This window comes from Nyctibius grandis, chromosome 11 (genome assembly GCF_013368605.1).
Source record: "Nyctibius grandis isolate bNycGra1 chromosome 11, bNycGra1.pri, whole genome shotgun sequence".
In the NCBI taxonomy this organism is placed as follows: Eukaryota; Metazoa; Chordata; class Aves; order Nyctibiiformes; family Nyctibiidae; genus Nyctibius; species Nyctibius grandis.
Genome location: NC_090668.1, coordinates 4,264,971 through 4,331,042, shown reverse-complemented (window position 1 = coordinate 4,331,042; position 66,072 = coordinate 4,264,971). Strand labels below are relative to the sequence as shown.

The 66,072-nt window shown below is 46.9% G+C and overlaps 4 protein-coding genes and 2 non-coding genes across 7 annotated transcripts; 3 read left to right on the top strand and 3 right to left on the bottom strand.

Annotated features, from left to right (window-relative positions):
• The first annotated feature begins 9,103 nt into the window (after positions 1-9,103).
• LOC137668513 (mitotic-spindle organizing protein 2B-like) lies at positions 9,104-22,153 on the top strand. 2 transcript variants are annotated; one of them, XM_068410086.1, is made up of 4 exons: positions 9,104-9,253; positions 9,328-9,473; positions 20,668-20,764; positions 21,878-21,968. In XM_068410086.1, the coding sequence occupies exons 1-4, from the start codon at positions 9,108-9,110 to the stop codon at positions 21,885-21,887; spliced, it is 399 nt and encodes a 132-aa protein (XP_068266187.1). In that variant the 5' UTR covers positions 9,104-9,107; the 3' UTR covers positions 21,888-21,968. The 2 variants fall into 2 exon arrangements, with proteins under 2 accessions (XP_068266187.1, XP_068266186.1); XM_068410085.1 differs by lacking the exon at positions 20,668-20,764 and having other exon boundaries at positions 21,878-22,153.
• Positions 22,154-28,261: 6,108 nt separating this feature from the next.
• On the top strand, positions 28,262-28,333 carry TRNAM-CAU (transfer RNA methionine (anticodon CAU)). Its single transcript has one exon. It is a non-coding gene; the product is annotated as a tRNA-Met (tRNA).
• A 194-nt stretch (positions 28,334-28,527) lies between these two features.
• On the bottom strand, positions 28,528-28,601 carry TRNAI-AAU (transfer RNA isoleucine (anticodon AAU)). The gene has a single exon. It is a non-coding gene; the product is annotated as a tRNA-Ile (tRNA).
• A 4,512-nt stretch (positions 28,602-33,113) lies between these two features.
• LOC137668917 (olfactory receptor 10A7-like) lies at positions 33,114-34,079 on the bottom strand. The gene has a single exon (XM_068410731.1). It carries the CDS (start codon positions 34,077-34,079, stop codon positions 33,114-33,116), a length of 966 nt encoding a protein of 321 aa, XP_068266832.1.
• Positions 34,080-38,501: 4,422 nt separating this feature from the next.
• LOC137668916 (olfactory receptor 5AP2-like) lies at positions 38,502-39,482 on the bottom strand. The gene has a single exon (XM_068410730.1). The coding sequence runs from the start codon at positions 39,480-39,482 to the stop codon at positions 38,502-38,504; it is 981 nt and encodes a 326-aa protein (XP_068266831.1).
• Positions 39,483-52,992: 13,510 nt separating this feature from the next.
• LOC137668962 (olfactory receptor 8H3-like) lies at positions 52,993-53,946 on the top strand. Its single transcript, XM_068410784.1, is given in 1 exon segment — positions 52,993-53,946. A coding segment is annotated over 1 exon segment (954 nt).
• The last annotated feature ends 12,126 nt before the right edge of the window (positions 53,947-66,072 follow it).

The window sequence follows — 66,072 nt, the reverse complement described above, 5'->3', positions numbered from 1 at the left end:
GAAAGGACCCTTAAGATCATCGAGTCCAACCGTTAACCCAGCACTGCCAAGGCCACCACTAACCCATGGCCCTCAGCACCACATCTACACGGCTTTTGAATCCCTCCAGGGACAGTGACTCCACCATTGCCCTGGGCAGCCTGTTCCAATTCTTGACAACCCTTTTGGTGAAGGAATTGTTCCTGATCTCCAATCTAAACCTCCCCTGGTGCAACTTGAGGCCGTTTCCTCTTGTCCTACTGTCCCGGCTGCCCATAACAGCTTTGAGTTGCTGTGGGGACTATCGGGCCAGATGGTCCCCAAGCGCACGCCGTGGTTGGGAGCTTGCAGAAACTGTGGTGGTTTGTTCCAGGATGCCTTAGCTTCTGCCGCTCCTTAAAAGGCAGCGGTTTGAGCTCATCAGGCGCCCGGTGTCTCCTTACAGCCCTGCTTGGCTGCTGGCAGCTCCCTGGCTGCCTCTCTCCATCCCAGGAAGGCATCTGGTCCGGCGGGGACAGAGGTGACTCCAGCTGGAGGGTTTTTCTCCTGGCAGTGTCACACCAGAGCCTGCAGAAAGGGCTGGAGATGCAGAAAACTGCAGAGATGCCCTTGGATGCCCTTGCTGCATTTAAAAGGTTTCAAGGGCCCTTTAGCAGCCCTGCCATGCCCTGCCGGCTTCAGCGCAGAGCTCATCCCTGGGGATACTCTGCCTTCTCCATGGCTGCGGCTGGGAAAGCAGAGGCTTCTCGGGTCCGTGCGGCCGCGGAACAAAGGCACAGGAGACCCTACCCACGTATTGTGTTGTTTTGTTTTTTTTTTTTCTTGAGAAACTGTGGCAGGGAGCAAACTGCCTGGCAGCCAGTGCTGGCTGTACCAGTGAGCTCACAGCCTTATGGTGAGATCCCGCCCAACCAGCTCCCCAGAAACAGTCACGGACCAGCAGGACCACTCTGGAGCTGGGCTTTGCATCCAGGTGCTTCAGCTAAGCAACTCTCAATCCTCCCTGTAGCAATTACATCTGTCCTCAGCCTTCTCCAGGCTGGAGAAGCCAAACTCCTCAAGCATCTTCTTGTACAACATGTTGTCCGTCCCTGACCATCCTAGTGACCCTCTGCAGGACTCTCTCCCTGTACTTGGGGTTCAAAACTGCACACAGTATCCAGATGTGGCCTCACCAATGCCAAATAAAGGGAAATAACCACTTCCTTTGACCTGCTGGCTACACTCATATGTTAACTTGGGTTGGAAGTGACCTCAGGAGGTCTCTAGTCCACCTTCCTCCTCCAAGCAGTGTTAGTGTTGACCAGAGTCAAGAAGGGCTTTTGTTGGAGAGAAGCAGAACTGCCCTAAGACCAGCTAGGGTTTTTTGGGTTATTTCCCCTCTTCATAGCATTATCAGGAGGGACAGGACATCAGAGATGAAGAGGCCTGCAAATTCGCTGCAACCTGAGGGCAACGCCTCCAGCCCAACGGAGCCTCCAGCTCCAGATGGGCCCTCGTGCTGGAGAAGGTCCAACAAGAAAGATGTAGGAGCAGGGTGGAGGAAGCAGAACCATAGTGAAGAGCCAGCCCATAGCTTGGCATCGGGTCAGGATGGACCTGATCTGAAATGGGGCAGATCCAAGCAGGTCCTGGGTCCTGTTTGGACCTGGGAAGGTCTCATTTTGGGATTCCCACAGAAAGTATATGACTGGGTCTGGCTGGTGCATTGCATCCTCTGTGATGGGAGCTGATCAGGAGGTCCCTAGAAAATTTGGATTGAAACTCTCTTGCAAGGGTCTTTTAGTGCTACCTTTTGCTGACCTGTGACTGAAATGAGTGTTGTTTGGAAATAAGAGGTGGGGGGGTGGCCATGTGACAGGGCTAGAGAGGTGACGGGGATCCCCATTCATGAAGATGCTAATCCCCAGGACGGACAAGGGCTGTGGCTTTGAGGTTAACCCCATTGGGAGCATAAAGGTTGACCAGAGACCTTTGTCTGTAGCAATTCCCAATCCACTTGTCTCGCCAATCCCCTGTGTCCTCCCAGCTGCCTCTGTTCTCTGTCCCTCCTCCCTGCAAGTGAAACAGCGCTGTCATTCATCGCTTGATCTCTAGTCCCTTGCTAAGCCCTCCATAATCACCAAGCTGTTTTAGCATGCTGCAGACCCTGGTAATGAAGGAAGGAAGTTTGTTTTGTAATTGGATTAGCCCTGCTGGGAACACACTCTTGCATGGCTGTCAGGGCTGAGCTGGCGCGGCCCCCGAGCCCTGTGCCACTCTGCCTGGTTGTGGGCCAGCTTGGGGCTGCGCTTACTCCTGCACAGGACTTCACTGGCCCAAAGATGCAGTCTTGCTGGAGAAAGGCAGTCAAGAGGGGTGAAAGGCTGATTCTGGGCAGAATTTGAGCTTGCCCTCCTTGGAAGCTGGGGTGTGTTTGCTGAAACTCTGTCCCAGTCCCTAATGTCTCCCACCTGCTGCAAATTAAGAACTTGGGTGAGCCTCAAGGTAAGCCTCATCACCCGCCCCAGCACAAGCCATCAGGGCTCCTGAACACCTCACAGGCAGGAGAGCATCACCAGTAACTGATCCTGGTGGGACTGGGTAAGACCCTCAGATGTGTGTAGGGTGTAGGCCATCATCCATGCCCCCTCCCTGCCGCTCTGGCCTGGAGAAGTCCCCTTAAGCCCAAGCCTAGTGATTAGTTTAAAACCCCAGCCCTAGCAGGGATGCCTAAATTGCTTGAGTATCACTGAAAACACAGTGCCCTGTGTGCTGTCTCCAACCACAGCAATCTGCAGAAGGATCAAACAACCCAACAACTCGGCTGCCAAAGTTTATAGCAAAGGGGAGAAATTTGTTCCTGATCCCTGCAGGCCACCAGCAAAACGTGCAGCGTAGCACATGCGTAGCGCACACACGCATGTGGCGCACACATGGCCCAGCTGAACGCCTTCTTTCACATCTTCTCGTCAAGACCAACATATTTGGTACAAGGGGCAAGTTTCAGCTCCTAACTCAGAGACCACCCTTGCTCAGTCCCTTCAGTACGCTTCCCCAGCGTCGTCTCAAACCAGTTACTTGCTCCTGGTACCCCTGTTTGAAAATTGTCCCAAAACATCCATGCTTGGACGCTTCCACCTAATTTTCAGTCTACACGTGAGTAGTTCTCTCCTTTTCCTTGCACAATTTTGGAGGCACGTCTCTAAAACAGTGTACTCAGGCAGATCTTCTGGGTGAGATCTTCCCAGTGCCTTGCTAGTGGTGTGGCTGCGTCCCTCCCAAAAACGCATCCCAGGCACGGCGACTCCACACTCCCAGCCCTGCACTGCTTGCAGTGGCGTCATCCCAAGACTAGGGTGGGGGAACAGTGCTAGAAGCATCTCTCTTTTAATACAGCCCTTTTAATACAACCCATCTTTTACTTATTAGCTGGTTCCTTCTCTGCTATAGCCATACCCATGACTTGCAGCATTGGAAACTGGTTCATACTGGGGGGCAAATGAAGCTCCTTCCTTAAATCTCACCAGCCTAAATGCACTGTGTCTCCTCCTCTAAGTCAATTATCAAAGAAAAATCATTATGTTACACTGAGACAATGTATCTGTGATAAATTCTGTTTCCATTTTCCTTCCTTCTCTCTTGAATCTGGGTTTCCTTCAAAAAAACCTCAGAAGGGTATGAAAGTCTAGATATGTTTTAATCCCTCTTTTTCCTTTTTTGGATGTGGGAGGCACATTTGCTGCATTTATTTGCTCTTTGAGCCATATCCAGGTTATCCTAAATCTGGTCCTTCCTTCACAATGAGGTGACCTTGCTCCTTCCCTCCCCAGTCTCATGCAGCACTTCCTGGTTGACCCTCATCTCATGCATTCAAAGTGTGTCCTCAGCTGGTGGTCCTGCCTCAGGTGTTCTCTGTCCTTCACATCATGCTGGGCCTGATGACCAGCACAGCTACAAGCCTTTCTCTTAATTTCCAGGATAAATGTACACGTGCTGAATTTTTCTCCATTAAATGGCAGCGCACAGCAAGCCCTGATGTGTGCCTGCATGGGACCGATGGGCTCCCTGCACACGTGTGTCCTCTCTCACTGCTCCTGTACGGGGTAGCCTTGCTGCGCATGCACAGCGCGCTGTGATTTACTGCCCGTATGCAGCATTATGGCCTCTCTGCGCATGCACAGCGTGTCCTGATTTACTGCACATATTAAGAGTTACCTCTCTGCAAATTCACGGCACGTCTGCTGTTAGTGCCTGCGCTCCGTGCGCTCTCCCTGGCCGTGCACAGCGTACCCTGATTTACAGGGAAGGCTCTTGCATTTCTTTGCATTCGTGTACATCACCTCGAGGCATCCTGGCCTCTCTTAGGAATAGTGTAGCCAGCCGGTCTGGGGAAGTGATCGTCCCTCTGTACTCGGCACTGGTGAGGCCGCACCTTGAATCCTGTGTCCAGTTCTGGGCCCTGGACGTCAAGAAAGATGTTGAGGTGTTGGAGCGAGTCCAGAGGAGGGCGACCAAGCTGGTGAAGGGTCTGGAGGGTCTGACCTACGAGGAATGGCTGAGGGAGCTGGGGTTGTTTAGCCTGGAGAAGAGGAGGCTCAGAGGTGACCTTATTGCAGTCTACAACTACCTGAAGGGAGCTTGTAGCTTAGTGGGAGGCGGCCTCTTCTCCCAGGCAACTATTGATAGGACAAGAGGACACAGCCTCAAGCTTGGCCAGGGGAGGTTCAGGTTGGACATTAGGAAGCATTTCTTCTCAGCAAGGGTCATTAGCCATTGGAAGGGGCTGCCCAGGGAGGTGGTGGAGTCACCATCTCTGGAGGGGTTTAAGAAAAGACTGGACATGGCTCTTAGTGCTCTGGTCTAGTTGACATGGTGGTGTGAGGGCAACGGTTGGACTCTCTGATCCCAGAGGTCTCTTCCAACCTGATTGATTCTGTGATTCTGTGATTCTGTGGGTCACTGCTCACACACATGCCACTGCCCCTCTCCAAGGGGAACAGTCTGCCGGCTTTGCCCCTTGTGCATGCGGCGGTCTCGGATTTGCTGTGTGTGCAATGGGTGGGCGCTCCACGCTGTGTAGCGTGGCCTCCATGTGCTCATGACATCCTAATTTATTGCACGCGCGTCAGCTGCTTTCCCACGCATCTGCCTTGTGGCCCCTGGGCGGGCACATCGCAGCGGTGCTTTCTGCATGTGTGCAAGGCACTATCATCGTGTCCCCATGTCTGAGCAACCCCCAACTCTAGCTGGTAATTTATGGCAAAGACTGCGGGCTCTGTGCTGCACCTAATTCACTTTTCCTTCTGCATATGCAGGCTGTCCAAGCCTCCTCTGCCCCCATCTGCTCTGCCTCTCTCATAACGGCATCTTACAAGGCCTGAGATGCAGCCTGGCACCACCATCCTGGGCTGTCCTGGCTCATGTCCCACTCTGGAATCCATGGGCTGTGTGGTGACAAGGTGTTAAGATCCTGCCAGAGGTACTGGAGGGTACCTGGTGGGCAGCAAGAGCCAGTGTCCTGCTGGATGCCATTTAAGCCAGAGTCCCAGGTGCTCCTCAGACTGCAGCTCCAATAACTGAGGTCTTCTCAGGGCATGTTTATGGGATCCCAATGACTTCCTCTACTGACCTGTTGGCTTAGGAGAGCCAAAGGGGAAAACTGGGATATCAGAGACCCCAGAAATGCTTCAGAGGGCAGAAGGGACTATGCAGTCCAGAGAAGAGTGTTGTCACTCGAAGAAGTTGCAGAATGTGCCCACCCAGGCCTACACCAAGAAAGGCAAGGAAGGCATGACCCACAGCCATGGCCTACTTCAGCCTGTGAAGGAAGCATGGGAGAGGCAGGGTCTCCCATCCCTTGCCCTGGGAAGGTCTCCAGCCCTGTTTGTGATCTTGGTGACCAGAGCATGGAGGGAGAGCTGACAGCTGGAGCTGGCTGGGGCTGGGAAGGAGGAGGTACAAGCTGAGACTTCTCCAGTTTGTTGTAGGGAAGGTGGTTCCTGGTTTTCTTCTTTCCCAGAGAGGGACTGAGCTAAAAAGCATCTTGCCCTTTTCTGCTGTGACTTGTAGCTGAGCTCCCAGGTGCCACAGGCTGGTGAGAGTGGTCCAGGTGGGACCAGGAAGAGCTGGAGAGTGCATCACCCAGCTGGTGAGGGCTCTTGCCCTTGCATTTGACTTCCAGCCAGTCCCAAAGGAAGCAGCACACCACACACCAGAGCAGGCAGGAGAGCAAGCACAGGGATGTTGCCCGGTCCCCTCTGCACCTCAGACCCGGCACTGCCCTGCTCGGCTGAGGGTCCCTCTGAAAGTCCATCATTCAGGGTGACCGCAGCCTTTGTGGCTCTGGCACTGCCGGCCCTGCAGACAGCACGGTAATTCGTGCTGGCAGCAGCTGCTGCCGTTATCACCACCATGATAATTGTCCCTGCTGGGCTGGTCCCGCTCAGGGCCGTTAGCAGCGAGATCCCTCTTTTATCATCGAACATCTCATTCCCGTCTTGGCAGCTGCAGTAAATGTCTGTCTGTTAGCGAGGCCGAACGCCCGGCAGGACGCAAGGTCGGGTCGCCCTGTGGCGGGTGATGATTTTGACACGCTCGCAGGTTGCTCGGGGTGTGGAGCGGGAGCATCTCTCTCCCATGGCTTGATGCAGGGATGCGACAGGGTCTCTGGCGATGGTGCTGGGAGCGGGGACACCCCTGTACCACTTCCCCCCCAGCTCTGCTATCCACTCAGCAGCGCAGCGGGTCTGCCCGTGGTCCCTGCGTGTGGCAGGATGGGGGGAGTGGGGACAAACAATTCCTCCCTGACAGCGGAGGCTCATTTCCATTTAGATAGAGGAATTTCAATCTCAGCTTGACATCTCCTCGCCACCGTGCAACTCAAGACCCAAATTTCCAATTTTCTTCCCCGCGCAGTGCCAGATGCTCTCTGCTGGCTTGGGGACTGAAGCGCATTAGAGATGCTGCAGCTCGGCAGAGGCAGTCAGGTATGTGAACATGGATGGTGATCTGTGTGTAGCTCAATGGGACAGGTGGCACATGTGGCTTTTCCCCACCCAAATTTGCTGCACTGCCTGCGGCCCAAATCGCTCCCATTGCCTCTCATTAGCCTCCTTCCCCACCCCTGTCCAGGGACAGGAGATTAAAACCAGCACCCAGAGCTGGCCTCCGCGATACAGGATCTGAATCATTTGGGGGACAGAGGATGGTCACACAAGGAGAAGTCACCCAGATGACCAGGGCAATGAGGACAACCAGCTATTTCTGTCTTCCAGTGGGAAAAATGCAAGAAGAAATCCAGCAAGGGGGTGGGGGTGGTCTTGTTTGCAGCCTACATCAGGTACATGTTCAACTGCCCACAGTTAGGTGGATACAGGGAAGCTCATGATCTTTGACGTGGCCTCCCCCACGACACGCTTAGCATGTCTGTTCATGTAGGAATCACAGAATCATTTTGGTTGGAAAGGACCTTTAAGATCAGCAAGTCCAAATGTTAGCCTAACACTGCCAAGCCCACCACTAAACCATGTCCCTCAGCACCACATCTACACAGCTTTTAAATTCCTCCAGGGATGGTGACTCTACCACTGCCCTGGGCAGCCTGTTCCAATGCTTGACAATCCTTTTGGTGAAGAAATTGTTCCCGATCTCCAATCTAAACCTCCCCTGGTGCAACTTGAGGCCATTTCCTGTCATCCCATCACTTGTTACCTGGGAGAAGAGACTGACACCCGCCTCGCTACAACCTCCTTTCAGGTAGCTGTAGAGAGCAATAAGGTCTCCCCTCAGCCTCCTTTTCTCCAGGCTAAACACTCCCAGTTCCCTCAGCTGCTCCTCATCACACTTGTGCTCCAGACCCTTCACCACCTTCGTTGCCCTTCTCTGGACTCTCTCCAGCACCTTAATGTCTTTCTTGTAGTGAGGGGCCCAATGGCAGTTTTGCTCAGCCAAAAATGGGACAGCTTGTGGAAAAGAAGCTGGAGAGGGTTGGGGGGTGGGGAGCCACAACCTCATGGGTGATGCCCTCCAGTTTGGAGGTCTGGGCCAGGTGTCCACCAGCAATGAAGAAAGCCTTGAGAAAGGATGTTGGCGAAACTACACTGAGAGGTAAGGGAGGCCACTGAGAGGCTCCTTCCGGCGAGCTGAGGGCACGTCCCAGAGCAGAAGGCACGTAAGCTTGGAAGGACCTGGGAATTCTGGTGGACAACAAGTTCCCCATGAGCCAATAATGTGCCCTTGGGGTCAGGAAGGCCAATGGTGTCCTCGGGTGCGTGAGGAAGAGTATGGGCAGCAGGGCGAGGGAGGTTCTCCTCCCTCTCTACACTGCCCTGGTGAGGCCACACCTGGAGTAACTGTGTCCAATTCTGGGCCCCCAGTTCGAGAAAGACAAGGAACTACTGGAGAGAGTCCAGCGGAGGGGTACGAAGATGGTCAGAGGGCTGAAGCATCTCTTACGAGGAGAGGCTGAGGGAGCTGGGGCTGTTCAGCTGGAGAAGAGCAGACTGAGGGGAGATCTTATCAATGCTTACAAATACCTTAGGGGTGGGTGTCAAGGGGATGGGGCCAGACTCTTCTCAGTGGTGCCCAGCGACAGGACAAGGGGCAACGGGCACAAACTGAAACATGGGAAGTTCCATCTGAATATGAGGAAAAACTTCTTTACTTTGAGGGTGCCAGAGCCCTGGCACAGGCTGCCCAGGGAGGGTGGGGAGTCTCCTTCTCTGGAGATATTCAAACCCACCTGGACATGACCCTGTGCAACGTGCTCTGGGTGACCCTGCTTGGGCAGGGGGTTGGACTGGATGATCTCCAGAGGTCCCTTCCAACCCCAACCAGGCTGTGAGTCCGTGAGCAAGGCAGCCCACCGTGAATTTGAAGGGCGACCAGGGGAAGGCAGCCAGCCATCACCGTGAGCGCTGCTTCACGGGCCCGGGGGGCAGCGCAGGAGCCCCGGGGGCAGCGGGAGGCTGAGGGTGGCAGAGGCCCGGGGGGCCCCGCCGAGCACCTCCCCACGGCCGGGCAGGGCCTCGGCGGCGGCTGGAGCGCGGCCGCCACCTGCCGGGCCCGCGCGGGCGGAGCGGAGCGGAGCGGGGCCGGGCCGGGCCCAGGCCCTGCAGCCGCAGGGGGGCGGGGCGGGAGGCGCCGCCATGTCGGAGGCGGCAGCGGCGGGGATGGCGGCGGCGGCGATGGCGGAGGCGCGGCTGCGGCGCAAGCAGCTGCTGAGCGCGGAGGAGGCGGAGCTGTTCGAGCTGGCGCAGGCGGCGGGCAGCGGGCTGGACCCGGAGGTGTTCCGGTGAGCGGCGGGGGTGGCACCGGTGCCGCCGGAGCCCCCGGTGCCGGTGTCCCCGCTGACGGGTGTCCCCGCAGGGTGCTGCTGGACCTGCTGCGCATGAACGTGGCGCCGCTCGCCGTCTTCCAGGTGCTCAAGTCCATGTGTGCCGGGCAGCGGCTGCCGCCGGGACCCGAGGGCGGACCCGCCGCGGCGCCGGCGCCGCTCCCCGCCGACACCCGAGGTAGGCAGCGGGCAGGGGCGGGCGGGGAGCGGCGGCGGCGGGCGCTAATCCCCGTGTCTCCCCGCGCAGAGCCCCCCGAGGACGGCCGGCCCCCCGCGCCGCTCCCCCCCGCCTCCGCCCTGCGGCCGCCGCGGCTCGGCGCCCGCCCGCCGCTCTGCCGGGCCTCCCCCGCCGGCTGCCCGCTGCCCCGCGGCCTCCCCGCGCCTCCCGCCGGCCGCGCCGCTCGCCCCGCCGCGGGGAGGGGGCCGCGGGCCGGGCGGCTGGGCCCGAGGAGGGGCTCGGCCGGGCCCCGGGGGGCCCGCTCGGTGTGAGCCGCGGGGCCGGGCCCGGCGGGGTTTCGCGGGGGGGTCCTGTGGAGAGGGAGCCCCGTCAGCCCCGGGGCGGGCCGGGCTGCTGCACCTCCTACCTGCTGCCCGCAGCCTTTTTTTTCTTAATTTTTATTGTTTTTAGGCAGCGTAGGGGGCCGGGTGTGGGGGTGCGGTGCAGCATGTCTTGGGGGTTGCTGCAGTCACTGGTGCTGGGTTTCTCAGTGGAGCCCAGCGACAGGACAAGGGGCAACGGGCACAAATGAAACACGGGAAGTTCCATCTGAATATGAGGAAAAACTTCTTTACTTTGAGGGTGCCAGAGCCCTGGCACAGGCTGCCCAGGGAGGGTGGGGAGTCTCCTTCTCTGGAGATATTCAAACCCCCGCTGGACACGACCCTGTAAAACATACTCTGGGTGACCCTGCTTTGGCAGGGGGTTGGACTGGGTGATCTCCAGAGGTCCCTTCCAACCCCAACCATCCTGTGATTCTGTGTTTTGTAACCTCCTGGCTCTGCCCTCCAAGCTTTTAACAACAAAAAAAAAATCCTTAATACACAATATTACAGAATGCTGCTTTGCTTATATCTAACTTAAAGTTTCTGGCACATTAGGGATCCCCGGAAAATGAGGGGAGCTGCAGTGATTCCTCTACTCCATCCCTCTATGCCATGGTGGCTTCTGCCCTCAACCAGCAGTTTCCATGCCTGGGCAGGTGGTATTTAGGTGGGAACCTGAAATGGGAGGGTGTGTGGGAATGTCAGCTAAAATAGCGACTGCTTTTGAATGTAATTATCTTTGTTATCACTCTAGTGTCGGTGGACAGTAACAAATGTAGCCCTGAAGCTGTGCCATATATATATATATATATATATTATTCTGTTTTATTTTTTTCTAAACCAGTTCTAATAAAACTCTTATTTACTCCCTGAACTTCCTGAAGTGACTTTTGGCTGGTAGCTTGCAACCTCTGTGGATTACTTCCAAAAGGTTTAAAAAGAGGTAACTAAAGTCTGCTGTCACTAAGCTTGAATTCACTGTGAAATTCAGAATTCCTTTCTCTTGTGCTCAAAAATATACCAGAAAGGGGCAATGGCCAAAACAGCAAGGTTTTGTGATCATTGTGGTTGCCAAGGGCAAAACTGCACCCCGAAAGCTTGGCTTGTCCCATGCCTCAGCGCTGCCATGCCAGTGATGTGGGTGCGGGAGCCTGGAAATGGCCGAGGTCAAGTCGAATTGTGGTGTCGTGTCCTGTTCTCCCTTCCTCTCTCTGTTTCAGGGTGAAAACTCTGTTGGAGCTGATGAGTCTGTGTTGACCCATGATGAATTTTGAGGCAAAACTTGAAAAGTGACTGTCAGGAAGGACTGTGTTGGGAACACAGAGAATGGGGCAAGAAAGAAAAGCTTTGTCAGCGTAGGTAACCGGGGCGGGGTGGGGGGAAAGTAAGGTTTCCCTGTCGTGACAGCATGCTACCCCTTAGTCTAGTCTAACTGCTGAGACTGCCCTGGTCCTAGGGGATGTTTATTTTCATGGCTGTGCTTGCAAGTCTGGTGGTAAGTCGTGTAGAAAGTGAACTTGAAAGGCAAGAATGGTTTGACCAACGATAATCAGTCAGTTTTAGGGTAAGGGCGATTATGCCACAGTCCGAGGCACCTTTACAATAGCAGAGCCTGCTGCTTCTGGTGTGGATTTCCACATGGCAAGTGGGTGAGAATCACCTCGTTGGGCAGCTGAGGGTGGCTGCACAGAGACTCTGAGGCAGTTTGCTAAAGCCCAAGTGGGAATTGGAGTGTGCAGACAAAGTGTCTGTGACTTCACTGTGAATGGGTTCCCCTTTCTCAAGAGATGCTCTTGGTTAAGAATTTCCTGCAGAGAAGTTGGTTGTGGTAAAGAGAGCTGCCTCACGGGTGATAGAGAAGTGACTCTAAATATGCACAGAGGAAAAAGACTACTTTGTCCTGAGCACAATGAGAGGTGCAGCACTTGGATATTTTAAGTAAGCAGTGATGTGTTATTCCAGTACCACGTTGAGAGGAAACATCTGAAAAGAGCAGTGATTTTGAACAAAAGATGCTGTTAAATTGTGCTTTCTTCTTCTCCTCCTTTGTTGGTGCTTCAGGTGTGATGGGCCACTCAAACTATGGAGGAACTTTGGTAAGGTTTTTGTTCCCGTCTGTCTATTTATCTACATTAGTTTTTCTTCTCTCATGTATGCTGTTTCTGTGACAGTTCCTGTAAAAAAGATTTTTCTAGCACTGGGCCACTGCCATGGGCTGGTTTTGGCTAGTAGCAGGCCAGCTCACGTTTGAAGTGGTCAGATGGCAACTTGTTTGTCAATCAGCATTAGATTCCTCAAGAGGAAAAGGTGGAAACCCTAAGGTGGAGTTGATATGCCCTTAACCGTTGCCTCCTACCAGCTTGAGGTGCTGCAGGCACAATAGAGAGGCTGTGAGTTTCCAGGAATGTGTGTCTGTCCTGGGGGCTTAATTTGGCTGTGCCTGCATCAATCCAAGGTACTCATTCTGCATCTTAAGCAGAGCGTCTCCTGGTCCAGGGCGGTGCCCGAGTCAGATTGCAGTCCTAGTGTCTCCGGCCAGGCTTTCCTCTTCATGGTTTCCCTTTAAAGTCCACAAGCTGGTACCCTGGAGCGCACTGTGACAAGCCCTCGGAACCGAGGGTGAAGTGTAGTGAAGTTCAGAGAAAGATGCCACTAGCTCTGTGCTGCTCGTGGTAAATGTTCACAGTATGAGTTTGGCCTTCCCTGTCTCCTGTTGCTGCTTTATTTCACATCGCTGCTTTATTTCACAAGGCTAATATACGTCTCGAGGGCAGGGTGATGCACTGAGATCACCGGATCATACGCAGCTTACTGAGACAGGAGGGTCGTACCCATCAAGCCACAGTTTCACTGCAGACATGGTAAAACATTAAAAGCTGAACTTGGATTTGCTTTCTTTGTGAGCTGGTGCTCAGTAGTGATGACAGAGGGGGCACTTTGGCCTTCTCTCTTTCACCACACTCAGTCCTGACCAAATTCTGGTGGGCAGCACTTGCATGCTTTGCCAGAAGGTTTGGTCTTCCCAACTATGTCAAGGTTTTTTGTTTTCTGGAAGCTTGTGTTGTATTAGAGCCATATCTCACTTTGAATGAAAACTTCTCTTTTCAGTTTCTTGTCAGCCTGACTGACCCTGCTGTCACCCAGCACCCAGTGATGTTAGACAGCAGCCAGTTCCTTTGTGAATCAAATCACCATTGCAAAACTTACTCTCTCAGAAAATTCTTTGGGCAGAACTTAAGCTCAGCGGCAGCTTATCACAGCCTTAGTCCTGCATCTCAATTCATGGAAATTAGTAATGATCTAAAGCAGAAATGGGCCATCAGTGCCAGCCTCGTCCGTGTTTTACTGGACCACCTTAGGCTGAATTAGGATTTGAACTATCTGTAGCTCAAGTCGGGAGCTTCTTTTACTGTAGCCCTTGGGGGAAAGTGTGTTGCTGAAATAAAGATCCCATTAAAATCAGCATATCTTCAGCAGAGTAATTTTCTCTCCTTAAATTGGGGAAACAACCAGCTAGGTCAAATTGAGGAATCACTCCTCATTCACTGAGCTTTCTAGTTCTGGGCACAGTCTGAGTCCATCATTCAGGAGCTGGGTAAGTGTTAATAGGGTGACTGGGGGTGTGATCTGGGCTGGAGCTGTTCTGCGGGAGCGTTTGGCTTGCCTTGCCTCCTTTCCCTTTAGGAGCTGCTGCAGGGAGGGGGAACCAAAGCTGTATCTGCTGCTGGCCCTGCCATCTCTTGTTGGAAAATGTTGCTTCCGTTTAAGAAGAGGATGGTGCGGCTTCCATGCAGGACCAGGCATTTGGAGATGGGAGATGCCTCCTCTGCATAGCTGGGACTTGCGTGTGCTGATAAAGCCAGAGCTCCTTGCACTCATGCAAAGAACAGCGATTGTCCTACATAAGCTTTGCCAAGCTGCTTCTCACAGTGTCCTTCAGCTCTGCGTATCTGCTCCTTCTCCTGTGCTTCCTCCTTTGTCAGAAGACAGACAAACTGGCTGAAGTAATCCAGGTCTCACTAAAGATAAGCCAAGATGGCTCTGCTGTTTTATCAGTAACGATGAGATATCAGCTTAGGCTTCTTAGCCCATCGTAGTGCAGGGAGGTTTTTTTAAAGCAACTAAAAAAAGACTGTTACAGCATTGAACAGCAGTGTTGGGAGGGGGGTGCTCCCTGGTAGTTATTTCAACTTTTTTACAGCTAAAGCAACAGCAAGTCTAATATAAACAACTTTATTTTGTGTTTTACCTTTGCGTAATATGCCACATAAAATATGCCATTTTCTCACATATTATTTCCGTGCTTTCTTTTCCCATCAGCTAACCCTCAAGCCCGTGGTGGTTTCCCTGCAGTTTTCTACCTCTCTGTTGACGTGCATAGTCAGTGCCCTGCTCTGTTTTCCAGGCTGATGAATATTCTTTGATGCTTCTCTCACTCTTTGTGCTCCAGTTGTTTTTTCCACATTCCCCACTTCCCCAGCCCAAGTGTCTTCCATCAAGTTATTTCCTAAAGCTTTGCCCCAGCTAATTTCTCATACTAAATATGTTGTTAACATGAACTTTTCAAAATCTTGTGGACCTCTCGCCTGGTCTGTGGATTTTAAGGCTGCAAGGAGCCATTGCAGGATGCTTTCCTACCCTGTGAAACTCCACATCGCATGTAGGTGCCTGTTGGAAATGCCACTGAGCCCACCACCAGCCATGGGCTCGGTGAAGGGTCCACGGGGTGTGTTTTTCTTGTCTGTGTGGAAAAATATGCTTTTGAGAATCGTAAGTCCTTTTCTGCCCCTCCAATTTGTAACTGCTTTCTTCCTGTGTAAGTACTTAGATATGATCAAAGTCTATTCTAAGTGTCACTGTTTAATTATTTCCTAAATATCCCTCTCTCTACTGTGCAGCTTGTTGCCAACTTTGTCCGCTCTGTGTGTTCCTCTTGCCATCCTTGTGTTTTGTAGCCTTCCCTATTCATCCCTTTTTCTCACTTCTTATTTCCTGCACTTCCTATTGTCTGTGTTTAGCTGTGCTCAGCCTTTTGGAACCACAACTGTTGCTGCAAGGACCCACAGTCACTGGCATCGCTCTTGGCTGATGCTAGCTGGCCACGCTCGCTGCTTTGCATTCCTCTTACACTCACCCTCCACTTACTCAGCTTTGCATTATCTCGGGGTTCATCTTGATGCATCATTTGTAACGCAGACTCCTGTATTAAGGAGATAAGGTAGCTGACAAGGATAGTGCTATGTGGAGCCCTGATACGGTGGTGGAGGGAATCTCCCCAGAGATACTAAGGATTTCTCTTAAATCCATTTAATCTGGTTTTTATACATCATACAGTGAATTTTCCTGTTGGTTTATACTGGCTATTATGCTTTAGTTGTAGATTAAATATATCCATGGGATCTAACTGATAGCAATGTGTTGTTAATCCTGCCATGCACCTGTAAATATTGTACTCGGACACTTTGTGGTCTGTATGTCGAAAAAAATCTGTAGAATGATCTATAGGTAACTTATAGGACTAACTAAAGGACTAATACAGTCCCGATCACGGTTTTCTTACTTAGTTGCTTCACTCATACTATTTTTTTTCAGTACTTCATCAATACCACTCCAAAAGTGGATTTCCTAAATTCACCAAAGAGCAGTTAGGTTGCCTTTCAGATCTTTCCATTCATAGACCTTGTTCATCGTGTGGTACAGAAATTATGGTAAAGTATTTTCTGGATTGCAGGTGCTGATGTCAGTTATTTTACAACTGATGAAAAAAATTCTCAGCTGTACTGTGCTTTCTTGGATGGTTGAAGGTCCCTTGGTTAAAAGTTCCAGCTCCTTTCCTCTCCCAGGAGGTTATAACAAATTTTGATACTCCCAAAATGCAGATGATAGGGAGTGAAGTAGTCTCACTACTTCAGCAGAAACAGCAGACAGACAGCTTTTATTTTTTTTCTCTGAGCCCAGGAATAACTTGCAAGAAGTCTGGGCTTGAATGCTCAAAACCTGACGTGGACCTAGTCCTAAAGGAGTTTGTGGCTTCATTCTTCCAGAGAAAATATATTTTGCTCTTAGTAATGCACTTTGAAAAGTGAAGTTGAGAAATACTTGTCGTTTTATTGCATCTTCACCTTTTGAATGGTGAAAAAGCTGTATTGGAGGCTGTGGTGCAATGTGCGCTACTGTTATTGTGGGAAGGAATCTGTTAAAGCCTTCTTCCTGTCTGAGTAACTTTTTTAAGAGGAAAAAAAGTATTATCTGAGAGGCACAGGCTTCTTCCATGCTCTTTTTAAGTGTGCTGTGTTCTTTGCAGTGCTGTGTGTACGGTTGGGAGCCTGATGCAAACTTGCCAAATGATTTAGCTACGAGTATGTGGCTGTGCCCTTTGGAGCAGCTGGTGGCCTTTGAAGAGGCCGGCAGTTCAAGAGGAAGCACTGTGTGCCAGTGCATTCCCTGAAGGTATCCCTTCAGGTAGTTGCAGTCTACAACTACCTGAAGGGAGGTTGTAGTGAAGTGGGAGTCGGCCTCTTTTCCCAGGCAACTAGCGATAGGACAAGAGGACACAGCCTCAAGCTTGGCCAGGGGAGGTTCAGGTTGGACATGAGGAAGCATTTCTTCTCAGCAAGGGTCATTAGCCATTGGAAGGGGCTGCCCAGGGAGGTGGTGGAGTCACCATCTCTGGAGGTGTTTAAGAAAAGCCTGGACATGGCACTTAGTGCCATGGTCTAGTTGACATGGTGGTGTCAGGGCAATGGTTGGACTCGATGATCCCAAAGGTCTCTTCCAACCTGGTTGATTCTGTGATTCTGGGATCCCTTCAGTAGCCTGGGTGGTTCTGTGTAATGTTTTTGTTGCCCAAGAGTGGGATCTTCTACCCGGTATGCAAGCCAATACGTACAGGGTCGAGGTATTCCCTTTGTTGTAGACTAGTACAAAGCTGGGAGCTAGGTGGTATTCCACAAAAAGCTATCTCAACCTGAATACAAAATCATCACAAATTTATAGAGAACAAATTATCATGTTTTCTCAGTACACTTTCTTACTGGTGCTATTTAAGTTCTCTCTTTCTCTGACTGCAGTACCTTTTCCTCGCTTCGATTTCAAGTGATCACTACCCAGGAAAACATTGCATGTACCCTTTTGGAAGAGGGGGCAGCGGGTCTGCTCCTTCCTTTTGAGTCTCCATCTCCCCCTGCCACTTATGACTTTACCCTACTTGTCTTTTCTTGCATGTCTTCTGGCAATCCTCCAGTTATCAGTTCCCTTCGAAGACCAGGTGTTCCCTTCTTGTCCCCTAGACCTAGAATAAGTAATTGTTCCTGGACAATATGCAACTACTCATTCTTGACAGTTTTACGTTAGTAAATTAAGTGATGCTCAATCAGTAACCAAACTAACCTGTTCTTGTATTTGATTAATTGCGTGGGTTTAGTAAAGCATAAGATTAATAAAATTTTCTCATGAGGAGATGACATTTTTACATATACTGTAGATGTGATGGACGTGGATGTACAAGTTGATGCAGATGGATGGCTAAAAGCAGGTCTCAGGTGGCATTTGCAGCGCTGTCAACGTGAGCAGGTAGAAGAGAGGACTGGCGATCTCTGGCCAGTGTAGGTGTCTCCTGTCACGCTTCCCCCGCAGAAGGTTTGCAGCTTTACCTGAGGCTTCCTCTCTGCTGAGTATTTGAGCTAAGCACTGCACTGGGATAATTTTTTTTAGTATGTCTTTTTAGACTGATTTTTCATGTGTTTTTTTTCTTTTTCATGCTCTGCAAGGCAAGAACTGACAGGAAAGGGATTTAGAGGAATACTGTAAATGCCGGACTTGTCATGTGTGGCTTTGTGGCAAAGTAATGAGATGTGAGTTAGTGAGTGACAACTAGTTCATTCTTTCCCCTCAACCAACCAAATAAACACTTGGAAAATCTTATAAATATAGATTGAATAGAGCTGTCTGAGAAAAATGAGGGACTCTTCTCCATCTTCTCTTTCTATAATCTGTGTGAAAGAGAAGAGGAGGAAATGAGACTATTCCAGGTGTGGTGGTGAAAACCAGTAAAATGAGGAGCAACCAGAAACAGGAGGATTTGTAGGGAAGAGGCTGGTGTGTTTCATGCTGATCAGTGGGTGGGAGAGGAGCTGCCGTGGCTCTGCTGAGCAGCCTTGAAGGGAGCCATGGCTCAAAAGAGCAGGAGAGATGAGTGAAAACCTTGTCTTTGGTAAACCAGACGCTTCATGGGTGGTTAAGTTGGCAGCCTCCCAAGGTAACATAGATAGTAGAGTAAGGGAGAATCCATCCATCATGTAGATGAGAATGAAGGAGTATTTCAGGGAGTTGCCTTGGAAAAGGACTGTCCCACTGATCAGGCTAATGCAGACCTCTGCTCTGGGAGGGGGGAATTGCTCTGTACCACCTTCAGACATCTCATTTAGAGGCTTCTTACCTGTTGTATTAAACTGAGATGTTTGAGCACCTAAGGAGGCTTGTCAGTGTCTTGAATAGGGTCTAGGACTTTGTTAATGTACGCTTGCTTTTGTAGTGGTATCTAGTGATGCAGTTGAATACCTAACTTAGTGTGAAGAAACGGGCTTGCTGGAGAAGAGAGGAAGGTATAAGTTCTGAGCAGGTGATTTGTGGGCCTGTGTAGGTCTCCACTTATTCTGTGTTCTCTTCTTTCTCCAAATCCTTCTTTTCAGATAAGTGTTTGCAAGAGAATACATGGTCTTAAATAATAAGCCTCTGCTCGATGCATTCTTAAGGTCTTTGTTAACTACTTCGGAAAGTGCATTTGAAAACCATCCTATTTTTTCCTCTTCCTCTGTTCCAAAACAATTCAGCTGGATTTGTTGAGACATATTTTGTCAGTCTTACCTGTCTGCATTACTCTGTCTTCTCGGGGAGGCTGCTTTAGCAGGCTTGATGTTTTGACTCTGGAGAGAGCCCAGTGTGTCTATTAGCTGTTAAGGATATGGCAGCAGCTTTGAAGACCTGAGAACCTGCCAGTTTGTGTTGCAGAAGAGGACTACTTGCGATACTTCTGGAGGGATGTGAGCAAGACTGCAGGTCAAACTTGGCAGTCTGGCAAAGGATTGAGTATAACGAGCCACAGTCACGTACTGGGCCTGCCTTGGAGGGTAAAGTCTAGCTGTGTCTGAGATTTTTCCACGGTCAGGAGGTGGTGAGATTTGAAGCGAGTCCCGTCGCTGTGCGCATTTCTGGTGGTTGGGCAGAAGGTGTGTCTTTAGTCCTCTGGGTAACACACAGTGATTGCAAAAAGGAGGGACTTGCAAAGAGCAAGTGGTGGTTTTATTCACACCTAAAACTGTGTCTTTGCTTGTCTAGAAAGGCCAGCTAGTTCACTGTGCCCAGTGTAAGCCCTACGGTGAGAAAGGAACAGGAGCAGGATTTTGGAGAACATAAAAGTACTCTCGCGGTTGCTCTAGCCCATAGTCATGGCCAATATGCACTACGGGAGCTATTTTGAGATTGTTGCAGCCTTGATATCCCTGACTGTGTTACAAATAAAAGTACCAATAGCAGTTATTTATTTATTTATGTATTTATTTACCAGCGGGAGGGAAATTTGTAGTCCCTCTTACTGCTCAGAGGCAGGAAAGAATCCCCTGGGGAAAGCAGTAGGTTGAAGTAGAGAGGAAACTGAAATAGAAGAGCTTTAGATTTCCTGAATCCTGAAAGCATATTTGGGGTTGGGGTTCGTTTCCTAAATCTGATCAGTCTTCACCTGTTGTTTTTATACAGGAGGAGCTAGCAGTCAGAGGTGGGTAGAGCACACTTCTGCCACCTCTTGCGTGCATATACTATTCTTCTCAAACTGTGTCTGGCTTTCGAGGAGCCAGAAATGTAGCTGCTTCTTTTGGAGTCATCTTTGGGGAGGGAGGTCTTTGATTAGGCTTGACTCTTGCATCCGTAACTGTTTGGGCTGCAGTTGTTCTACGACAGCCAGGCACATCCAGCACGAGGACATCTTGTGTCACCAAGGAAAGTATCTGTGGAATCCGTCTGCTGGTCTGCAGCACTTGAATTACAGAGAGTTTGTGTTTGTTCAGCGTCTTTCGTGCTTTGTGTTCATTGACCCTGTTTGATAGCGTTTTAACGGGCAGAAGTGCACAAACCATGCCCATCCTTGCACGCTTCTTGACTGGTTCGTGGATCTAGATAGGACGCTTCCAAAAATACAGTTGTTTTTCATGCTGTTGAAGTAACTGGTTTGTTTTACTGTGATTTTGAGGCTAAGAGGATGGAGGGCATGTGCTTTGTCTGAGCACAGCTTCTCTTCCATAAGGTGATTCTTCCCAAGTCATTTCAGCTAGGTCAGAAGATCAAGGGCCTGACTCCCAGTAGCGCTTAATGGTACGGTTGTTTTCTGTGTGCACCTGGTTAGAGTTGTGCACAGGTTGAGGACCTGCACTCTTACCAGATATACATGTGAGAAAGGAGAGGGCATTCACCTATGGAGATGTCCTGGATTGCTGAAAGCATCATGGCGAACTATAATGCTTTTTGTCCCTGCCAATTTTTCTCTCAAATGCTGTGAGATCAGGTATTGCCTTTGTGGAATTTGTTTTCATGGACAATACTTGCATTAGTGAAACTGCTTGAAGTGCTTGAGCTACAAAGAAAGATCGTGAGGCTGGTTGGCTGGCTTGGGCTGATGACTGCTGGCAGATCATGAGTGTGGTTTACAGTAATAGATTTTTTTTTTTTTAAGAGCACCTGACGTGGCTGGGATAAGTGAATAAATATCCCACCAATCTGCCACCCTAGTCTGTCAGATTTTACAGATATGAAGGGGCCACATACTCTTTATTTGGAAGTTCTCAGGTTGTCTTTCTGGTGCTGCAAGGTGTTAACTTGTGCTGTTGACGCGAGTCCTGTTCTCAGGCAGCTGCTCCAAGGAGACAGGACGGTTTGGTAAGTAAAACAGGCATATCTTCAGTCTAGTGCATGGATGATCCAAGATGATGATTTCCAAACCATGCCCATGGAGACTCCAATGTGTGGAGTAGCTGTTGGTATTCTGAAAGTTGCTCTGACAACGATTATAAAATGTCACTCTTCATTTTAGTTGCATGCATGTAGTACAGTAGCTACAGCTCACTGTGTTCCTGTGTTTTGTTTCCTCCTTGCTATTATTAACTTGTTATGATGCTTCTTGGAGCTTGCTGTCTTTAGTAAAAGCTGTGACCCTTTTGCCTCATGTTTCTTTTATTTTTATTATCTTTCCTAATGCGAGCACTGCTTCTCATCTGAAGTAGCTCTCTCCAGTGCCAGGAAAAGTCATCCGCCCTCGCTTATCCCCTCCTGTCATTTGTTTGCAGCACACCTTCACCTGTCACTCTCTCTTCTGGCTGAACCCAACAGAGTGGGCTGTGTGCCCCTTGCCTCCCTCAGCTTCTCCCTTTCTACCCATTGCTTCTCCCTGCTGTTGCATTGCATTTTAGAGATGGTCAGTTGTGCCTACAGAAAGATAACCTTACCTTCTGAACGCAGTAAGGAAATCTGTGAGTAGGTCCTGCGTAGGAGTCTGAGCTCCTGGAAACCCCAGAAAATGATAGGAAATCCAAACTTGGTCATCAAGACACAGAAGTGACATGAAGAGAAGGGTTTCTGATCTGATAATGTGGCTGCAGGCGTCAGAAACTGGTGGACGCTGGCACATCGGTTCACTTATCCCAGCCTTGAGGTGTTAGATGCTCTTCATGTTCTTCTCCAAGTGCTGTTTGCAGTGCTGGTGTTCCTGTGCCAAAGAAAAGCAAGTGTTTAAAGGACAAAGTGGCTGGTTACTTTGTACATTAAACCTGATGAAAATTGACAGTGCTCCTAGTGCAACTCGTTTTGGTTTTGTGGCCCTGATACCCGTTGAGCTGAATTCTCAAATCCGCTTTCTGTGTTGGATGCTGGATACATTTGCGACGCTTAATGCGGTTTTGCCTTTTGCATGACTTCTTGAGGAACGCTTGCAGCTTAGATGCTGTGTGGGTGGGGTTGGGACTTGAAAATTCATGTGTGTGTTTGTTTATTCAGGGAGAAATAAAACCAGTTCTGCTGTCGGCGGGACCCAGGTTCTTGCAGAAAGGAGCAGCCGGGAAGGATCTGCCCAGAGGATGCCTCGGCAACCGAGTGCGAGCCGGCTGCAGAAAGCAGGAGCTTCTGGAAAGAACAGTGGAGGAGGCAACAGCACCTAAACGAGGCCTTGAAGCGGACGTATTTTGATGCTTTGCAATGTATATAAACCGTGCTTGTTAAAACCACTTGTGTTGTGTGTGTTCACCTGACAAACATGATTTGTAATACATGGAACAGAGCTGTCGTTTCTTATTTCCAAAACTTCCTTTGACAGCGCAGACTACTAGGGGTTACCTGAAGGCACCGGGGACAAAGGAAGAGGTGTGAAGCCTAGAATAGTGCTCAAGTTGCGCCAGGGAGGTCATGACTGATCTTACAAGCCAGTGCTTCTTGCTGCCTCCTTCTCTAAAATCCATTTTGATATGTTCACGCTTGTTGTAACAGCAGAAGGTCTGGTTGGCTGAATTAGGAGGTGGATAGTGCTGAGGCAGGTCATGTATGAGTATCACTGAGCCCTGCAGGGATGGTGGCTTGCACTGGAACCCTGACTGTCTGGTGGGGGTGTGTGCTTGTGCCTTTAACTGGTGGTTGCCCTGTTCCCTTCATGTGTGTGCTTACGTGGGTTTTAGCACCTTAATCTGAAAACCACTTTGACCTATCCCGTAGCATAATCACACAACGCTTAGTCCTTCCAATGATGCTAATGTGATTATTCATGTATGAAGTGTTAGCGAACCCTTTGCCTAATGAGCCAGGTTAAATGAGGAGATTATGCCGGATAAGGGAGAGAACAGCTTCATCGCTTAGTGTAAGACACATGAAGTAGCTAAAACAGGTGAGTGGATTTGTTAGAGCTTAAGCATGGCCGTTCATCGTTCCAGAGCGTATCCAGGCAGTGGAGTGCCTGCTGTAGCCTTGATAGCTCAGGAGCTGCTGGTGAAATCCATTTTCCTAATTAGGAGAAAGTGCCTTCATGCTTTGTGGGGAAACGTAGATGATGTTTCCTAAGCTCAAGGAGATCTCGTGAACCTGGTTCAACAGGTGCTAAAATCTCTTCCTGACCAGGAGGAAAAAATACTGGAGAGATGAATACTCTTTTGCACAAGTTCTTGTGCAGAATATTAACGGTGCTCAGATAATCCTACCTTATAGATTCCTCTTGAACAATATTGTAGATTATCTTACTTCTTTTTGCCATCCCCTCTGAGTACGCCTAAGGCTGTTGTTACTTAAGGAAGATGGTGTGTTCACAGTACGTGGCAGTCTGGAGGGTCTGCTCCAGTGTGGGCTCTCCATGGACTGCAGTTCCTTCAGGGAATACCCACTTGCTCTGGCAGGGGCCCCTGTGGGTATCTGCTGCACTGTGGTCCTCTCCACAGGCTGCAGGGGACAACCTGCTCCGTCATGGTGTCCTCCACGGGCTGCAGGGGAATCTGCTTCAGCGCCAGGAGTACCTCCTGCCACTCTGCTCCGCCCTTGGTGTTGGTGGGATTGTTTCTTGGATATTTTCTTTCATCACTCTGGGCAGTGTTTTCCCCTTTCTTAAATGTGCTTTTACAGAGGTGCCACCAGCTTTGGTGATTGCTCAGCTGAGGCCACCCCTGCAGCACCCCCCCCTTGCCATGTAAACCCAATACACCCATCTGTGGAGATGAGAATTTTTCAAGGGTGAGAGTTAGAAATGGGAGTCAAGTAGTTCACAGCTTGCAGTGGCACACCTTGAAGCTCTGCTGTAGGAAAGGCATTCAAATGTGATAGAGCTGCTTTTTCTTGGGTTTGCAAGGTCTGGGTATCTCCTGCTCTGATCTTGTAAGAAAGTGCACCTACTCCCCCACATCTCCCCCCACAAAAAAACCCATAGCCCAAAGCCCAAACTATACCACACCAACTGGGAAGCTGCAAGTTGAATTTGGTGGTGAAAAAGGGCAGCTGAAGGGCTGTGTTTTCTCTTAGAAGAATCATTATTGGTGCTCTTTGTCCCTAGACCAGGGGTGAGCAGACTTGAGATGCGATTGAAACCTCCTTGGTGCAGTATATTGACCTTTCTTGAGCATAAAGAGTACCTAACAAAAACGGTTCTTGTCTGTGTGTTCACTGTCTCCGTCTTTCACTAGTTTCATACCTGCATTTCTTTTATTTATGCCTCTGCAGCTTGGGATACCTCCTACGTTGTACCTACCCACTTGTCTCCAAGCCCCTACCACATCCTCCTGAGATCACCTGCACACTCCTCAAGCTGCAGATGAGTGTTTCTTCTTTCCTGATGTCCAGTTTTCCTGGGCAGGCTGTTCTGGTCTCCTTTGCCTACTGCATAGCTGAACAGAAGTCCTCAGTACATGCTTTTATATCCTGGTCCTTCAAACCATCTGCAGCAGGTGAGGCACCCCTGGAGCTGGTGTTGCTTTGGAGCTTTTGGAGCACCTTGATCTAAGGGGTTCTCCTCTGTGCTCTTTTGTCCAACCTGGCCACTTTCTGTGGTGTGATAACTGGCTTGGTGGATGATGTAAAACAGTGGAAATAATTCTCCTTGACTTCAGGAAGACTTTCAGTCTCCCTGAGTCTCCCAGAGTGACCCCGTGGCCTCACTGAGGAGGTAAGCCTGGATGGGTGGACTACAGGATGAATGGAAAATCGGCTGAGCTGCATCTCAGTTGAGAGCGCAGCTAACCGATGCAGAAGGGTGCAAAGAAGGGGACTTCATTTTGGTTCAGACCAGCCTAAATGTTCTCAGGTGTGATGGTGACACACCAGAGGGCACATTCTCCAGCAGCTGTTGCAGTAGCTGTCCCTGCCAGGGCAGAAGCTTCAACTCAGACGGTGTTTTGGATGGTGGATGAAGCCCTGCAGTCCCAGGCTGCTGGGAGTGCCTGGGGCCTCTGCCTGAGGCTGGCTGGTCTTCTTTCCTGCTTGGGGATGCGGTGTTGAAGACCTGTGTTACTAAGTGGAGGAGTTACAGGTGGAAGTCTGCAGGCTAAGGAACATGAGAGAGCATGAGAAAGAGGTAGACAGGACCTTCTCAGACCCTGCACTTCAAGATCCCTGGACCTCAGCTGCAGGGGGGCGACAAGCAGAGTCTGTCCCTAGCAGATCATAAGAGGAAACTATGAGGAAGGCAAGGGCTGGAAGCTGGTGACTTGGGGCACCAAGAGGAAGGCTCTTGCTCTACCTGAAGGCTTGCAGCAGTGGAACAGGTTCACTGTCCTCAAAGGTGAGGAGGAGGTGGGTGTGCTTTCAAATTAACTGTCTGGGCTAACTGACCCTAACCATATGCAAGACCACCAGGAGGACTTCATATGGGTGACTCCTTGCTGCAGGGTACGACTTGGCTTGTTCTCTAGAGGAGTGTGCTGCTTTCTGGAGGCCCAGATCTGGGGTGGTGTGGAGAGACTGCCAAAGCTTGTCTGACCCTCTGACTATCGCCCATGGCTGTTCTTCCATGTGGGCACCAGTGATACTCCCAAGGGCAACCTGGAGAGCATCAAACATGATTACAGAGCTTGGGGAGGCCGTAGTCAAGGGTATAGGAGTGGTGGACAGGGCTGACAAGCAAAGGGTCTGGAGTGAGGTGAACAAAAAGGAACACAAAATCAGCAAAATGGGGCTTAAGCAGGGTCATCTTCATCTACAAGGCACCACTATGGAGAAATTCCCCAAACCATTTCTGGGCTATCAGCATGTTGGGCTGCCTCCAACATGCCCGTATGCTAATGCACACAGCATGGGGAATAAAGACAAGGAACTGGAGATCTGTGTGCAGCCTTGTTGGGAGCGTGGAGACGTGGGATGGCTTGCATGACTGAATTGTTGTGGTGGAGGGACACAGGCTCTTTAGGAGGGACAGGCTGGGAAGACGAGGAGGGGGAGTTGTCCTTTATGTGAGGCAGCAGCTGAAGTGCCTGGAGCTCTGCCTGGGAATGGGTGAGCAGCCAACAGAGAGCTTATGGGTCGGGACTAAAGAGCAGAGCAGTATGGGATGTTGTAGTGGATGTCTGCTGTAGGCCACCTGACCAGGAAGAAGAAATGGATGAGGCTGCCTACAAACAGCTGGAGACGACCTCACATTCACAGACCCTGGTCCTCATGGGCGACTTCAACCACCCTGATATGTGCTGGTAGGACAACACAGCAGGGCATAAGCAATCCAGGAGGATCATGGAGAGCGCTGATGGCAACTTCCTGACCCAAGTGACGGGGGAGCCAATGAGGAGAGGTGGCTGCTGGACCTCGTGCTCACCGTCAAGGAAGGGCTCGCTAGGGATGTGAAGGTCAAAGGCAGCCTTGGCTGAAGTGACCATGATATGGTGGAGTTCAAGGTCCTGAGGGGAGGTAGACGGGCAAAAATCAGGATCACAACACTGAACTTCAGGAGAGCAGACTTTGACCTTTTTAGGAATCTGCTTGAAGCAGTCCCATGGGATAAGGCCCTGGAGGGAAGAGGTGTCCAAGAAAGGAGCTTGATATGCAAGGATCACCTCCAAGCTCAGGAGCAGTCCATGCTGATGACCCAGAGCTGCATGCCATGCCTGAGCTCCGGCTGCATCCCTGACACCTCTCCCTTACCACCACATCCATGTGTCTGATCCCCAAGCCCATGTCTGACCCCTTTCACAACGTCATCCTCGTTTCCTCCAGGCCCTGCAAAGCTGCAGGTGCCCCTGTAGGGCTGCAGCGAGGTGCAGCAGCTGGGGCCTGGCTGGGGTGCAGCACCTTGGGGCAGGGACCATCCACCATGGCACCTCAGCCTCAGGGTCCTGGCGTACCAGGGGCCGAGGGGGTGCCAGCCCTGGCAGTGCTGGGGGCTGTGGGTCCCCCGAGGCTGGTGCAAGGGGCACTCTGGAAGAGACAGGACAGGATGTAGGATGGGATGGGAGGTGGCAGGGTGAGTCAGAGCTGTCATGGCTGGCATGGAGAGGAGCAAGAGATGCCAGGGCTGGTAGGGGCAGGGGCTAACGCTGGTCTTTCCTGCCTAGTTCCCTCCCAAAACTGCTGCAGTTGGGGGAGACGGAGGGATCAGACCTGGCATGTTGCAGAAAGAACGGGTGTGTTGGGAAGGAGATCTGTCGTTGGGCCTCTGTGGGGTGGCCTTTGCAGGACATCCTCCATGGGCTCATCCCTTGGGGCTGGTGGATGCAGACAGGCTTCTCCGCAGGAGCATCCCCCAGGGCTGGGATGCAGGCAGGACCCCCACCACCCCATGGGACAACATTAGGTTATGTGATTAAAGGCTCTTCTCCACGAACAACGAGGAGCAGAGGAACAACGAGAGGTGAAGGAACCCTGGGAACCTCCACAGCGCCAGTGAGCCCCTGACCTGGCTGCTTCCAAGGCTGTCCATGGGCCGGGAGGTGGCACCCATCACAGTGGTCAACAAGGGCATCTCTCCAGATCACCTCTTGGACTGAGGAGGGTGACTGCCTAGGGGTGGGGGACACATTATGGGATGCAGAGGAAGAGCAGTTTGAGATTGTACAGGACTTATTATGGGATGTTCAGGAGGAAGAACCAAAGCTGGGGGAAAGGAGGGATAAAGGTGGTTTGGGGAACCACGAATGTGGGAAAATAGAGGGATAAGGATATGAAAGGGGCTGTGTAGCATCTATCTACCTACCTACGTACCTACCAACGTGGGGGGTATGTGTGTACGCGCCTCCTGGGGGTACACGCTCAGCCTCGCTGCTGGCTGAAGCTGGGGACCAGGAGCCCCGGCAGCCTCGGCCATGTTGGGCTGCTGGATTTGGTGGCACTGAGCCAAACATCACACTGGTGTTACGTGAAGGATACTGGTACAGGCTCGCAGGGACACTGCTAGCAGTGTCTGTAGCTGATGGCATACGCTGGTTTTAATGATGAACATTTATTACGGGCAAAAATTAAGGAGAGAGAGAGAGAGACAGCGTGGGGTAAGGGAAACCTCTCCCAAGAGGCCAGCTGGCATGAGGACCAGTGAGCTCCCAGATGAGCAGCAACCTCGGTCTCCCCTCCAGCGCAGCAAGCTGCGATGGTGATGATGGTGATGATGTATTTTGTGCATTCCGCTCGATCTCATTCGTGACACTATTAGGATGCTTAATCAGGTGCACGTCTTGCACGCTGACCGGTCACTGACTTTCTGTGCAAAGCTCTTTTCTTTGACAATCCTCCACTGTTTAAACGTGTGCTGTTGGCTGCGGCGTGGTTTGTCCTCGAATACGAAAGAAAACCTGCAAAAGAAGGGGTGGGGAGGGAGTAAAGGGTGAAGCTCCCCCGGGGCTGGGGGTGAGGGCAGGACCCCCTCAGGGACGTCACCAACGGCAGCCAGGGAGGACCCTTGATATAGCCAGTGCGGGGGCACGTCTGCCATAGAGCAGAGTGGCGCAGCGGAAGCGTGCTGGGCCCATAACCCAGAGGTCGATGGATCGAAACCATCCTCTGCTAACCATTTTTTCCGCCCCCCACCCAGGTTTTTTTTTGCCTCCGGGTTTATTTTCTTAATTTTTAGCCTGCCTTCCTGCACACCCCGAGTTGGGCGGCTCCGGCGAAGGGCCCTGCGTGTCTCTGCGCGATCGCTGCCCGGTGCTGGGCGAGACAAAACGGAGGGATAAAAAAAAAAAATAAGGAAAGGTCAGGCTTGGCCCGTACGGGGATCGAACCCGCGACCTTGGCGTTATTAGCACCACGCTCTAACCGACTGAGCTAACCGGCCGCCTCGTATAAACATTTTCCGCGCCCCCCCCAACTGCCCTCCGGTTCCCCGCACGGGGGATTTGGGGGCCGCCTGCGCGAAAAGGGTTGGGGCGGGGGGCAATAAACAAAGCATTTAGCAGAGGATGGTTTCGATCCATCGACTTCTGGGTTATGGGCCCAGCACGCTTCCGCTGCGCCACTCTGCTGCCCCCGTGGGGCAACTCCGTGTACATGTCCCCATCCATCCTCCCCGCCCCGGCCCTGGGGGGTGCTCCCGTGGGGGGCCCTGCCCACACCCCGGCCCTGGGGGGTGCTCCCGTGGGGGGCCCTGCCCTCACCCCGGCCCTGGGGGGTGCTCCCGTGGGGGGCCCTGCCCTCACCCCGGCCCTGGGGGGTGCTCCCGTGGGGGGCCCTGCCCACACCCCGGCCCTGGGGGGTGCTCCCGTGGGGGGCCCTGCCCGCACCCCGGCCCTGGGGGGTGCTCCCGTGGGGGGCCCTGCCCGCACCCCGGTCCTGGGGGGTGCTCCCGTGGGGGGCCCTGCCCGCACCCTGGTCCTGTGGGGCTGGGGGAGCGGTGATGGACGGTACCCTCATCCCAGCAGCACGCGCATCCCCTGCGAGGTGACGTTAACAGCCCTGCTGTCCCCCCCAGGCTTGGTGACTATGAACGGTGTGTGGCTGTCCCGTCTGCTCTAAGAGCTTTGACCTTCTCCTGGGGACTGCGGAGTCCCCCACCGTGTTGCTGAAAGCTGAACAGAGGAAAAAACCCGTCCAGGATCTTCTATTTTTTCAGCCAGCCCCACAGGAGCTGCCGTTCACCTGTTGGCTATAACAGCCTGTGCATCAGTTTTTGGGCAAACAGGCAAGTATCCTGTGGGGAATGTAAAAGAATGAAGGCGGGTACGGTTTTGCACAAGTTTCTCACAAATGTGGGGGCCTGGTTTGCAAAACTGCTGGCAGCTGGAAGATTTAAGTATTTTTGGAAAAAAAAAACAACCAAAAGAGAACATAAAGCCTGGGACCTGGGCTACTCGGCACATAACATACCTTGTACCCTCCTCAGATGGCGTCAGTGTATTCATACCAGCTCCATGGAGCAAGACTCGGGCACAAAAGGACACCCTGTCAGCGCTGCGATTTGGCTCCTTGTTTTGGAGGAGAAGCTGAGGCTGTCACAGAATCAACCAGGTTGGAAGAGCCCTCTGGGATCATCGAGTCCAACCATTGCCCTGACACCACCATGTCAACTAGACCATGGCACTAAGTGCCATGTCCAGGCTTTTCTTAAATCCCTTCAGAGATGATGACTCCACCACCTCCCTGGGCAGCCCCTTCCAATGGCTAATGACCCTTTCTGAGAAGAAATGCTTCCTCATGTCCAACCTGAACCTCCCCTGGTGAAGCTTGAGGCTGTGTCCTCTTGTCCTGTCGCTAGTAGCCCGGGAGAAGAGGCCGACTCCTACCCCACTACAACCTCCCTTCAGGTAGTTGTAGACTTGTTGTTACCCACATGCTTAGCTGGCACGGAGCCTGTTTGGCCTCGTGGTGGGTTCCTGGCAATGACTACCTGTCCTCCTCCCTCTTCACTCCCACAGCCCATTTCTAATGGTTGCAAGGAGGTGAGGTGGACTTCCTGGGGGTTGGTGTTATGTCACATCAGTGGTACACAGGTCTTTTGGCTAAGCCCTTTCCTCTTATTGTGTGCTGGGATGACAGTCCCCAAGAGTTGCTAACCCTATCAAGATGTTCCTGCCTTGTAGCACATCTCTGCTTCAGGCATCTTGTTGGGTTTTATTGATGGTCTTGACTGCTATCATCCAGTCAGTGGGGCACCAGCCAGACCTTGTGCTAGTGCCAAAGTCAGGCCTGTCACAAGCAACAGCTCTGTCCCCTGGTCCTTGTCTGCTTAAGCCACCTTGGTGTGCAGGACCTGCTAGGGCAATGGGACAAGCAACAGCAACACACTGTCTCACAAATGCTTTGTCTTGATAGTCCAAGGAGGTCACCCAAGCACCCAACAAGGACTTAATAGAGGTATTAGCTAGCGTAGCTCATGGGGCACTTGCTGCCTGTGTGGTGAGAGTCTGTACCTTGCCCTGTGGGGGTACTGAGGTGTGTACCGGGGCTATGCTCAGAGAGAAGGACCTCTCACATTTGAGCCATGTCTCAGTCCAAGAACTGGGCTGCTGCAGAAGGTGCAGGTGGCATAGAAGGACATACTTTTTGAACTTAAAGACAGTCAAGCAGTGGAGCAGGTCATGCAAGGAAGTTGTGCAGCCTCTGTCCTTGGAAGTTTCCAAGACCCAGCTGTATGATGTCCAGAATAAGGTGGTCTGACCCCAACAGTTGACCCTGCTTTGAGGATGAGGTGGGACTAGAGATTTCCAGGGGTCCCCTCACTCATCTCAGTGTTGTTCTGTCTCAAGAGCTGTGTCCACATGCTCTGCTCACCTGTGGCACCTGGGAAAACCTGCTTGCTCTTGCAGCCCTTGCCCATACCTTTGCCTTGGAACTGCAGTGCTTGCCCTGCCTCTTCCCCATGGGAAATTCCTGATGTTCCCCGTTCCTCCACACTTCTCCCACTTGTTGGAGTAGCAGCCCCCACCTTAGGGGACATATCATATAGCAGATACTTGCAATTTTTGCTTTTCAAGACTGACAGAAGATGGACACACAACATGGAAAAGCATTTGATGAAGTGATAGGACCTGTATTTCCAGTTTAAAATGTGGGAAATCTCCCAAATTTCCACCCTTTTCATGTAAATTCTCCCTTCTCCAACACATTCCCTCCCCAAAAGCCCCTACCAGTTCCATACCTGAAACTCACTTCTCCCCAAATGTCCCTGCTGAATGTTCTGGCTACTCAACACATCTTGACACCTAATTAGCAACGCAGCCGCCTCAAAAGATGATGTCTGTTCTCCTAACCTTTCTTTTTCCTACCCAGTCTTGGGCTTGTCCTAGCACTCCCTCCCCTCCTTTCCCTCGCGCTGTTCAGGCCAGGCTGATTAGAAAGTGCCCAGGCGACACGGAGACAAGGCCACAGAAAAGAGGTGTGTACTCACATTTCCAGCCCAAGTGTCCACCGACCAGCAGTCCTTCACCCTCCTGCAGTGCCTTCCCACTGATAGTGGGTGGCTTTTTCCCATGGCACAGCCTGACAGCCCAGGGAAATTCTCCTTCTCAAGGAGTCTTTTTTAAGGCAAGTCTTCCTGGAGGTGCCTCATGTTTTTCTCTCCACTGCTGCATCCTGAAATACTGTGTTTTCTTTCATACCCGTGTTCCCATACTGCACAAATGGGTCTGGAGTTGTACCTCTCTGATATGGGTTTGAGATGTTCTTGAGTAATTATTCCTGGTACTGGTTTGCAAAGAGTGGCAACCACTTCCGTCAGCCTGTGGGATCACCTTGGAGATATTTGAAAGCCATCTGGATGTGGTCCTGGGCAACTGGCTCTAGCTGACCCTGCCTGAGCAGGGAGGTTGGACAAGATGACCTCCAGAGGTCCCTTCCAGCCTCAAACATTCTGTGATTCTGTGACATCACGCAGCAGGATCCCTAACCACCCACACATAGCTGGAGATGTTCATCTGTCCAGAAAAAGAATGGATACAGGGCCATGTACCCTGGATTCAGTTTCCTGACACTCTTCTGGTATGGCAGCTGCAGGCCTTGGGGTACACCACAGGTCACATCCCTTGAATAAGCAGCAATATAGGTGTGATTTGGGACATTGTTGGCTGCCTGCAGTCCCCAGGATTGTCTGCTACATTTGTGTTGGCAGATATAATACAGGCTTACGAGAAACTCAAACTTTTTTGCTCTGGAACCGGAATAAGATGATGTAGGACATTTCCAGCAGCGATAGGTATCTGTGTCCAAGTGGCCAAACCAAGCTCCTCTCAGTTGTTCACTCCTTAAATGCTGCTGATTATATTGAGTATGTTGTCATTGACTTTGATGGGCACGTCGGTGCTGACTTATGGATAGATACCTAGGGCTGGATGTCATAATCTTGAACTGAATCCCATCCCTATATCCAGTCAACTGAATCTCTCTCCTGACTCTTTACTCTCTGGTGAGAGGAACAGATTACCATGGGATGAACTATATCAACATGCCAGCAATCTGTTGCCATATTTTTCCTGAAAATATGCACAACTGTTTTTTTCTGACTTTGCTGGAATTTTGCTACAAGTTAGGTTTATATATGCTGGAGTCATGTATTATTATGGCAGTGATTTATTTTATACATGCTTGAAAGCTAACCATCGTGTAGAAGAAGGGAAAAAGGCTTAAACATTTTGTAGTTAATGTACAGATTTTATGGCTTCTTTCTGTAGCCTCTGTAATATTTTGGACTGTTACATTAAATATACACATTTATTCATTATGCAGATTATGTAAATTTCTCAGTATTTTCCAGCTAACGCTAAAATGTCCAAACCATTTACAGACTTTGAGGAATTCATGAATTCTTTGATTTTTAACCTTTCACGTGTGAAAAATTTTCGGAAAATCAATAAGACTATCTAGGCAGAGGCACCTTGCTAAAGAATTGTCTTCTCCCAAAAGTTTTCTTCAGAGCATGCTTTACTTCTTTGTTCCGTAAGCTGTAGATGATTGGGTTCAGCATAGGAGTTACTACTGTGTAAGAAAGAGCCACCAGTTTCCTGCTGTTTGCCAGTAGACTGGACTTCGGCTTTAAATGTATCAAGCCAGTTGTGCAGTAGAACAGTGTCCCCACCACCAGGTGAGCAACGCAGGTGGAAAAAGCTTTGCGTCTTCCTTCGGCAGATGGCATTTGGAGGATGGTACGGATTATCTGGATGTAAGAGGCTGCTATCAAGATAAATGGGATCAAAACAATTGTAACAGTAGCAATGAACACAAGCAGCTCGAATAAGTATGTGTCTGAACAGACCAGATCCAGAACGGGAGTGATATCGCAGAAGAAATGTTCAATCTCCTTTGAGCCACAAAAGGGGTAGCTAAATAGCCAACCAGTGAGTCCTACAGAAAGAGGAATACCAGCAATCCAGCATGCTACAACCATATGAAGACACGCCCTCCTGTTCATTGTTATGGCATAGTGCAAGGGATGGCATATAGCCACGTATCGGTCATATGCCATGGCACCCAAGAGGAAACACTCGGAAGTGATGAAGAGTATGACAAAGTAAAGTTGTAGGGCACAGGCAGAAAAGGAGATGACCTTTCTCTCCAACAACAAATCCACAAGCATCTTGGGCACTATGTTTAGTGTAAAGCAAATTTCAATCAAAGCCAAGTTTTTGAGAAAATAGTACATGGGGGTGTGCAAGGCAGGGTCAGTGGTTGCAACTATGATGATGAGAAAGTTCCCTGTCATTGTGACTAGGAACATCAGAAGAATTCCCTCAAAGAGGAAGACCTGAAGAGCGGCGAGGTGGGAGAACCCCTGCAAGGTGAAGTAGGTCTGGTTTCTGACCCCTGGTGCTTCAACAGCTTCCATGTCAGAGAAACAACACAGCCTGTGTAAGCCAACAAGGAAGACATGAGAAGAAAAGACTTTACAGGAATGAAGAAAAAAATAGCGAGCTGCTCTGAAACTGGTTCCATTATTTAGTAAGTGGGACAATCAAATATAGTTGGGCAAATACTACTTTGAGACTCACATTAAAAAAAATAACACATGATAAAATCAAGGTTATAAAAAAAGACAATGAGCTTCAGTGCAGAAGAGCTAGGATTTTCATTAGTTTGTCTGTTTTCCTTTTTAATTAAGCTAAAATGTTGCCATATCTACTTCGTATTTCAGTTCAACTGATATTTTCTGAAATATGTTTTCATCAACAATTCACCAATTTTATTTTCTGTGTGCAAAATACGAATTAATTTCCTACAGAACTGAAATCTAATTACTTTCTCTGCTCTATGTTTAGAAAGAAAGAATGTTTTCCCCTGTTTTCACACACATGCACGTATATATGTATATGCAGATTTGAAATAAATAAAGGAGAATAAAATTGTTGATGGTACGGCCATATGTTTGAAGCTTGAAGGATGGATAGAACGTATATTTTACTATTTGTTCTCATAAATTCTGAAATATAAAATAATGACCTGCTGATTTTGTGATTTTTTTAAATGATCATTGTTCTTTATTTGGTGCCACTGGACAATTGCTTATGAATTCAGTATTGTAAGAAACTTTTCTCTCGTAGACAATCTGCAATCCACCTGTCTGTATTTAGTTATTTGTAATGTAGATAATCATATCCGAGGTAAATATTTGAATCACCTTCTTAGTTTACGTGTCTTTATACGAGCTACAAAGGTAAGTCAGAAACATAGATTGTATTCCTCAGTTAATCCAGTTATCTTGATGTCACTTTCTGCAGGTGCCATTCATTAGGACACAAAGAAAGCAGTATTATCTGGGAAAGGTTGTCGCTGACAGTCTGCAGTTAAGGCACCCTCCAACCTGCACTTTGATTATGAGCACTGGTTGACCTTCCTATGTTCCTTCACAGTAAAGTGAAGTTACAAGTCTGCATTGTGACAAAACACAACCCCTTTCAGTATGTTACCATCTTGACCTGTGTTCCCTCTGATCATCTTCGTGGTCCTCTTCTGGACTCTCTTCTATTTTACCAATTTCTTTCTTGGTACAGAGGGATCCCGAAACAGGACACCTTCCTCCCTAGGTGGCCTTCCAAGTGCCAAGCAGAGGGGAATGGGTGTGTTCCTTTGATCAGCTGGCTAGCTCTTGTTAACACATCTGGCTAGATGGTTACTCCTCTCCAGGGACACACTTCTGGCTCATATCCAGCTTGCCATCCACCAGGAGCCCCACATCCTTTTCTGCAGAGATGCTCCTCAGGTGGTCAGTCCCGATCTATACCTATGCATCTTTTGTGCCATCGCCAGGACTTGGCATTTGTCTTGAACTTCATGAAGTTCCTGTGTATGGCCCTCTTCCCCTATTCCCAAATATCTATCATCTGTAAACCCCTGAGGATGTTCTCCATCACATCTTCCCAGTCACTGATCAATATGTGATACAGCAATAGTCCCAGTATCAGCCCATGAAGAATGCCTCTTACAGCCAGCTACCAGCTAGATCCAGATTATTGACCACTACCTGTTAAAGCCTTGATGGTCCATACCATCCTAATGTTTTCCCATATTCTTCCTCTAGGCTGAGGTAAGGCTGACATTCCTCAAATCTTTCTTCTTGGCCTTCTTGAAGACAGCCCCATTTGTTTTTTCTCTGTCACCGTGAAACTACCCCAATTTGTCAAAGATGACAACAGTCTAGCAATGTCATCAGCCATTTCCGTCAGCACCTTCTGCTGCATCCATGCGTTTGGGTGGGTTCAGTTTACTGAATTACTCTATAACTTGATTGTCCTCTGTTGTGGGTAGCACCTCCCTTTCCCAAGCTGTGCAACTACTTTGTTTCTTTAAAAAAGACCCATTTCAGAGCAGGGAGGAGATTTAAAAAAAAAAAAAAAAATCCATATTTTTACAAGTGACATGTTTTCCTGAATGATCAAGAAAAGCTTTTGTGTTGTTTCTGCAAACAGCCATATGGCAAACATCAACGGCTGAGATACTCATTTACGTTCCCCTTACAATCTATGAATAGAAACAACAACTCTTAGATGTTATTTTTGTTAATTCTTCAGAAGTAATCTAAAATAAGCTGATTGCTAGGAGTACTTAATTCTCTTACATCTCTATGAGAGTCTTAACATATAGCTCAGACATCACTGTGTACATTGCAGACATCTGGAGTTCTCAGATGGATTCTTTTCTACTCTTTAAAAACATTAAATTACTTTTTTTTCCTTGAGCCATCTATACTAATAAGCATTTTTTTTTGCCAATTTTCGTTACCAAATAGTACAGAAAACACTGGTATACCTCAATTTTCATGAGAAGCAATCCTGAGCTTCTGATATAATGCCTTTGTTCATGGTTTCAGATACTGGATACCTTTTTCTGCCTTTTGGGCAACACTTCAGGACTGTGAATAGTTTCCTGTAGGATCGCCAAGACAGACTGAGGTTCAGCTGTTCTGAACTACATGCTATCTTACATTGCTTCCTGAGAGAGAAACCTCTCTCTGGATTTGTTACCAAGTATACTCAGAAGACAAAACATCTCCCTGGGTATTGTAGCAGACTGTGAACAATTCAAATTAATGAAAGTAAAGGTTTTTTTTTTAGTCTTACATGAGTAGAAGCAATAAAGTTAACAATAATTAGGTTAAAATTCAGATTAAAAATAAAGTTTAAATAGCAAAGTGTGATTCTCCATATGACGGTAACAGGAGGAGGAAAACACCCTTGGCTAGATGCCTGGTTTGAATTATTAATCAAGTCTGTCTTGATGGAGAGAAAGGAACCCCAAATCAAGTCAGACTATTTGTTATAGACATCTATCAAGGGAAAGGAACAGACACTTGCAAGGTGTAATTCATCATAGGCTCAGAAGTGCAAAATGTGCTGACAAGTCACACTGTAGAAATGTCTTTTTCCATTTAGTGAGTATATTGGGAAACCAGGTGACTAACACACGTGCAGAATTTGTATTGTAGATGTCTAAGTGTTAATGGGTAGCTATTATAGTTAATAAAGCAATATAGACATTTCTAGGCCTGGTTAATTTGGCCTACTGTAGATATATGATATGGGACAGATAGATGTGTATTCTTGAGTTTGGAGCTCTAATTAATTGCCTAAACTTAGCCAAGGCATGAGAAAACTTTTCCTGTCTCATACAGCTTTGTGTGGCAAGTGGTACCTAATCCTTCCTATTTTAGCTAATCCTCTCTCCAGTCATTCCCTCCTCCAGACCTCAGAGATGTTTCCCATTAGCCATTTCTGGCTCTGCTAACTGCTCTCAAAAGCTGTATTTCCTTACTGTGATGACCACCCCTGTTCTTATGCTGTCTCTTCTCCACTGCTTATTGCACTGCTAGACACTTTAGTGAAGTATGAAGCTTTGCTAACCCCTATTTCTTTTGGTTTTTTTAACCATGTTAAATATAAGAACACACATAGCAATCACAATTCCACAACCTACGGAAGATTTCTAAACAGCTCTTCCTATTTCCTAGTTGTTATCAAGGAGGATAAAGCTACACATCCAAAATTAACTAATTTCAGGTTGGTAAAGATCGTCCTTTCCCTTTATCTCCCGTCCTCTCCACTGAACATCAACAGAGTGGGAGTTCCTCTTTGGAAGTTGTTGCAATGTTGTTGTGGGAGTTTTGCTTTCACTTTACGGTTTTAATTGTCAGTCCAAATATTGATAGCATTCAATTAATTTTAGACTGGATGTCTACTTTGCGTGTTCTTCTTTATGAGCTTGCAGTTCTTCAGTATATTGAACTGAACCCTTCTAGAGCATGGTTTATATTAACCAAAATCAGACATCCAAGATAGATCAGATGAACCACATCGAAGCAATGTTTCTCACTCTCTTCATTTGCAATCAGTGGAGTACAGATGGCTATCTTGGATGTAGACATCTACACCGTGGGTGTAAAAACTAAGAGTAATCCAGAACATAACATTAATAAAGAAATGGTCTATGCACTATAAATAGAGTTTCAACTTATTCTGAACTGGATTTTGGCTGTAGTGAGGAAAAAGAAAGCAAGCAGGCAGGCAAGAAGGTATCATGTGCAATAATACACATACAATGACATTCATGGATTTATTTTGCTTACGTTACAGTGTTCACTACATATTCATGTTCTTTCTCCGTACCACCCTGCAAGTGATAGTAAGATTATTTACCCATTTTGTGTCTCTGCTTATTCACTTTTAAGATGTACGGCTATATATTTCCAAGCTTTATAAAATTATTTATATACACATGCCATGTAGTTGTGTCTGAACCTGTAACTCATTAAGGATTATTACCCCTTTTCTTTTTTTTTAACAGAAAACAACCCTCTGAAAGCCATCAATTTGCTTGTCCGTTTTCTCAGAGTTTCCCTTACTTCTTTGTTTCTGAGACTGTAGATAAATGGATTGACCAAGGGAGTGAGAATGGTATAAAAAACAGAGAAGACTTTGTTTGGAGATATTTGGGTATTGTGATGAGGAAGTACGTAGGCAGTTAATATTGACCAGTAAAACAGAATCACCACAATAAGATGTGAGGAGCAAGTGGAAAAGGCCTTTTTCCTTCCAGTGGCAGAAGGAATTTTCATGACTGTGATAATGATGTAGAGATAGGATGAGAAGGTCAACAGAAATGGAGGCAGTGAGCACACACCTGCCACAACAGAAGTGACAAGTCCTGCCACATGAGTGTCACTACAGGAGAGTTTTATCATTGGGAATGAGTCACAGAAAAAATGTTCAATTTCATTAGGCCCACAGAAAACTAAATTTGAGATCAGGAATGTTAGTATAGAGTTCGACAGAAAGCCACTTACCCATGATGCAGCACCTAGCTGGAGACAGAGCTTTCCGTTCATATGGGATGCATAGTGCAGGGGTTTGCACACCGCTAGGTACCTGTCATAGGACATCACTGAGAGGAGATAGCACTCTGCAGCTGCCAAGCAACCAAAGAAATAGTATTGCGTAAAACATCCGTTGACTGAGATACTTCTGTCTCCACCCAGATAGCTAAGCAACAGCCTTGGCAAGATATCTGAGCTGCAGCAGATTTCCAAGCAGGCCAAATTGCCCAGGAAGAAGTACATTGGTGTGTGAAGGTGCTGATTAGCCACGATCAGCACAATGATGAAGATGTTTCCAGTTAGGGTTGCAATGTAGATTGACAGGAACATCAGGAAGAGAAGAGAATCCAGTTCAGGGCCATTCCCAAATCCCAGGAGGATGAACTCTGTAACAACTGTTTTGTTTTTCCACTCTTGCTTTGTCATAACTTTTGTTCTAGTGATAAAAGAGGAAATGTTAGCACCAAAGAAGACTTTGACAGTTAAGACTCAAATAATGAAAGTTTATGCACAGAATACAGAAGCAAAGAGGAAAAAAGTCTTTGCATTATCAGACTTGTCACCTTATTTCTAGACAAATTTCTCACATACTAAGAGTCACGTTACTTTTAGTCCATGTACTGAGAAGAGCATTTAAAACTGAAGTAATGCCTGTGCTGCTTCTCTGGCACACGGGTACTTTCTAACATGTTTCCAGTCTGTGCAATCAAATTAAAAATCAACTTCTTTTATTAGATGCCATCACAAGTTTTGCCATATTCCTTTCTGTTGTGAAAAAAAAAGAAGTATTTGGTCTGATTGCTCCAACAGTAGCAGCCATATTTCCATTGCTAAATGTATTGATCCATATTACATATTAACTATATACATGTAGCACGACCTTTAATGCAGACATTTTTCTTATTTGCAGGAGGCTGAAAAAGAATCCAACTTCCACCAATGAAAATAAGTATGAAGAACATCTATACTATCCTCAGCATATCTTTGCCCTGCCAAAAAAACCCCAAACACACACATAAGCACCTTCCAGTTGTTTCACCCTTCAGTCTTGTCAATGGATAGAATGAAGGATTCCCAATTTTTAAGGAGTTTAATTCATCCTAAAACAGACAGAATGAATTTTCTTGTGGAAGTACCTATTTCTTCTCACTGAGAACTCAGAAAGAGTTTAGTTGCCAGACTCCTAATCAGAAAAATACAGTTTAGATAAATCCTACTGCTTGTCAGAGTGCTCTTTTTTATTTTCCTCTCATGTGTACTGAATCACCTCATTCTCATTTCCTTACAAATCCCATTTTCCGAAACTTCTGAGGCTTTGGCTGGATTTGTTTAGTACAAAAATACTAAAAAATATAAAATTCAGTGGCCAAAACTAGACACAATGCTGTGGTTAAGACTATACCAGCAAAGGAACCGAACAGGAAAATCTACTTCCTTTTTCTTCTGCATGGACTCTTGTCAGCTCTGTTTTCATCCAGCTATGCATGGAGTTTGGAGAGGTATTGGCAATGCATTAATGGGGTGCATTCTTCAAGCCCATGCCTTGGCAACACAAATTCCAACCATGACCCTTCACAGACTGGTAGGGGCAATCTTCAGCCCCGGGGTTCCCTAAACACATCCTATCTTACTACTTCAGTAGTTTTTTTCAGCCCACTCTCTTCCCAGATCTAGCATTCCGATTTAGCAGCATCTATTTGAACCATCTTCAGCGGGATTAATGCCACTTAACTTGGAACACCTGCATCTAAGGCACTCACCTCAGACTCCTCTTACAGCCTACAGAGAGAAGTAAGCACTTTGGACTGTAATCCGCCCAATATGTTTTATATATCTACTTTGTATGATCTATATCATCTAAAGAAATTATCTATTTCTTTCCATTGACAATAGCAGGAGTTCAGCTTCTGCCATACAGACTGCAGCTCCTTTTTGATGTTGCTCACTATGTTTAGGCGCTATAGAGAGGTGACCAGACACTAATAGCAGTGAAGGACATATAAGGACATCCATCCAATATCTTACATCTGGACAACTTATTCTAGCATATTCTAAGACTTACACATTTCTTCCCACAGATCTAATTTTAAATTTTCCTTTAAACTCATATTCATTCAAACCCCCAATTTTTAGTCAATTTGCCAACATCTAACTGAAAACATTAGAAGCGTGTCTCGTTTCTGTGTCAATCAGCAAACCTTTCAGGCCAACACTGTTTCTTACCTGAAACTACATTAACATTAAAATCCAATTAAGAAATCTTTCTTTTCTCAAGGTTTTGTATCCATTTTCATTTTCTTTAAGAGCTTGATTTTCTCATTTAAAATAAAAAAGAATTAGAGCTCCTTTTTTTGGCAAAGACCCTCCCCCCCAAATAATTTCCATTTTTTCCTTCTTTTCTTTTTTTTTAGCCAACTGAATATACCAACTCTTCTTTTCCGTTCTGTCAGGAAGAAAGTGTTCCTCCCTTCACTTCTCTCCTTAAAAACCTTTTCAGAGCTGAGACTAGTGAAACACTCCAGGGGATAATCGAGCAAACAAAAGCCTTGGAGAGGTTGTTGTCATCAACCTCATATGCGCATAAATAACCATTCTTTTCCTGTACACTCTGATTGGAATTAGCATTTTCTTAGCCTCAATTTTGATTACTTTTGGGCCTGGATGGAATGATATTGATAGATAGGATTACAACTGAATGAAAGATTACTATGGCAATCATCATTGCTATCAAGTCTGCACTGTGTTCTACAGACGTGTTGAAGTCTAAAATTGATTAGGGCCTGGATTCAATCTGAGTGTCAGTTATTTCAGTCATCCTCTGGAGATGCTGCTCAACCTTCTTTTTCTGCAAGGTGATGGTGTTCCTAGCTGTGGTATCACAAATAAGTGAGATGATTTTTCGAGGTCCTGGTTGTTAATCTCAGTTTCCTAGTTGACATGTAAGAAGGCCAAGTAGACTGTAATTTGTTAGTCAATATTCAGTCTGCTTAGTCTCCAAGCAGAGACTAAGACTTCTTGTCTGTTTCCAAGGCCAGACAGAAACAGCGTGATGAATAAATATCTCTTGGCAAAGCACAACTTTGCATCGTCTTGGTGAGCCTCAAAAAGAAAATAAACCATAAGAACATGGAGAAGTTCAAAGGCCACATGAAAAAAGTGAAGTCTCAAAAAAATAGAAGGGGAAGTTGTGCTAAGTAAATACCACTAGATGGGAGTGTAGTCAAAACAATCCGAAATACCAGTCTATCATAGTGACTTTGGCCTGTGCAGGTGCAGAGCTGTTCCTAGCTGAACTGCAGAGACTGAATGTCATTCATTTTGATTGATATCATGAGATGGAATAAATCTGTCCCCAAAATACAAAATCTACCTGTTGCCTTTCACATGGGATATCCTTAGTTTCCCCCTAAGTAGCTGCTCTGTCAGTTCCACGATAGAAATAAAATTTTTGTGTTCAACCAGATAGTCTCAGCAACATCACTGTCAGGGCAATGGTTGGACTTGATGATCCCAGAGGTCTCTTCCAACCTGATTGATTCTGTGATTCTCTGGGCTCTGCATGTGAGTGAGTGTCATCTAGAGGCCTTAGTTTGGAGGACAAGGGACATGAGAAGACAAATTTCTCTTCTTGGTGCCAGAATGCCTTCATATAACAAATTCACACACTATTAATTTGTACCTAGCCACAGGTAGTTATTTACAAACTCCATCTGGAAAGGGAAGAGAGAATAGCTACTGGGCAGTGAGTCTTCTAATACCAAAACTGTCACATGAAGAGGCTATGGAAACTCTCAGAAGTGTCTGTCTCTCTCCACTGAGAAAGCTACACTGAGTATCTAGTTGATTCTAGATATACAGATATGTAGTTAAAATAGTCAAATGTTCAAGAGACTAAATTTGGGTGAGATAACTCCAGTTTATAAGTATCTAAGGAGATTTCTGTCTTTCTTTTTTAAACCTGAGACTGATTACAGCACTTGCTCAGTAAGTAAAATACTTGATTCCTAGCTGCCATGTAGCTCAAAGAGTCATTACCCCCAGCTCCCTTACTACCGGATGGTACGCTAGTGCCTAGGGTGTGGCATGATTCATCTTAGGTTCTCTTCCCTCTGTCTTAATGAGTTCTGCCGTGGGGTGGAAAGTAATGCAAGGTTCTTGAGTGCTGAGAGGGACTCAACCAGGGAGTGTCCCTATCTGCAGCAATGTTCTGTACGCATTGTGTTCAATGTAAAATGCATTATCTGCTGCTGGGGAACAAAAGGTACGCCACCAGGAGGAGATTTCCCTTATCTCAGGTGAGTACCTACATTTGGGTACATGGAAGGCTTGTATCTGGTGGTCTTGTGAATTAAGGAAGAGAGAACAAAATGAAGATTTCATGAATTATGATTCTTCAGAAGCATTCATATTGTAATCATATGATCCCAACTCTGAATTGCTTTTGGATGTTGTTTTAACCAGGTAACCCACCAGCATTTAGGCCAAGGAACATCTTGCCAATGTAGATAACATCTTCCTAATAGATTTATTAAAATTTCAATTTGCTTTTGGGCTATGAGATTACTTGAAATAGAAGGCAGCCAGCCACACTGAGCATTAGCATTAAGTAGGCCCCAGAGACAGGTAATAAAAATGAATGCTTTTAGGCTGTACAGAAAAGGAAATTCAGAGAGTTGTATAAGAGTTTCTCACTTTACACTTTACTCTTACTCGAAGGAGAACACATAACCACAAAATTTCTGCTCACCTGACCCCGAAGGTTAAGACTTCGTCTGATCAGATTTGACACTGAATAAACTCAAGTTCACATGCAGCTTTTTATCTTCCATGAAATTCAAGCTATATTATGTGTATTGAAAATTGGATTCATTTACTTAAACTTATGCATCCAGTGTCATTTTATGTTCATTTGGGTTTCTTTTTTTTTACCAGCATTTTGCTCAAGAAGGATGCAGGTCTATAGCAAGTATCGTGTCACATCTGCCATCAGTCTGCAGAAATCTCAGACAGAAGATCTATGTTCAGGTAGCTGAACCCTGCACACAGCCCCAGAATCAAACACTTAACATTGCAGTTTCTACCATGCAGGCCTGTACATGACTGTGATGTTTAAACTCCCATTTATAGTCTATGGAAATTTGGTCAATATAGCCTGGAGAGCTATTCAGCTGATCAACATACAGTGGGATTCAGGTGCCAAATAAAGGAGCCAAATACCATTTCATATACTCTAGGGTACCTGTCACGGTTTAAAGCTGGGCTGGCGATTAAACCTGCAGCAGACGCTCTCTGTTAACCCTCCCCCCCCACCCAAAGGGAAAGGGAAAGGGAAAAGGGAGAGAGACTTACGGGTTGGAAAGTTAAAACAGTTTTAATAAACCTATAATAATGAAAAAGAGTATAACAATAATATTGGAATAATCAAATATATACAAATATATATACAAAACCAAGATCGAGCTCCCCCGATGTCGGCAACGTCACCACCGGCACTGCAGGGCAGGCTCCGGGAAGGCCCAGGCTGGGCCTAGCGACGGTCGAGAGCTGGATTCAGGGATGCAGATCAGAATCGGGGGCAGCAGGAAAACAGTCGGAGTCCTCCTTGGACACCAGCCATAGCAGAAAAAAGCAAGAGCGAGCAAGAGGGGCGAGACCCTCGTTATTCCCCCGCTTTATACCGAGAATGACGTGTATGGGATGGAATACCCTCGTTGGTCAATTTTGGGTCACCTGCCCTGTCTGCTCCCCCCTGCAGCTGCGACCCCCCCTTCAGCTTTTCACTTGTAAGCAGTGAGGAATCCAGCGGTGACCTTGGTTTCTCTAAGAAAAAAAGTACAGCAAGAGCCTTACTGCACAACATCCCTACCGGTGCCTCAGCGATAACTACAAACTTCGAGCGTTATCAGTCCTGGAAGCAGACACTGTCTGCAAAAACATGCAGTTAGTTTCAGAAAGTGCAGTTATTTAGAGGAGACTTAGCTGAAAGTAAAAATCACTGAAAGGAAAATCGGCCTGGTTTAGGCCAAACCAGGACATTCCACCCCTTATTCCATACCATTCACGTCATACTCAGATCACCACTAACTTTTCATTTTAAAATATATACAGATAACATTAGTTTATGATTCATCTCTATACAGAAAAAAAAAAGTTCATCAAGTTCATTTAGTTCAGGATTGTGGGTTTCCATCTGGCTAGGAGTCTCTCAGGGCAGGAGACATGGTATGAGTTTTGTCACAGTTCATGCCCACGGGTTGCAGGTTAAAGATGTCAGTCTCGAGGAGGTTACTGGACGCCACTTGCAGCTAGCTCTGGTCTCGTCACCACTGTCTTAACCTGAAAGACACTTATGAACACTGTTAGTATTATGCAGCAATTAACATCATGCAGTTCAGAATTAAGTATTCTCACCCAAGATCAGATCACCTTCAGGGACACATCGGACTCCACCATCCTGCAGCATCACCCACCAAGTACATCCAGGTCCTTGAGCAAAAGCAATCCCATGAATGGGTTTACCTTTGCCCGTAGCAGGAAGAACCCAGACAGTTTTTCCCAACAGATTCCTTTCATGCACCACAGGGACTTTATCCCCTTCTACTGTATGTAAAAGATCTGACTGAGCAGGGCCAGCTCGGTTGATAGATCCTCTGGTGTTAACTAGCCAGGTAGCTTGTGCCAAATGCTTATCCCAGTTTTTAAAGGTTCCACCCCCCATTGCTTTTAGGGTAGTTTTTAACAGCCCATTATACCGTTCAATTTTCCCAGAGGCTGGTGCATGATAGGGGATGTGATATACCCATTCGATGCCATGCTCTTTGGCCCAGTTATCTATGAGACTGTTTTTGAAATGAGTCCCATTGTCCGACTCAATTCTCTCTGGCGTGCCGTGTCGCCACAAGATTTGCTTTTCAAGGCCCAGAATAGTGTTTCGGGCAGTGGCATGGGGCACAGAGTATGTTTCCAGCCATCCGGTGGTTGCCTCCACCATGGTAAGCACATAGCGTTTACCCTGGTGGGTTTGAGGGAGTGTGATGTAGTCAATTTGCCAGGCCTCCCCATATTTATATTTCAACCACCGCCCCCCATACCACAAAGGTTTTAACCGTTTGGCTTGCTTAATTGCGGCGCATGTTTCACAATCATGGATAACCTGTGCAATAGAGTCCATAGTTAAGTCCACCCCTCGGTCACGAGCCCATCTGTATGTTGCATCTCTTCCTTGATGACCTGAAGTGTCATGAGCCCACCGAGCTAAAAATAGTTCACCTTTATGTTCCCAGTCCAAATCTATTTGGAACACTTTAGCAGCCTGATCTGCTTGTTGGTTGTTTCGATGTTCCTCAGTTGCCCGACTTTTAGGTACGTGAGCATCTACATGACGTACCTTCACGACTAGTTTCTCTAGCCGAGTAGCAATATCTTGCCACAGTTCAGCAGCCCAAATAGGTTTACCTTTACGCTGCCAGTTGCTTCGCTTCCACTGCTTTAACCACCCCCACAAGGCATTTGCCACCATCCATGAGTCAGTATAAAGATACAGCCTTGGCCACCTTTCTCGTTCAGCAATGTCTAAAGCCAGCTGGATGGCTTTTACCTCTGCAAATTGACTTGATTCACCTTGTCCTTCTGTGGCTTCCGTGACTCGTCGTATGGGACTCCATACAGCAGCTTTCCACTTCCGATGCTTTCCTACAAGACGGCAGGATCCATCGGTGAACAGGGCATACTGCTTCTCATCCTCTGGTAGTTCATTATATGGTGGGGCTTCTTCAGCACGTGTCACCTCCTTTTCTGGTGGCATTCCGAAGTCTTTGCCTTCTGGCCAGTCCATGATCACTTCTAAGATTCCTGGGCGATTAGGGTTTCCTATTCGAGCCCTCTGTGTAATTAATGCAATCCATTTACTCCATGTAGCATCAGTTGCATGATGGGTAGTGGGAACCTTACCCTTGAACATCCAGCCTAGTACTGGTAATCGAGGTGCCAGGAGAAGTTGTGCCTCAGTACCAATTACCTCTGAAGCAGCTCTAACTCCTTCATATGCTGCCAGTATCTCTTTTTCAGTTGGGGTGTAATTGGCCTCGGAACCCTTGTATCCTCGACTCCAAAATCCTAGGGGTCGACCTCGAGTCTCCCCTGGTACTTTCTGCCAGAGGCTCCAGGTAGGACCATTGTCCCCAGCTGAGGTGTAGAGCACATTTTTAACATCTTGTCCCGTACGGACTGGTCCAAGGGCTACTGCATGCACAATCTCTTGTTTAATCTGTTCAAAGGCCTGTCGTTGTTCAGGACCCCACTGAAAATCATTCTTCTTTCTGGTCACTTGATAAAGAGGGCGTACAATCTGGCTGTAATCTGGAATATGCATTCTCCAGAAACCCACAACGCCTAAGAAGGCTTGTGTTTCCTTTTTGTTAGTTGGTGCGGACATAGCTGTTATTTTGTTGATCACCTCTATCGGGATCTGGCGACGCCCATCTTGCCATTTAATCCCTAAAAACTGGATCTCCCGGGCAGGTCCCTTGACCTTGCCTCTTTTTATGGCAAAACCAGCTTGCAGAAGAATTTGGATTATTTTCTCCCCTTTGTCAAAAACTTCTGCTGCTGTATCACCCCACACAATGATGTCATCAATGTATTGCAAATGTTCTGGAGCTCCACCCTTTTCTAGTGCAGTCTGGATCAGTCCATGGCAAATAGTAGGACTGTGTTTCCACCCCTGGGGCAGTCGATTCCAGGTGTACTGGATACCTCTCCAGGTAAAAGCAAACTGTGGCCTGCACTTTGGTGCCAAAGGAATAGAGAAAAATGCATTAGCAATGTCTATGGTGGCATACCACTTGGCTGCCTTTGACTCCAGTTCGTATTGAAGCTCTAGCATGTCTGGCACAGCAGCACTCAGCGGTGGCGTAACTTCATTTAGGCCACGATAGTCCACAGTTAATCTCCATTCTCCATCAGACTTTCGCACTGGCCATATAGGACTATTAAAGGGTGAGCGAGTCTTACTAATCACTCCTTGATTTTCTAATTGTCTAATCAGTTTATGAATGGGGATCAGGGAGTCTCGATTGGTGCGATATTGTCGTCGGTGCACCGTGGTAGTAGCAATTGGCACCTGTTGTTCTTCAACCTTCAGCAACCCCACAACAGAAGGATCCTCTGAGAGGCCAGGCAAGGTAGACAGCTGTTTAATGTCCTCAGTCTCTACAGCTGCTACACCAAAGGCCCATCTATACCCTTTTGGGTCCTTAAAATACCCTCTCTTGAGGTAGTCTATGCCAAGGATGCACGGAGCATCTGGGCCAGTCACAATGGGGTGCTTTTTCCATTCATTTTTAGTTAGGCTCACTTCGGCTTCCAATACAGATAACACTTGAGATCCTCCTGTTACTCCTGAAATACTGATAGATTCTGCCCCTTTATGATCCGATGGCATTAGGGTGCACTGTGCACCAGTGTCTACCAAGGCTCGATACCTTTGTGGTTTTGATGTGCCAGGCCATCGAATCCACACAGTCCAATAAACTCGGTTGTCCCTTTCCTCCACCTGGCTGGAGGCAGGGACCCCCTAATCAAGAAATGGATTTGTGCTGCTCACAGGGACTGGACCTTCATTTCTCCTATTCACACTTTGGAAAAAGGAATTTGAGGCCCATCTACCCTGACTGGGGTCCTGCTCACTGGTAACTGGAGCAGCCATCCTCCTAGAAAAATTCTCTCTGGTATTTCTTTTAGCTTGCAACTCACGTACTCGTGCCTGTAGGGTACTGGTAGGTTGTCCATGCCATCTGTTCATGTCTTCCCCATAACCACGCAGGGCAAACCACAGGATACCTCGTGATGTGTTCCGTTTCCTTTGAGCTGGTCCTGTAGGAGGGCGTTTTCTCCTAACAGCTGCAACGCGTGCCTGTGTAGGTAGAGAGTCAAGTTTATTCTCTATCCTGGACAGTTTGTCTGACAGTTGTTTAAATGAGTCCTTGTTTTCCTTTGTCAGTTTTTCCACAGCCGAGACACGGGCCTGCAGTGGGGAAGAAATACTATCTTCATACTGTCGCATACAGTTAGCCATTTCATCCACACTAGGTCGTGCCATAGCATTTTCTCCCCAGACTAATATTGACAATGTATGGGTATATGTTGGTGGAGCATTCTTCACAACCTTCCGGAACATGGATCGGTTGCATTCCACTTCATCAGGATCTACAGGATCTACAATTTCCCGTGGGTGTCTATAAATGATCTCTTGCACAGCTAGTTGTCTAAGGTAGTTAATACCTTTTTCTATAGTGGTCCATTTGCTCAGGTGGCTCATAACATCATCTTTATAGGGATACCTGCTCTTTACAGCTGACAAGAGTCGCCTCCAGAGACTGATAGTGTTTGACTTTCTTGCAAGCGCCTTATCAATACCACCATCTCTGGACAGGGATCCCAACTGTCTGGCTTCTCTGCCATCTAATTGCATGCTATCTGCCCCGTTATCCCAGCATCGGAGCAGCCAGGTAATAATTGGCTCACCATCATAACGGCTGAAATCTTTCCTTATATTTCTCAGGTCCTTCAGGGATAAGGAGTGGTAGGTTATCTCTACATCCGAGTCCTCCTCCTGTGATAGTTCTGCTTTAGAACGACCTTTCTTCTGTGATGGGTCTGCTTTAAAATGACGATCAAGGGAACCCCCATCTGTGTCGGGCCCTGACTCTGCCTGAGAAGGGCCCTCACCTGGGTCATATGATGGCTCTGCCTTAGAAGGCTCTGAGTCATCATCCTCCTCTTCACGAGCTGATTTCTTTCTGTATTTCTTCCTGGTTACAGGAGCAATTGGTACAGATTCGTTAGATGCTGGACTCTGAGTAGATGCAGTGGCTGTCGTGGGAGTGCTGAGACTCGTTAGAGTCTGAGTAGCTGCAGTGGCCATCTTGGGGGGTGTAGCAGCTGTGGTACAGGCTGCCGAGGTTTCAGTGGATTTAGTGGCTGTAGCGGCAGCACACGCTGTAGGATCTGAGGTGGCTGCACAACATCTACAACTGTCCCTGCACCGATATTTAATCTTATCCCACATCAGAAACACATTCAGGACAACCGAAAATAAAAACATGCCACCTAGACAGCACCATCCTAATTTCACAAAATCTAGAGGAATCAGCTTGGCAGAAAAGGAGAAGGTACTATTTCCCGAAGTAAAATTGGAAGTGTAATCATTAACATAATCAGCTAAAGGACGCCTGGAGCCCGCAGATAAAATCGCTGCTACCGCGGTCAGAATAGTAACAGCCCAGTTTATCACGACATAAATCAGTATGAAACGCCATAACAAAACAATGCACATTGACCAGTGCCCAGCAGTGATAAACTGCACATAAACAGTAACAAACAGCGCATACGGCAAGTAAGGTATCATTACACTTAACTCTGTAAAAGGCTTTATAAAGAGATGAGATAACACAGCATTCAAAAATGACATCAGCATCTTCGCTATCTGTTTTAATTTCCAACCCCTCGTAAATCTCAAAGGAAGAAATCTGATACTCTCTCAGCTGAGCTCTCTGGGTCTCCTCCTGCCGGAGCCGGGATTCGACTTATCAGAGGAACCTGTTGGAGCTTCTCTCGAGCCCCACGTTGGGCGCCAATAAATCTGTCACGGTTTAAAGCTGGGCTGGCGATTAAACCTGCAGCAGACGCTCTCTGTTAACCCTCCCCCCCCACCCAAAGGGAAAGGGAAAGGGAAAAGGGAGAGAGACTTACGGGTTGGAAAGTTAAAACAGTTTTAATAAACCTATAATAATGAAAAAGAGTATAACAATAATATTGGAATAATCAAATATATACAAATATATATACAAAACCAAGATCGAGCTCCCCCGATGTCGGCAACGTCACCACCGGCACTGCAGGGCAGGCTCCGGGAAGGCCCAGGCTGGGCCTAGCGACGGTCGAGAGCTGGATTCAGGGATGCAGATCAGAATCGGGGGCAGCAGGAAAACAGTCGGAGTCCTCCTTGGACACCAGCCATAGCAGAAAAAAGCAAGAGCGAGCAAGAGGGGCGAGACCCTCGTTATTCCCCCGCTTTATACCGAGAATGACGTGTATGGGATGGAATACCCTCGTTGGTCAATTTTGGGTCACCTGCCCTGTCTGCTCCCCCCTGCAGCTGCGACCCCCCCTTCAGCTTTTCACTTGTAAGCAGTGAGGAATCCAGCGGTGACCTTGGTTTCTCTAAGAAAAAAAGTACAGCAAGAGCCTTACTGCACAACATCCCTACCGGTGCCTCAGCGATAACTACAAACTTCGAGCGTTATCAGTCCTGGAAGCAGACACTGTCTGCAAAAACATGCAGTTAGTTTCAGAAAGTGCAGTTATTTAGAGGAGACTTAGCTGAAAGTAAAAATCACTGAAAGGAAAATCGGCCTGGTTTAGGCCAAACCAGGACAGTACCTCAGACATCCTCACAACAATCGTATGGCATAGGATCCATGGGAGATCCTTCTGGAGTGATAGCTGGAGTTCTGATATTTTTGGGCATCTGAAATAGTCCTAGATGCCTATGTTTAGGCAGTTTAATTAAGCTCATTGCTCAGGAGACACCTGAATTGGAGACTTCTAAAATCAGGTGCTTGAGTTTGCATGTCAACTACTCATGAGGACTCAGTTCATTATTTGCAAAGTTGTTTATCATGGACAAAAAAGGTGTGTTCAGTGTTTGGGAAGTTAACAGTTATTCACACTGGGAAGAAATGCCCATTGACCCTCAGCATGGACAACAAATAGGTGGGTTTTTTCCCTTTAATTTAGGAAGGCAATATCAATAACAGCAGGTCAGTCAGACAAGTGCATCTGACACGACACTGGATGCTCATGTTAGGCACTGTCTTTTCTCACTTCTAGATCACCAACACTAGGTGCAGGAAACACAACCGTTGCTAAAAAACGTGCATGCTGCATGTGAACAACTTAATTATTGGAATCATTTCACTTTGCTGTCATACAAAATGTTGAAGACCAAATTATAGGAAAAAATATGACACTTCAACTTCTGTTAATTTCTGCCCCGTTTTTATCCTCTGCCTGATATTTGCTATGTGTTTGACACTGAAGCCAAGTGGCAAAAGCACTCAAGAGAACTGGGCTCTAGCCCAGACTATGCTGAAGTCTCCCTCCAGTGTAGTCTGAGAAGAAAGTACCTCAGGGTTTGGTATCTGCCAGGTCATCCATTCTAATAGTCTGTTTGTACCATTGACTTGGCATCCATGCTAATAGTCAGTCTATTCACGCCATTGACTTGGCCGACTCTGTCTTTCACCCTGGAGTGCTGGTCTCTCTTATAATCCTCATAGCACACCTATTTCCATGTTTCTCTTCTTCTTTCTGGAGCTTTGCTTCAGGTCCTCCTGTGAGGGAACTCAGGCAATGTTAACACAGTAGTTCTCATCATCATCTGCTTGAGATCAGAAATCCAACTGTGGAAAGCACCAGCTGTGGCTTGGCTCAGCTGAGGTGGTTCTCTGAAACACTACTGCATGCCCTCATGCCATATATGAGGTGATCTGCAAAGGAGCATAAGTATATAAACGTATATCCAGAGCACAAAAATTAAGAATTAGGGCATGCCTCTACAAGACAGGGAATAAGCCAGGACATGGAGCCAAAAAATGGCGTGTAATCATCCATACTCCTTAGAAAAGAAGAAAACTGTCTTATCCCTGAGGCATACCAACAGCGATTGAAACTGAGATAAGACAATTTGTTTTGTCATAGAAAATATTGCTCAAATGCTTTAAGAGCTGGAATATTAAATAAGTTATCAGGGCATAGAGATTGGATTCAAGAATTAATTTAAATAGTGTATCTTTACAGCCATGCATGGAATACAGTTTTTTAATTTTAATTTTAGTGTTTTTAATTTTAGTACTTCCTTTCCCTAAGGTTCAGCATGATGTCAGCTACAGAAAAGCAAAACCAAACCTACATTACAGAATTTATCCTCCTGGGATTTGGCGATTTACCTGACCTTCAGGTTCCTGTCTTCCTGCTCTTCCTTGTGATCTACATGGTGACAATGATGGGGAACATTCTCATCCTCGTGTTGGTGGTGGCTAATCAACATCTCCACACCCCTATGTACTTTTTCCTCAGTAACTTGTCCTGCTTGGAGATGTGCTACAGCTCCACCATCCTGCCCAAGCTGCTGGCCAGCTTCCTGACAAGCCACTGAAGTATTTCCTACAGCAGCTGCATGGCACAGTTTTTCATATTTGCTTTTCTAGTTGGGGTAGAGCGTTATCTCCTGGCAGTGATGTCTTTTGACTGATACTTAGCAGTATGCAAACCTTTACATTACGTCACCTTAATGAATCATAAGCTTTGCATAGCACTAGCTGCAGGGACCTGGGTAAGTGGTTTTATGATCAGCTTTGTTATCACACTGTTGATGTCACAAAAGGTGTACTGTGATCGCAGTGACATTGACCATTTCTTCTGTGATTTCACCGCTGTGATACAATGCTCCTGCAGTGACACGTTTCTGATAGAAGCTGTAACATCTTTGATGGCTGCTACATGTACTATGCTGCCCTTCCTTTTCACTGTAGCATCCTATATTTTAGTCATCATCACCATCCTGAGAATCCCTTCAGCTACAGGGAGGCAAAAGGCATTTTCCACATGCTCCTCTCACCTCACTGTGGTCACAGTTTTCTATACAACTCTCATCCTTGTCTATATGTTACCAAAAATGTACAACCTCACAGCTTATAACAAGTTGTTCTCTGTCTTCTACACTGTAGTGAGACCCATGCTGAATCTGCTCATCTATGCCTTAAGAAACAAAGAAGTCAGAGGAGCCCTGGGAAATGAAGTCCAGGCATTTATGGATTTATATAAATGACATATCAAGAGTGATGCTTTGACGGCTTTTTTTTGGGGGGGGGGCGGGGGCAGACTATAAAAATATAAAGCCTTGGAGGTGATTTCCACAGCAAGTATATGGTCACTGATGTAGCAATTTGTCCAGTCACAAGTGGAGCTGGGTGGTTATTTGGGGAAAAAAACACCTTTTTTTGGACTTCCTCAAAAAAACCCTGTAAAATCGAAATGTAAGCACATCCCAAAATAATCTTTATTCAACTCAAAACAACTTTGCCATGTTTTTGTATTGTTTCAGCCACTTATGGCTACAGACACCCGGGGCACAGAATGGCCCCATGTGTCGACATGGGTATGGCTACATGGGGCACAGAAGAGGACCCTGGCCAAGCGCCATGTGGTGTGGTAGGATTCAGCTGCCGGAATGTAGAGATACAGTATCCTTTAAGCGCTGTGGAGGTGCTTGCCTGGACTGTGCCTACTACTGCTCTGAAAGCATGTCGGTCTCTTCTAGGGCACAGGTAATTTCTGCCTACCTTGTGAAGATGTCATGGATGTCCCAGCACTACTCGTATGTTGTGGTATGCTTGTGCTCTGCCTGCCCATACCAGAGGGAGCTTGTGGCAGTGTAGGTGAGAGACAGGCTGCACAACAAGCCCAGAGCTTGGGTAATCGCATCCTTAGGAGCCATCTTTAGCAGTGTGGATTCTGGCAACTCTTCCCTTGGGACAGAGATGATAAAGACATCTGTACTGCTACAGTGACTCTATAGAGAGGAATCTGAAAATGTCCGTTTTCGTGACAGTAGCTAGGGCTAGGTTTGAAGCTCACGGAAAGAAAAGGGCTTTGCCAAGCAGGGAACACTCATCTCACCTGAAGACTGATGGCATGGATTAGACTTTCAGGCATCACTTACACGTCTGAAGTTGTGACACGAATCTTTGCTCTGTATGATAGTACAACATGGGTCAAACCTCACCTAAATTTGACAGCTAGATGTTTGTAATGCAATCTGTGGCAGGTGTTTTGGATCCCTTGTGGACAGAGATAAGGAGCTCCTCATTCTAACCCCATTGGTAGTACCACTGTCCCTTCACCAATTATTTAGGGATCAGGAGGAAAATAAGCACTATAGGTGCCAGGGGTGGCCACCTTTTCTGCTAAGTTTAGATACCTAAGAAAGAAAAGCAGTGCTGATGCCAGGAATGTAGGGTTCCTCAGAAGTCAGTGGAAAGCCACAAATTCCTCTTCCATGTGTGATTTATCTCATTCCCAGATATGTCTCATTCCAGACTCAGACAATGCTGGCTCCCTGGGCTCCCTTTATGACCATTGGTGAGAACAGTCTTCTCTGGTCTGTTCTGATGGCCCACACACCACATAGGTCAGAGCTACTCTTTATATCCACTGACTCTAAAGGGAAACAAGACAACCAGGTCAGATCTTGCATATTCAGTATTTCTAAGAACAGAATCCAATATCCATGACAGCTTGCACTTCAGTCCTTATGTTTTAGCTTTCCCTTATGAAATTCTTACCATCTAGACTGTAGGGAACTCTACTGAAATGCAGAAATAACTGCCTGAACACGGGTGTGTGGAGCTAGTTCAGATACATTAAAGGATCCTGCAGATGTCTTGTAGGTTCTGTGTCATGTTTATCAACCCTGTGCTGATGTCAGTGATGCCCTAGGTCACCCTAAATGGCACAACATGCCTTTGCTTGGGCACCTGAATCATTGCTTGAGTATCATTATCTAAAGTACCTGTCTGCTTTTATAGTGAATGGAGAGGCATTTCTGATGAATTTCTCTTCTCCCCTGTATTACAATGAGATGGGTCAAGGCATAAATTGTATGCCTGGTATAGACTAGTACAGGGTTCATTTGGGCTATTTTTAGCTAGATGAAAATTAGCACTAGAACTGATATCAATAAACTTTAAATATTGTCTGTGTAAATGTTTACATTTAAGTTAATATCTCTTAATATACAACTGTCCAAAAAAAAAAAGCACTTTTAGGGTGAAATTAGATGATCAAATTATGTCTTCTCTAGGAGGAGATGAATCATATTGCAGGTTGTACTCACTGTACTGACTTTATCTAGTCCAATAAAATGGGTGTTGAGGGCCAGATATGGACCACCTAATGCCAAAGATAGCCCTACTCAATTAAACAAACTTTTCTGAATTAGTAAATTAGACTTTCCCTTTAATACCCTTGGTAAGCAATAGTCATGTCTCAAGAAAGATTGATTCCATTGTAACTTTCAACTAGCTTAAAAATGTTGACAAACAACTGCAGAGTCATGGGGAAAAAATATCTTAAAGCCCTGATTTTCAAACTGATTTTAAGCCTACATCTGGAATTGAATGTAATGAATTCTCCAGAGTAGTTCCCTATTTTGTTGTTGCTGCTCATTGGCTTTAGAGATACACTACACAACTGTCTAGATTAGGTACCGAAGTTTTTGGCACCTGTGCAGGATGCATTTTGTCAATGTTCTTTACTACTAGCTTTCTCCGGAACAGACAAGCCATGTCCTTACAGCAGCCCAAGGTTGTATTTATCCCACAGTTCCTAGCTTTTTTTTGAATGCTGACTACAACACAGTGTTTTCTAAGATTGCATGTTGGTTCCCATCATTTTCGGAAACACAGATCACTGTTGGATCTTCTTTATTTACTTAGATGACTTTGTTGCAAGGGTGTCTGAATCCCTCAGCACAAAGCCAACCTGCCTTGAGACCTACCTTAACTGTCATGAGGCCTGAAACATTTAAAGGTTCTTTAATAATCAATATGTCTCTATAATTTCCACTTAATATTGGGAGTTCCTCTCAGTTTACCAGGTTTGTGCCAGGATGGTATGGTAGGAAAGGGGCATTCTACATGCAAAAAAACATTGCATGTGGGCATGTGAGGATGTGAAGTCTGCTCTGATACTCTGTAAATGTATTTGTATTATCTTTCTGGGCTGCAACAGAGAGACAAATTTCATTCCCAGGCAAGCTGGTGCAGATAGCTTCTTATTTGCGTTGCAAGGGTAGATGGTGGGTGTTGAAATTCAGAAGCCGGCATCACCTGCAGCAGCAGTTTCTGTATGCAGACCTTGTTACTCTGAATTTTGCAGTTTTTTGAAATAACTGTGTGTCCTGGTTTTGCAGGGATAAAATTTATAGAATCCATTTTCTGTTATGTTTTTTTTCAGTCTATGGCCAGCTGTGGGATGGTGACCAAGGCCATTAACAGTGAAAGCCAGGGCAGCTGACCCCAGCTGGCCCATAGGTAGACTCTATAACATTACCGTCACGTTCACTGTAAACGGGAAAGCTGCTGGGGATGGGTGGGGGGGCCTCTTTGCTCTGCTTTTTTCTCTGTCCTTCTTTTCTCTTGTCAACAGCTGTGATCCCTGGAGGGACTTGCCATCACTCTATGGGCTAACTATAGCTTTATGTCTTTTGTATTAGTATTGATATCGGTATTCTTATTTTATTAAATCTGTTTAAATTTCAACCCATGAGTCTCCCTCCTGTTCCCAATTCCCTTTCTCAGCTGGGGAGGGGTCTTGAGTGATAGAACAGCTGGTTATTGTTTAGCTCTGGGTGTGGGCTAAACGGAGATGCTGTGTCAAGATCGTGGTCCATCGCATGTTAGCTGCTCCTACTATGATCAAAGCCAGTAAGTGTGCAGGGACCTTCAGGACAGCTGTACCCTTCCGCCCAAGCTGTTTGCTGACATTTGTATAAGGCTGCCTCTTTAGATCAAGCTGCGGCAGCTCTTATGCCTGCTGTGTGAGCTCAGCTTTGCCCTTTACCTTCTGTGTAGTGAATAACAGCAAACTGTGGCGTTCTACCTTGTAGATATGCCTTGACATAAAGACTCCCTTTATAGCCAATACAAAGACATTGTCACTTCTTGGGTGTGATTCATCTCGTCCTTAAGTAGATATCTGAAATAATCTTCTCTAAGTGTCCCCACTGTATTTGCTGAAATTTCTTTCATGTACTCCTATACACGCTGTACATTACCGTAGAGTCCCATTCCTTCTGCTTATCTCTCCCTTCATGCATGTGTGTTCTGGGAATAATAATAGATGCCAGAGGATTAGTATTTTTATAATGAAGCTTTAACCTGGGAGGATACAATTTGGGTTTTGGACAGGAGAGAACCTAACAGCCTATAAACCTGACATATTTCTCTCTCTTCTGAAATGCTTTCCCTGATAACAGAGATAAAACAAGGTAATGAATCAGGGTATAAATAGGCAGAAAAATCAGAGATTCTTTAACCAAAATGCTTGCTGTAGAACTTAACTCTCACACAATCTGAACTATACTCCTATTTAACTTAAGAAAAAAAAATAGACACGATGAAATAGAAAGCTATAATTTGAATATATCTGATGGAAATTTGAAATCTACAACTGAAGAACATTTTTTCAATTGGGAGGGGGGAAAGAGCTGTTTCCTGCTGAAATGTAAGTGTTGTAAAACTTCCTAAATAAGGAAATTAAAAAATATAGAAAAAAAAAAGATGGTAACTGATGTCACTGAAGTGTTTTAGAAAATGCCCCATGATATGTGCTAGGTGAGCTGGTGAGGATTTGGGAGCAAGTCAAGCCTTGACAACCAGGATGAGAACACCAGTTAAGAGACCAGTTTGTCCTGTTTCCCAAAAGAATCATAGAATCATAGAATGGTTTGGATTGGAAGGGACCTTAAAGATCATCTAGTTTCAACCCCTCTGCCACAGGCAGGGACAACTTCCACTAGACCAGGTTGCTCCAAGCCCCATCCAACCTGGCCTTGAACACTGCCAGGGAGGGGGCATCCACAACTTCTCTGGGCAACCTGTTCCAGTGTCTCACCACCCTCACAGGTAAGAATTTCTTCATAATATCTAATCTTAATCTACCCTCTCTCAGTTTAAAACCATTCCCCCTTGTCCTGTCACTACTTGTCCTTGTAAAAAGTCCCTCTCCCGATTTCCTGTAGGCCCTCTTCAAATACTGGAAGGCTGCTATGAGATCTCCCCAGAGCCTTCTCTTCTCCAGGCTGAACAGCCCCAAATCTCTCAGCCTGTCTTCATAGCAGAGGGGCTCCAGCCCTTTGATCATCTTCGTGGCCCTCCTCTGGACTCGCTCCAACAGCTCTGTGTCCTTCTACTGTTGGGGGCCCCAGAGCTGAACGCAGCACTGCAGGGGGGGTCTCACAAGAGCGGAACAGAGGGGCAGAATCACCTCCCAACAGAATCTAGCCCCAAGGGAGTTGCAAAGAGAGTATGAGTCAGACGGTTCAAGGAAACAGTGTCCTGTCTGATGGGCCTCACCTGTTGGCTAATGAGGCAGGCATAGAGTCGTTACGGCAAGCTGGCTGTCAGGAAGTCAGGTTCCTGGAGGATATTCAGATATCAGATGCCTTCCATTTTCTGCTGGATCATGGATAGATAAACCTCTGCAGATGACCACAGCTCTCTTCTGTGGATTCCCAGGATACAATTAGGATTAACACTGATTGTATCTGGACAGGTTAGATAGATGGGCCGAGACCAACAGCATGAGGTTCAACAAGAATAAGTGCCAGGTCTTACACTTGGGCCACAACAACCCCATGCAGCGCTACAGGCTGGGGGAAGAGTGGTTAGAAAGAGGCCCGGCGGAAAGAGACTTGGGGGTGCTGATCGACAGCCGGCTAAACATGAGCCAGCAGTGTGCCCAGGTAGCCAAGAAGACCAATGGCATCCTGACCTCTATTAAGAATAGTTTAGCCAGCCGGTCCAGGGAAGTGATCGTCCTCTGTACTCAGCACTGGTGAGGCCGCACCTTGAATCCTGTGTCCAGTTCTGGACCGCGCACTTCAAGAAAGATGTTGAGGTGTTGGAGAGAGTCCAGAGGAGGGCGACCAAGCTGGTGAAGGGTCTGAAGGGTCTGACCTATGAGGAACGGCTGAGGGAGCTGGGGGTGTTTAGCCTGGAGAAGAGGAGGCTCAGAGGTGACATTATTGCAGTCTACAGCTACCTGAAGGGAGGTTGTAGCGCAGTGGGAGTCAGCCTCTTCTCCCAGGCAACTAGCGATAAGACAAGAGGACATGGCCTCAAGCTTGGCCAGGGGAGGTTCAGGTTGGACATTAGGAAGAATTTCTTCTCAGAAAGGGTCATTAGACATTGGAACGAGCTGCCCAGGGATGTAGTGGAGTCACCATCTCTGGATATGTTTAAGAAAAGACAGGACATGGCACTTAGTGCCATGGTCTAGTTGCCATGGTGGTGTCAGGGCAATGGTTGGACTCGATGATCCCAGAGGGCTCTTCCAACCTGGTTGATTCTGTGATTCTGTGATTCTGTATTTTGTGAACCCTGGATTTATTTTTTTCTGTGTGTCTTTGGCTACTTTATCAACAATTGAAAACAATAAGGATGCATTGCACTTTACAAGGACGTAATCCAATAATAATTGCTATAACCCAAGAATAGCTGTACAGGCTAGCACTTGACACATATCCATGAACACCAGAGTTTCCAGACTGGATTGAGATGTCTACACTGAACTGTCTACACGTTCTGAGTTATCTTAGTTAAGACATCTTTAGCATCTGCAAAAGATGAGATAATAATTTAGTCTAACTTGAAATACTCCCTCTTCCTTTCTGTTCTTGCAGTTCAAGCCATCTCTTCATTTTTTTTGTGTGAAATAGACCGGGTTTTACTTGGTTCTGTCTCAGAGGTTGTAATTTGATGTGTGCATCCCTGAGGTTTGTGAAACCAGGCCCAAAGACATTGTGGACAGACATTTCTCTCTAGTTTTAGACAGTGACAGAGGAGCTGTAGTTTTTGAGCACCCATGTCATGAGTACATATGCATTTTACTATTATGACAACTCTCTTCAGTAGAGAGGAACTCGCACCTTGATCTCAGACACATAAAATCTTTGTAATGGCCGTTTGACAGAATCATTTCCATTGAACACCCCACTGGGGACACTTGTCGAAGAGCAATGGCAGTTCAATGAGGGACAATGGGTGAGCTGGATGAGTATTGCAGAGGTGGGGGAGATTGGAGCGGGCAGTATTTCAGGGAATTGCTCAAGGCTTTGGGATGGGGAAGTGGGTATGACACTGAGAGTGGGAACTTGGGCACATACTGAACAGAGCAGGATGGCAGGGCTGGGACAACTGAGACCTGCAAGCTTTCGCCACCAGGGAGAAGATGCTCTTCATGGCTGAAGAGCAGCCAACCATATCTGGAAAGCTAGGGGAACGGTCTGCAGAGAGTGGAAGTTCAGAGTTTGCAGGGGCAGTCTATGAGTCACTACTGAAGCAGTGGGGTCTGGTGGGGTGGGGATCTGGTTTGGGGCAGGAGGGGAAGCTGGGTACCATCTCTCTGTGGCTGGACTGATTGGGGCCTGCAGGCTCGACCAGAGGTTTATCAGGAAAAGTGAGGTGGTGAGGGCTGTGTTTCAGGACTGAGAAGCAGTGCTTGAGCCTGAGGCACACAGGGGAGGAGGGCAGCCCCAAGGCTGGGATACCAGTGATGTGTGGGCCAGACCGATACACCTTTGTTCAGGTACCTTTGCTGTGCGGCTGCTGCAGCCGCCCACGAGTCTGGGTTTCTCCTCTACGCACCCCACACTGTCCAGAAAGAAGCCTCAGGCAGGCGAGGCCTGAAAAGGTTCTGCTCTGGATCAGCACCTGGCCCCTTTCTTTGACAGGACACATCAAGAGGCTGCTTGGTGAAAGTAGTTATTCCTCCTTTATTTTCTCTAACCATGCTCTGATTTTCTGCTCTGATCAGCCCCCCAGGAGGGCCACTTAGACTTCCTGCAGCATCTTCATCTCTAAGAGCCTCAGCAGGCCCCATTAAAACTCCAGGAAACTTTACTCCTGTGAGGACCCGTCACACTGCGTAAATTTTACCCAAGGGCTTGATAGACCGAGCAACCTGTAACAAGCTTTTTCTTACTGCTAATTCTCTGTACAGTCATCAGGTGGCTAATAGGAGAAATAGTCTTTGAGAAAGAGTTTTGCTAGACTACAAGTTTTTAATGAGCACATGATGCAACAGGGGATTTCTTGTTTCTTATTCAAGCCTAATGATGTTAAATTAATACGCTACAAATGAACTTAATAAACATCATTTTCCAATAGGGTCTGACGCTGTCAAAGAAAACCGAACAATGTTATCTTTGTGGTCAAGCACCTTGTGGACTGTGTGTCTTTGGCTGTTTCTCTCAGGAGTCATGAAGGGCAAAGCTGTCCGTGATAAAATCGTCCCTCTCACCATCTTCAGAAACAACACTGAATAACATTACAAATCCAGTGACAGCTCCAATTCCCTCTGGTGCTGTTCTTGTAAAATTACCTGCACAAACATATTTATGTATCAAAAATCATGACATATATAAAATTTTTCAAAAAACAAATAACATTTCATAACATTTTGAAGATGGGTCTTCAAACCTTTTCACTTGACTGTCAGATATACCAACACAAGCAGCCCTGGCTGCATTGCTAGAGACAGGCATATGATCAGAAGACACATAAACCCATACATAGATGCGAGCACCATAAGATGAGCGATCAAAGGCGACGATTAGTGATGGTACTTGTCTAAGAATTAAACAGACAAATATTAGGTAGGACAAATATCAAGCTGATGGAAAAAAATATTTGATAGGTAAACAGGCAGGCAAACAAGCATTTTGTATAAATGGAGAAAAAGCAGAAGAAAATTTAGTGGATAGTGATCTAGCTAAAGCATTAAGAACACAAATAAGTGTCATGCGCACACAGACTTTTTTCTTTCAATACATGAAAAATATAATTATAGAAGCATGGGGAATATTTGCCAGATATCAGCCAATTTTAGAAAAACATTTTGGGCAAATAAATTAATGGATAAAAATTCAGGAATAATGTTTATACTTACCAGGTTTGTATATTTTTAATTTCCAAACCAACAACTTTTCCTTTATAAATAGGTCAATATATATTTTTAAAGTAAAACTTTAATTATAAGACATTAAGCGGACATGAACAAGCTAAAACATTTTGCTTCAGGATGAGTGACAGCAACTAACTATAGCCCAAAATTAAAATGGGGAATGATCTGACTTGTTAAGAAAAATGAAGAGGAGCAGGTGGATAGCCTAGATAACCACTTATGGTCATTGCCATGCTGCTTTCTCTAGCCCATAGGAGGTAACTTTTGTGAGCTTGCAGTACAGCTAGTTAAAAAAGGAGATTTTTTCATGCTATTTCCAGGAGGGCTGAATTATTTTTTTCCTTCCTATGTTCTTCCTCTGGCCTGAGGATGAATATAAGACTTAAAGGACTTGCCTGAAGTGGGAGGAGAATTCAATGCGATGAGTTTAGTTTCTTCATTTTCTTTTAAGGGGAAAGTTGTATCAACAACCAGCAGCAACCAGTAGTATTACTGTTTTCTGAAATTCCCAGCATGTTACTTCAGAGGTGTTTGTGCCTCAGAAGGAGGGTCTCCATGCTCTCCTAAGGAGTAATCTGTACTAGACTTGTCTGTAGGAAACTACCTGCAAGCTCAGATCACATATGTGAAGCTACAGAAATTATCCTTGAATAATCCATAGAAGATGACTTCTTTGACCTAACTTTTTAGCTGCTTACGAGCTAGAAGTTTGGTCTCAGCTCAACACTCGGGATTCATCTGTAGTTGGTGGAGGAGGATAAGCATACCTGCAACTTATCACCTCTCATGCTCAGAGAGGTGTCAAGCACAACAGGACGAATCTTCCTCAAAGAGAATTTCGAAACATTTCTCAGACCTTCATGTAACATATATAGGGAGAAGTAAAATGAGATTTTTGCAGTGAAATCAGTCACCAGAACTCCACTTCTAATCAACAGAAACAGGAACTTCTAGAAGACAACTCAGCTGATCAGTCTTTGTCTGCTGCATCAGGATGAAATCAGACATGATCTAGAAGTGCCTGCCTCCCTCCATATAGGGATATATATTGGATGCCTTGATGATTAAATTTGACACAGAAGTTAATAATTCCTACAAAAACAAATGCCTCTGCCCCAGGGAGTGATCCCTAGCTTTCAGGAGTAGTCACTCACATTTACTGGTGCTGGTGGCTTGTACTGACACTGCATAGATGTTGGCCCAAGTCTTCTCTTGGCCCTGTGTCATGTTCCTGTGTGTCTCAGACATAATACTTCTTTTTTTTCTGGGTGTTGCTTTTCCATTCAAAGTGCCTGAAATAGAATGAATGGTGGAATGCAGCTTTTCAGAGTAATGATTTTGTCTATACTGTGATGCTGAGGGTGTGTTTCATTCCTGAAGTTATACAAGGGGACTGAGTGGAGGTGTTAGAAAGCAAAAAAGAGATTAAATATTTCTGGAAGACTATTTTGATTAAAGGAGCCAAACTTTGCCTTCACCCAAAGTCCAAGCCTATTATCTAAATCCCTTTTATAGACAGCACATCTGGAAAGGGATTGCTCCACCTTTGGACACTGATCTGTTTTGGTATGCAAAACACTGACTGGGCCCTCCCTGGCTTGAGGCTCAGCTAACTGAGCAGGACATGGAAAACTGCTAGACAAGATATGAGACACTGCTGGACATGGTGGATACCAAAAGCTAGTGAGCTCTGTAAGCAGTGGCTGGGGTTCACAGGTGGTTAAGGAGGAGTGATGTGAGAAATGGCCAAACTTCAGGGAATAAAAAGGGAGTTAGAAGATGTTTCAGGGTATGGAGTAGGATGACAGTACATAGGTAACTGCACCAAGTGATACCATGTAAGTCTAAGATGACCTAGGTAACAGTCATACCAAGAAATACTAATTTTGGGTATAGGTATAGCAAAACTGGGACAAAGAGAGAAAAGTTGCTAGAAGAAAGTGGTTTTTTTTTTGGGTGGAGACAGGGGCAGAGGAAGAGAGGTGGAGCAGGCTGGAGCAGGCCTGACAAACAGAAGAGGATGTGGGACAAAAAGGGGTAGGTCAGGTGCAAAAAAGCTGCTGGTCTGTAAGCTTTTCTGGCCAAGACTTGTGCCTGATCACCAAGATGTGACTCATCTTACCAAACTCTGTTCCTATCTTTCCTGTGTTGGTGTCCTGTGTGTGACACTGTGGCTGTGTGATCTGCTGGTGATCTTCAAGCTGGACTAGCCCTATGGTAGGAGGACACCAGCATCTGGGAAGAGCCCCAGTTGGAGATGGAGACTGGTCCAGGGTCTGGACAGGGACCCTGGATGGTAAAGGCACTGCTCAGTGCCTGTGTTGATCTATGTGTCTGGCTGTGTGAGTCTTGTGTATGTGTACATCTACTGGGAATATGGGCTTAGCCTTAACCCTGTCTGGATCTGGGGAATGGGGAAAAGCAGCAGCCTTGCCTTTAGCAAACCAAGGGGACAATTCCTCTAGATCTTAATGTTTATTGTAGTCACCTTTTCCTAACACAGTCCTCACATGAAATAATTTCTCTTTTGTAGGTGTTCATCCCCAGTGACTACAGATGAAACTAATAAAGAGTTGAACAGCTCTGCTGGAAACATCTGATATTGGATGTGGTGACCTAGGCAAGTGGTTTCATCAGGCTAGTGTCACTGCAAGAAAGACTAATCAGAGGGATGAAATCACAAAAGAAATGGTTACATCCATCGGGACAACGCATGTCATTGTTACCATTATACTTAAAAGTAATCCAGACATCCCAGTGCTTCTTACCAGGGGAGCCAAATCTTACCTTTGGTAAGTAGTGTATAGTGGAGAGATTTACTTAGGGTTAAGTAAAGGTTATTAGGCATTGATGAAGTACTTTGCAGCTGTCAGAACAGAAAACCAGTAAAATTGCACAATGCAGCTGTTAACAGAAACGGTTACATCTGCAGTGATTCATGAAGCTATGGTCTTGGGCAGGATGGTGAAGGACTAGAGCAGGTCTCCAAGGACTAATTCCAGAATTCAAGTGAATGAGAGTAAACCAAAGCCAGCACGATGGTGAGGATGTTTCTAGTCATGGTTATCATACGCATAATTAAAACGAATAAGAAAAGAGGAATGAAGAGTTCAGAAACATCCCCATATCCCAAGAGGATTAATTCTGTCATGCATTATTGATTTTGTTTCTTGTCCTTCTCCATGTGGTGAAACCACACCTTGAATAC

Bases quoted from the DNA above. Each gene is read 5' to 3' on its own strand.
- LOC137668917 (XM_068410731.1), bottom strand. From the start codon at position 34,079: ATGGAAGCTGTTGAAGCACCAGGGGTCAGAAACCAGACCTACTTCACC.
- LOC137668916 (XM_068410730.1), bottom strand. From the start codon at position 39,482: ATGACAAAGCAAGAGTGGAAAAACAAAACAGTTGTTACAGAGTTCATC.
- LOC137668513 (XM_068410085.1), top strand. From the start codon at position 9,108: ATGTCGGAGGCGGCAGCGGCGGGGATGGCGGCGGCGGCGATGGCGGAG. The intron at 9,254-9,327 runs GTGAGCGGCGGG...GTGTCCCCGCAG, and splicing joins CTGGACCCGGAGGTGTTCCG to GGTGCTGCTGGACCTGCTGC. The intron at 9,474-21,877 runs GTAGGCAGCGGG...TTGTTTATTCAG, and splicing joins GCTCCCCGCCGACACCCGAG to GGAGAAATAAAACCAGTTCT.